The sequence below is a fragment of the Heterodontus francisci genome, unplaced genomic scaffold (genome assembly GCF_036365525.1).
Source record: "Heterodontus francisci isolate sHetFra1 unplaced genomic scaffold, sHetFra1.hap1 HAP1_SCAFFOLD_310, whole genome shotgun sequence".
NCBI lineage: Eukaryota > Metazoa > Chordata > Chondrichthyes > Heterodontiformes > Heterodontidae > Heterodontus > Heterodontus francisci.
Window position 1 is genome coordinate 1,746,722 of NW_027142032.1, and position 69,959 is coordinate 1,816,680.

Below are 69,959 nucleotides of genomic sequence, written 5' to 3' on the forward strand. Positions count from 1 at the left end.
AGTAAGTGTGTGTCTGTGTTACTGGGTGTCAGTGTATGTCTTTGTGACTTGGTGTCAGTGTGTGTCTGTGTTACTGGGTGTCAGTGTGTGTCTGTGTTACTTGGTGTCAGTGTATGTCTGTGTTACTTTGTGTAAGTGTGTGTCTGTGTTACTGGGTATCAGTGTATGTCTTTGTGACTTGGTGTCAGTGTATGTCTTCGCTACTGGGTGTCAGTGTGTGTCATTGTGACTTAGTGTCAGTGTATGTCAAAATACTTGGTGTAAGTGTATGTCTTTGTTACTTGGTGTAAATGTCTGTCTGTGTTACTTGGTGTAGGTGTATGTCTGTGTTACTGGGTATCAGTGTATGTCTTTGTTACTTGGTGTCAGTGTATGTCTTTGTTACTTTGTGTAAGTGTGTGTCTGTGTTACTGGGGATCAATGAATGTCTTTGTTACTTGGTGTCATTGTATGTCTTTGTTACCTGGTGTCAGTGTATGTTTTTGTTACTGAGTGTCAGTGTATGTCTTTGTTACTGGATGTCAGTGTATGTCTTTGTTACTTGGTGTAAGTGTGTGTCTGTGTAACTGAGTATCAGTGTCTGTCTTTGTTCCTTGGTGTAAGTGTGTGTCTGTGTTACTGGGTATCAGTGCATGTCTTTGTAACTTGCTGTCAGTGTATGTCTTTGTTACTTGGTGTCAGTGTATGTCTTTGTTACTTGGTGCAAGTGTGTGTCTGTGTGGCTGGGTATCAGTGTATGTCTTTGTTACTTGGTGTCATTGTCTGTCTCTGTTACTTGGTGTAAGTGTGTATCTGTGTTACTGGGTATCAGTGTATGTCTTTGTTACTTGGTGTCAGTGTATGTCTGTGTTACTTGGTATAAGTGTGTGTCTGTGTTACTGGGTATCAGTGTATGTCTTTGTTACTAAGTGTAAGTGTATGTCTTTGTTACTTGGTGTCAGTGTATGTCTTTGTTACCTGGTGTAAGTGTGTGTCTGTGTTACTGGGTATCAGTGTATGTCTTTGTTGCTTGGTGTCTGTGTATGTCTGTGATACTTGGTGTAAGTGTGTGTCTGTGTGGCTGGGTATCAGTGTATGTCTTTGTTACTTGGTGTCATTGTCTGCCTTTGATACTTGGTGTAAGTGTGTGTCTGTGTTACTGGGTATCAGTGCATGTCTTTGTTACTTGGTGTCAGTGTATGTCTTTGTTACATGGTGTAAGTGTGTGTCTGTGTCACTGGGGATCAGTGAATATCTTTGTTACTTGGTGTCAGTGTATGTCTTTGTTACCTGGTGTCAGTGTATGTTTTTGTTACTGGGTGTCAGTGTATGTCTTTGTTACTGGATGTCAGTGTATGTCTTTGTTACTTGGTGTAAGTGTGTGTCTGTGTTACTGGGTATCAGTGCATGTCTTTGTTACTTGGTGTCAGTGTATGTATTTGTTACTTGGTGTAAGTGTGTGTCTGTGTTATTGGGTATCAGTGAATGTCTTCGTTACTTGGTGTCAGTGTCTGTCTTTGTTACTTGGTGTCATTGTGTGTCTTTGTTACTGGGTGTCAGTGTATGTCTTTGTTACTGGGTGTCAGTGTATGTCTTTGTGACTTGGTGTAAGAGTGTGTCTGTGTGACCGGGTATCAGTGTCTGTCATTGTTACTTGGTGTAAGTGTGTGTCTGTGTTACTGGGCATCAGTGTATGTCTTTGTTACTTGGTGTCAGTGTATGTCTGTGTTACATGGTGTAAGTGTGTGTCTTTGTTACTTGGTGTCAGTGTATGTCTGTGTTACTTGGTGTAAGTGTATGTCTTTGTTACTTGGTGTCAGTGTATGTCTTTGTTACCTGGTGTAAGAGTGTGTCTGTGTTACTGGGTGTCAGTGTATGTCTTTGTTACTTGGTGTCTGTGTATGTCTGTGATACTTGGTGTAAGTGTGTGTCTGTGTGGCTGGGTATCAGTGTATGTCTTTGTTACTTGGTGTCATTGTCTGTCTTTGTTACTTGGTGTAAGTGTGTATCTGTGTTACTGGGTATCAGTGTATGTCTTTGTTACTAGGTGTCAGTGTACGTCTGTGTTACTTGATGTAAGTGTGTGTCCGTGTTACTGGGTATCAGTGTATGTCTTTGTTACTTGGTGTATGTGTATGTCTTTGTTACTTGGTGTAAGTGTATGTCTTTGTTACTTGGTGTCAGTGCATGTCTGTGTTACTTGGTGTAAGTGCATGTCTGTGTTACTTGGTGTCAGTGTATGTCTTTGTTACTTGGTGTAAGTGTATGTCTTTGTTAATTAGTGTCAGTGAATGTCTTTGTTACTGTGTGTAAGTGTATGTCTTTGCTACTTGGTGTCAGTGTATGTCTTTGATACTTGGTGTAAGTGTATGTCTGTGTTACTGGGTATCAGTGTATGTCTTTGTTACTTGGTGTAAGTGTGTGTCTGTGTTACTGAGTATCAGTGTATGTCTTTGTTACTTGGTGTCAGTGTATGTCTTTGTTACCTGGTGTCAGTGTATGTTTTTGTTACTGGGTGTCAGTGTATGTCTTTGTTACTGGATGTCAGTGTATGTCTTTGTTACTTGGTGTAAGTGTGTGTCTGTGTAACTGAGTATCAGTGTCTGTCTTTGTAACTTGGTGTAAGTGTGTGTCTGTGTTACTGGGTATCAGTGCATGTCTTTGTTACTTGGTGTCAGTGTATGTCTTTGTAACTTGGTGTAAGTGTGTGTCTGTGTTATTGGGTATCAGTGAATGTCTTTGTTACTTGGTGTCAGTGTATGTCTTTGTTACTTGGTGCAAGTGTGTGTCTGTGTGGCTGGGTATCAGTGTATGTCTTTGTTACTTGGTGTCATTGTCTGTCTCTGTTACTTGGTGTAAGTGTGTATCTGTGTTACTGGGTATCAGTGTATGTCTTTGTTACTTGGTGTCAGTGTATGTCTGTGTTACTTGGTGTAAGTGTGTGTCTGTGTTACTGGGTATCAGTGTATGTCTTTGTTACTTGGTGTCAGTGTATGTCTTTGTTACTAAGTGTAAGTGTATGTCTTTGTTACTTGGTGTCAGTGTATGTCTTTGTTACCGGGTGTAAGTGTGTGTCTGTGTTACTGGGTATCAGTGTATGTCTTTGTTACTTGGTGTCTGTGTATGTCTGTGATACTTGGTGTAAGTGTGTGTCTGTGTGGCTGGGTATCAGTGTATGTCTTTGTTACTTGGTGTCATTGTCTGTCTTTGTTACTTGGTGTAAGTGTGTGTCTGTGTTACTGGGTATCAGTGTATGTCTTTGTTAGTTGGTGTCATTGTCTGCCTTTGATACTTGGTGTAAGTGTGTGTCTGTGTTACTGGGTATCAGTGTATGTCTTTGTTACTTGGTGTCAGTGTATGTCTTTGTTACTTGGTGTAAGTGTGTGTCTGTGTCACTGGGGATCAGTGAATGTCTTTGTTACTTGGTTTCAGTGTATGTCTTTGTTACCTGGTGTCAGTGTATGTTTTTGTTACTGGGTGTCAGTGTATGTCTTTGTTACTGGATGTCAGTGTATGTCTTTGTTACTTGGTGTAAGTGTGTGTCTGTGTAACTGAGTATCAGTGTCTGTCTTTGTTACTTGGTGTAAGTGTGTGTCTGTGTAACTGAGTATCAGTGTCTGTCTTTGTTACTTGGTGTAAGTGTGTGTCTGTGTTACTGGGTATCAGTGCATGTCTTTGTTACTTGGTGTCAGTGTATGTCTTTGTTACTTGGTGTAAGTGTGTGTCTGTGTTATTGGGTATCAGTGAATGTCTTTGTTACTTGGTGTCAGTGTATGCCTTTGTTACTTGGTGTCATTGTGTGTCTTTGTTACTGGGTGTCAGTGTATGTCTTTGTTACTGGGTGTCAGTGTATGTCTTTGTGACTTGGTGTAAGAGTGTGTCTGTGTGACCGGGTATCAGTGTCTGTCATTGTTACTTGGTGTAAGTGTGTGTCTGTGTTACTGGGCATCAGTGTATGTCTTTGTTACTTGGTGTCAGTGTATGTCTGTGTTACTTGGTGTAAGTGTGTGTCTTTGTTACTTGGTGTCAGTGTATGTCTGTGTTACTTGGTGTAAGTGTATGTCTTTGTTACTTGGTGTCAGTGTATGTCTTTGTTACCTGGTGTAAGTGTGTGTCTGTGTTACTGGGTATCAGTGTATGTCTTTGTTACTTGGTGTCTGTGTATGTCTGTGATACATGGTGTAAGTGTGTGTCTGTGTGGCTGGGTATCAGTGTATGTCTTTGTTACTTGGTGTCATTGTCTGTCCTTGTTACTTGGTGTAAGTGTGTATCTGTGTTACTGGGTATCAGTGTATGTCTTTGTTACTTGGTTACAGTGTATGTCTGTGTTACTTGATGTAAGTGTGTGTCTGTGTTACTGGGTATCAGTGTATGTCTTTGTTACTTGGTGTATGTGTATGTCTTTGTTACTTGGTGTAAGTGTATGTCTTTGTTACTTGGTGTCAGTGCATGTCTGTGTTACTTGGTGTAAGTGTATGTCTGTGTTACTTGGTGTCAGTGTATGTCTTTGTTACTTGGTGTAAGTGTATGTCTTTGTTAATTAGTGTCAGTTTATGTCTTTGTTACTGTGTGTAAGTGTATGTCTTTGCTACTTGGTGTCAGTGTATGTCTTTGATACTTGGTGTAAGTGTATATCTGTGTTACTGGGTATCAGTGTATGTCTTTGTTACTTGGTGTAAGTGTATGTCTTTTTTGCTTGGTGTATGTGTATGTCTTTGTTACTTGGTGTCAGTGTATGCCTTTGATACTTGGTGTAAGTGTGTGTCTGCGTTACTGGGTATCAGTGTATGTCTTTGTTAATTGGTGTCAGTGTATGTCTTTGTTACTTGGTGTCAGTGTGTGTCTGTGTTACTGAGTATCAGTGTATGTCTTTGTTACTTGGTGTAAGTGTACGTCTTTGTTACTTGGTGTCAGTGCATGTCTTTGTTACTTGGTGTAAATGTATGCCTTTGTTACTTGGTGTCAGTGTATGTCTCTGTTACTTGGTGTAAGTGTGTGTCTGTCTTACTGGGTATCAGTGTATGTCTTTGTTAGTTGGTGTCATTGTCTGTCTTTGATACTTGGTGTAAGTGTGTGTCTGTGTTACTCGGTATCAGTGTATGCCTTTGTTACTTGGTGTCAGTGTATGTCTTTGTTACTTGGTGTAAGTCTGTGTCTGTGTTACTGGGGATCAGTGAATGTCTTTGTTACTTGGTGTCAGTGTATGTCTTTGTTACCTGGTGTCAGTGTATGTTTTTGTTACTGGGTGTTAGTGTATGTCTTTGTTACTTGGTGTCCGTGTGTGTCTGTGTTTCTGGGTGTCAGTGTATGTCTTTGTTACTTGGTGTCAGTGTCTGCCTTTGTTACTTGGTGTAAGTGTGTGTCTGTGTAACTGAGTATCAGTGTATGTCTTTGTTAATTGGTGTAAGTGTGTGTCTGTGTTACTGGGTATCAGTGCATGTCTTTGTTACTTGGTGTCAGTGTATGTCTTTGTTACTTGGTGTAAGTGTGTGTCTGTGTTACTGGGTAACAGTGAATGTCTTTGTTACTTGGTGTCAGTGTATGTCTTTGTTACTTGGTGTAAGTGTGTGTCTGTGTTACTGGGGATCAGTGTATGTCTTTGTTACTTGGTGTCAGTGTGTGCCTTTGTTACTTGGTGTCATTGTGTGTCTTTGTTACTGGGTGTCAGTGTATGCCTTTGTTACTGGGTGTCAGTGTATGTCTTTGTGACTTGGTGTAAGTGTGTGTCTGTGTTACTGGGTATCAGTGTCTGTCATTGTTACTTGGTGTAAGTGTGTGTCTGTGTTACTGGGCATCACTGTATGTCTTTGTTACTTGGTGTCAGTGTATGTCTGTGTTACTTGGTGTAAGTGTGTGTCTTTGTTACTTGGTGTCATTGTATGTCTGTTACATGGTGTAAGTGTGTGTCTGTGTTACTGGGTATCAGTGTCTGTCTTTGTTACCTGGTGTCTGTGTGTGTCTGTGTTACTTGGTGTAAGTGTGTGTCTGTGTTACTGGGTATCAGTGTTTGTCTTTGTTACTTGGTGTCAGTGTATGTCTTTTTTACTTGGTATAAGTGTGTGTCTGTGTTACTGGGATTCAGTTTATGTCTTTGTTAATTGGTGTCAGTGTATGTCTTTGTTACTTGGTTTCAGTGTGTGTCTGTGTTACTGGGTATCAGTGTATGTCTTTGTTACTTGGTGTCAGTGTATGTATTTTTTACTTGTTGTAAGTGTATGTCTTTGTTACTTGGTGTCAGTGTATGTCTTTGTTATTTGGTGTCAGTGTGTGTCTGTGTTACTGGGTATCAGTGCATGTCTTTGTTACTTGGTGTAAGTGTATGCCTTTGTTACTTGGTGTCAGTGTATGTCTCTGTTACTTGGTGTAAGTGTGTGTCTGTGTTACTGGATATCAGTGTATGTCTTTGTTAGTTGGTGTCATTTTCTGTCTTTGTTACTTGGTGTAAGAGTGTGTCTGTGTTACTGGGTATCAGTGAATGTCTTTGTTACTTGGTGTCAGTGTATGTCTTTGTTACTTGGTGTAAGTGTGTGTATGTGTTACTGGGGATCAGTGAATGTCTTTGTTACTTGGTGTCAGTGTATGTTTTTGTTACTTGGTGTAAGTGTGTGTATGTGTTACTGGGGATCAGTGAATGTCTTTGTTACTTGGTGTCAGTGTATGTTTTTGTTACTGGGTGTCAGTGTATGTCTTAGTTACTGGGTGTAAGTGTGTGTCTGTGTTACTGGGTATCAGTGTCTGTCATTGTTACTTGGTGTAAGTGTGTGTCTGTGTCACTTGGTGTAAGTGTGTGTCTTTGTTACTTGGTGTCAGTGTATGTCTGTGTTGCTTGGTGTAAGTGTATGTCTGTGTTACTTGGTGTAAGTGTATGTCTTTGTTACTTGGTGTAAGTGTGTGTATGTGTTACTGGGGATCAGTGAATGTCTTTGTTACTTGGTGTCAGTGTATGTTTTTGTTACTGGGTGTCAGTGTATGTCTTAGTTACTTGGTGTCCGTATGTGTCTGTGTTACTGGGTGTCAGTGTATGTCTTTGTTACTGGGTGTCACTGTATGCCTTTGTTACTGGGTGTAAGTGTGTGTCTGTGTAACTGAGTATCAGTGGATGTCTTTGTTAATTGGTGGAAGTGTGTGTCTGTGTTACTGGGTATCAGTGCATGTCTTTGTTACTTGGTGTCAGTGTATGTCTTTGTTACTTGGTGTAAGAGTATGTCTGTGTTACTGGGTATCAGTGAATGTCTTTGTTACTTGGTGTAAGTGTGTGTCTGTGTTACTGGGTATCAGTTTATGTCTTTGTTTCTTGGTGTCAGTGTGTGCCTTTGTTACTTGGTGTCATTGTGTGTCTTTGTTACTGGGTGTCAGTGTATGTCTTTGTTACTGGGTGTCAGTGTATGTCTTTGTGACTTGGTGTAAGTGTGTGTCTGTGTGACTGGGTATCAGTGTCTGTCATTGTTACTTGGTGTAAGTGTGTGTCTGTGTTACTGGGCATCAGTGTATGTCTTTGTTACTTGGTGTCAGTGTATGTCTGTGTTACTTGGTGTAAGTGTGTGTCTTTGTTTCTTGCTGTCAGTGTATGTCTGTGTTACTTGGTGTAAGTGTATGTCTTTGTTACTTGGTGTCAGTGTATGTCTTTGTTACATGTTGTAAGTGTGTGTCTGTGTTACTGGGTATCAGTGTATGTCTTTGTTACTTGGTGTCTGTGTATGTCTGTGATACTTGGTGTAAGTGTGTGTCAGTGTGGCTGGGTATCAGTGCAAGTCTTTGTTACTTGGTATAAGTGTGTGTCTGTGTAACTGGGTATCAGTGTACGTCTTTGTTACTTGGTGTAAGTGTGTGTCTGTGTTACAGGGTATCAGTGTATGTCTTTGTTACTTGGTGTCAGTGAATGCCTTTGTTTCTTGGCTTAAGTGTATGTCTGTGTTACTGGGGATCAGTGAATGTCTTTGTTACTGGGTGTCAGTGTATGCCTTTGTTACTTGGTGTAAGTGTGTGTCTGTACAACTGAGTATCAGTGTATGTCTTTGTTACTTGGTGTAAGTGTGTGTCTGTGTTACTGGGTGTCAGTGTATGTCTTTGTTACTGGGTGTCAGTGTATGCCTTTGTTACTTGGTGTAAGTGTGTGTCTGTACAACTGAGTATCAGTGTATGTCTTTGTTACTTGGTGTAAGTGTGTGTCTGTGTTACTGGGTATCAGTGCATGTCTTTGTTACTTGGTGCCAGTGTATGTCTTTGTTACTTGTTGTAAGTTTGTGTCTGTGTTACTGGGTATCAGTGAATGTCTTTGTTACTTGGTGTCTGTGTATGTCTTTGTTACCTGGTGTCCGTGTGTGTCTGTATTACTGGGTGTCAGTGTATGTCTTTGTTACTGGGTGTCAGTGTATGCCTTTGTTACTTGGTGTAAGTGTGTGTCTGTACAACTGAGTATCAGTGTATGTCTTTGTTACTTGGTGTAAGTGTGTGTCTGTGTTACTGGGTATCAGTGCATGTCTTTGTTACTTGGTGCCAGTGTATGTCTTTGTTACTTGTTGTAAGTGTGTGTCTGTGTTACTGGGTATCAGTGAATGTCTTTGTTACTTGGTGTCTGTGTATGTCTTTGTTACTTGGTGTAAGTGTGTGTCTGTGTTACTGGGTATCAGTGTATGTCTTTGTTACTTGGTGTCAGTGTGTGCCTTTGTTACTTGGTGTCATTGTGTGTCTTTGTTACTGGGTGTCAGTGTATGTCTTTGTTACTGGGTGTCAGTGTATGTCTTTGTGACTTGGTGAAAGAGTGTGTCTGTGTTACTGGGTATCAGTGTCTGTCATTGTTACTTGGTGTAAGTGTATGTCTGTGTTACTTGGTGTAAGTGTATGTCTTTGTTACATGGTGTAAGTGTGTGTCTGTGTTACTGGGTATCAGTGTATGTCTTTGTTACTTGGTGTCAGTGTGTGCCTTTGTTACTTGGTGTCATTGTGTGTCTTTGTTACTGGGTGTCAGTGTATGTCTTTGTTACTTGGTGTCAGTGTATGTCTTTGATACCTGGTGGAAGTGTGTGTCTGTGCAACTGGGGATCAGTGAATGTCTTTGTTACTTGGTGTCAGTGTATGTTTTTGTTACTGGGTGTCAGTGTATGTCTTAATTACTTGGTGTCCGTGTGTGTCTGTGTTACTGGGTGTCAGTGTATGTCTTTGTTACTGGGTGTCAGTGTATGCCTTTGTTACTGGGTGTAAGTGTGTGTCTGTGTAACTGAGTATCAGTGCATGTCTTTGTTACTTGGTGTCAGTGTATGTCTTTGTTACTTGCTGTAAGAGTGTGTCTGTGTTACTGGGTATCAGTGAATGTCTTTGTTACTTGGTGTCAGTGTATGTCTTTGTTACTTGGTGTAAGTGTGTGTCTGTGTAACTGTGTATCAGTGTATGTCTTTGTTACTTGGTGTAAGTGTGTGTCTGTGTTACTGGGAATCAGTGCATGTCTTTGTTACTTGGTGTATGAGTGTGTCTGTGTTACTGGGTATCAGTGAATGTCTTTGTTACTTGGTGTCAGTGTATGTCTGTGTTACTTGGTGTAAGTGTGTGTCTGTGTAACTGAGTATCATTGTATGTCTTTGTTAGTTAGTGTAAGTGTGTGTCTGTGTTACTGGGTATCATTGTTTGTCTTTGTTACTTGGTGTCAGTGTATGTCTTTTTTACTTGGTATAAGTGTATGTCTTTGTTACTTGGTGGAAGTGTGTGTCTGTGTTACTGGGTATCAGTGTATGTCTTTGTTAATTGGTGTCAGTGTATGTCTTTGTTACTTGGTTTCAGTGTGTGTCTGTGTTACTGGGTATCAGTGTATGTCTTTGTTACTTGGTGTCTGTGTGTGTCTGTGTTACTTGGTGTAAGTGTGTGTCTGTGTAACTGGGTATCAGTGTATGTCTATGTTACTTGGTGTAAGTGTGTGTCTGTGTTACTGGGTATCAGTGTATGTCTTTGTTACTTGGTGTCAGTATATATATTTTTTACTTGGTGTAAGTGTATGTCTTTGTTACTTCGTGTCAGTGTATGTCTTTGTTACTTGGTGTCAGTGTATGTCTTTGTTACTGGGTGTCAGTGTATGTCTTTGTTACCTGGTGTCAGTGTATGTTTTTGTTACTGGGTGTCAGTGTATGTCTTTGTTACTGGGTGTCAGTGTATTTCTTTGTTACTTGGTGTAAGTGTGTGTCTGTGTTACTGGGTATCAGTGTATGTCTATGTTACTTGGTGTAAGTGTGTGTCTGTGTTACTGGGTATCAGTGTCTGTCTTTGTTACCTGGTGTCTGTGTGTGTCTGTGTTACTTGGTGTAAGTGTGTGTCTGTGTTACTGGGTATCAGTGTTTGTCTTTGTTACTTGGTGTCAGTGTATGTCTTTTTTACTTGGTATAAGTGTATGTCTTTGTTACTTGGTGTCAGTATATGTCTTTGTTACTTGGTGTAAGTGTGTGTCTGTGTTACTGGGATTCAGTTTATGTCTTTGTTAATTGGTGTCAGTGTATGTCTTTGTTACTTGGTTTCAGTGTGTGTCTGTGTTACTGGGTATCAGTGTATGTCTTTGTTACTTGGTGTCTGTGTGTGTCTGTGTTACTTGGTGTAAGTGTGTGTCTGTGTAACTGGGTATCAGTGTATGTCTATGTTACTTGGTGTAAGTGTGTGTCTGTGTTACTGGGTATCAGTGTATGTCTTTGTTACTTGGTGTCAGTGTATGTATTTTTTACTTGTTGTAAGTGTATGTCTTTGTTACTTGGTGTCAGTGTATGTCTTTGTTAATTGGTGTCAGTGTGTGTCTGTGTTACTGGGTATCAGTGCATGTCGTTGTTTCTTGGTGTAAGTGTATGCCTTTGTTACTTGGTGTCAGTCTATGTCTCTGTTACTTGGTGTAAGTGTGTGTCTGTGTTACTGGGTATCAGTGTATGTCTTTGTTAGTTGGTGTCATTGTCTGTCTTTGTTACTTGGTGTCAGTGTATGTATTTGTTACTTGGTGCAAGTGTGTGGATGTGTTACTGGGGATCAGTGAATGTCTTTGCTACTTGGTGTCAGTGTATGTTTTTGTTACTGGGTGTCAGTGAATGTCTTTGTTACTTGGTGTCCGTATATGTCTGTGTTACTGGGTGTCAGTGTATGTCTTTGTTACTGGGTGTTACTGTATGCCTTTGTTACTGGGTGTAAGTGTGTGTCTGTGTAACTGAGTATCAGTGGATATCTTTGTTAATTGGTGGAAATGTGTGTCTGTGTTACTGGGTATCAGTGCATGTCTTTGTTACTTGGTGTCAGTGTATGTCTTTGTTACTTGGTGTGAGAATGTGTCTGTGTTACTGGGTATCAGTGAATGTCTTTGTTACTTGGTGTCAGTGTATGTCTTTGTTACTTGGTGTCAGTGTGTGTCTGTGTTACTGGGTATCAGTTTATGTCTTTGTTTCTTGGTGTCAGTGTGTGTCTTTGTTACAGGGTGTCAGTGTATGTCTTTGTTACTGGGTGTCAGTGTATGTCTTTGTGACTTGGTGTAAGTGTGTGTCTGTGTGACTGGGTATCAGTGTCTGTCATTGTTACTTGGTGTAAGTGTGTGTCTGTGTTCCTGGGCATCAGTGTATGTCTTTGTTACTTGGTGTCAGTGTATGTCTGTGTTACTTGGTGTAAGTGTGTGTCTTTGTTTCTTGCTGTCAGTGTATGTCTGTGTTACTTGGTGTAAGTGTATGTCTTTGTTACTTGGTGTCAGTGTATGTCTTTGTTACATGTTGTAAGTGTGTGTCTGTGTTACTGGGTATCAGGGTATGTCTTTGTTACTTGGTGTCTGTGTATGTCTGTGATACTTGGTGTAAGTGTGTGTCAGTGTGGCTGGGTATCAGTGCAAGTCTTTGTTACTTGGTGTAAGTGTGTGTCTTTGTTACTTGGTGTCAGTGTATGCCTTTGTTTCTTGGTGTAAGTGTGTGTCTGTGTTACTGGGGATCAGTGAATGTCTTTGTTACTTGGTGTCAGTGTATGTCTTTGTTACCTGGTGTCATTGAATGTTTTTGTTACTGGGTGTCAGTGTATGTCTTTGTTACTTGGTGTCCGTGTGTGTCTGTGTTACTGGGTGTCAGTGTATGTCTTTGTTACTGGGTGTCAGTGTATGCCTTTGTTACTTGGTGTAAGTGTGTGTCTGTGCAACTGAGTATCAGTGTATGTCTTTGTTACTTGGTGTAAGTGTGTGTCTGTGTTACTGGGTATCAGTGCATGTCTTTGTTACTTGGTGCCAGTGTATGTCTTTGTTACTTGTTGTAAGTGTGTGTCTGTGTTACTGGGTGTCAGTGAATGTCTTTGTTACTTGGTGTCTGTGTATGTCTTTGTTACTTGGTGTAAGTGTGTGTCTGTGTTACTGGGTATCAGTGCATGTCTTTGTTACTTGGTGCCAGTGTATGTCTTTGTTACTTGTTGTAAGTGTGTGTCTGTGTTACTGGGTATCAGTGTATGTCTTTGTTACTTACTGTCAGTGTGTGCCTTTGTTACTTGGTGTCATTGTGTGTCTTTGTTACTGGGTGTCAGTGTATGTCTTTGTTACTGGGTGTCAGTGTATGTCTTTGTGACTTGGTGAAAGTGTGTGTCTGTGTTACTGGGTATCAGTGTCTGTCATTGTTACTTGGTGTTAGTGTGTGTCTGTGTTACTTGGTGTAAGTGTGTGTCTGTGTTGCTTGGTGTAAGTGTATGTCTTTGTTACTTGGTGTCAGTGTATGTCTTTGATACCTGGTGTAAGTGTGTGTCTGTGTTACTGGGGATCAGTGAATGTCTTTGTTACTTGGTGTCAGTGTATGTTTTTGTTACTGGGTGTCAGTGTATGTCTTAGTTACTTGGTGTCCGTGTGTGTCTGTGTTACTGGCTGTCAGTGTATGTCTTTGTTACTGGGTGTCAGTGTATGCCTTTGTTACTGGGTGTATGTGTGTGTCTGTGTAACTGAGTATCAGTGGATGTCTTTGTTACTTGGTGTCAGTGTATGTCTGTGTTACTTGGTGTCAGTGTATGTCTTTGATACCTGGTGTAAGTGTGTGTCTGTGTTACTGGGGATCAGTGAATGTCTTTGTTACTTGGTGTCAGTGTATGTTTTTGTTACTGGGTGTCAGTGTATGTCTGTGTTACTGGGTGTCAGTGTATGTCTTTGTTACTGGGTGTCAGTGTATGCCTTTGTTACCTGGTGTAAGTGTGTGTCTGTGTAACTGAGTATCAGTGGATGTCTTTGTTAATTGGTGTAAGTGTGTGTTTGTGTTACTGGGTATCAGTGAATGTCTTTGTTACTTGGTGTCAGTGTATGTCTTTGTTACTTGGTTTAAGAGTGTGTCTGTGTTACTGGGTATCAGTGAATGTCTTTGTTACTTGGTGTCAGTGTATGTCTTTGTTACTTGGTGTAAGTGTGTGTCTGTGTAACTGTGTATCAGTGTATGTCTTTGTTACTTGGTGTAAGTGTGTGTCTGTGTTACTGGGTCTCAGTGTATGTCTTTGTTACTTGGTGTAAGTGTGTGTCTGTGTTACTGGGTATCAGTGCATGTCTTTGTTACATGGTGTATGAGTGTGTCTGTGTTACTGGGTATCAGTGAATGTCTTTGTTACTTGGTGTCAGTGTATGTCTGTGTTACTTGGTGTAAGTGTGTGTCTGTGTAACTGTGTATCATTGTATGTCTTTGTTACTTAGTGTAAGTGTGTGTCTGTGTTACTGGGTATCATTGTTTGTCTTTGTTACTTGGTGTCAGTGTATGTCTTTTTTACTTGGTATAAGTGTATGTCTTTGTTACTTGGTGTCAGTATATGTCTTTGTTACTTGGTGTAAGTGTGTGTCTGTGTTACTGGGTATCAGTGTATGTCTTTGTTAATTGGTGTCAGTGTATGTCTTTGTTACTTGGTTTCAGTGTGTGTCTGTGTTACTGGGTATCATTGTATGTCTTTGTTACTTGGTGTCTGTGTGTGTCTGTGTTACTTGGTGTAAGTGTGTGTCTGTGTAACTGGGTATCAGTGTATGTCTATGTTACTTGGTGTAAGTGTGTGTCTGTGTTACTGGGGATCAGTGTATGTATTTGTTACTTGGTGTCAGTATATATATTTTTTACTTGGTGTAAGTGTATGTCTTTGTTACTTGGTGTCAGTGTCTGTCTGTGTTACTGGGTATCAGTGTATGTCTTTGTTACTTGGTGTCAGTGTATGTCTTTGTTACTAAGTGTAAGTGTATGTCTTTGTTACTTGGTGTCAGTGTATGTCTTTGTTACCTGGTGTAAGTGTGTGTCTGTGTTACTGGGTGTCAGTGTATGTCTTTGTTACTGGGTGTCAGTGTATTTCTTTGTTACTTGGTGTAATTGTGTGTCTGTGATACTGGGTATCAGTGTATGTCTTTGTTACTTGGTGTCAGTGTATGTCTTTGTTACTTGGTGTAAGTGTGTGTCTGTGTTACTGGGGATCAGTGAATGTCTTTGTTACTTGTTGTCAGTGTATGTCTTTGTTACCTGGTGTCACTGTATGTTTTTGTTACTGGGTGTCAGTGTATGTCTTTGTTACTGGGTGTCAGTGTATTTCTTTGTTACTGGGTGTCATTGTATGTCTTTGTGACTTGGTGTAAGTGTGTGTCTGTGTGACCGTGTATCAGTGTCTGTCATTGTTACTTGGTGTAAAAGTGTCTGTGTTACTGGGCATCAGTGTATGTCTTTGTTACTTGGTGTCAGTGTATGTCTGTGTTACTTGGTGTAAGTGTGTGTCTTTGTTACTTGGTGTCAGTGTATGTCTGTGTTACTTGGTGTAAGTGTATGTCTTTGTTACTTGGTGTCAGTGTATGTCTTTGTTACCTGGTGTAACTGTGTGTCTGTGTTACTGGGTATCAGTGTATGTCTTTGTTACTTGGTGTCTGTGTATGTCTGTGATACTTGGTGTAAGTGTGTGTCTGTGTGGCTGGGTATCAGTGTATGTCTTTGTTACTTGGTGTCATTGTCTGTCTTTGTTACTTGGTGTAAGTGTGTATCTGTGTTACTGGGTATCAGTGTATGTCTTTGTTACTTGGTGTCAGTGTATGTCTGTGTTACTTGGTGTAAGTGTGTGTCTGTGTTACTGGGTATCAGTGTATGTCTTTGTTACTTGGTGTCAGTGTATGTCTTTGTTACTTGGTGTAAGTGTATGTCTTTGTTACTTGGTGTCAGTGTATGTCTGTGTTACTTGGTGTAAGTGTATGTCTTTGTTACTTGGTGTCATAGTATGTCTTTGTTACTTGGTGCAAGTGTATGTCTTTGTTACTTGGTGTAAGTGTATGCCTTTGTTACTTGGTGTCAGTGTATGTCTCTGTTACTTGGTGTAAGTGTATGTCTGTGTTACTGGGTATCAGTGTATGTCTTTGTTAGTTGGTGTCATTGTCTGTCTTTGATACTTGGTGTAAGTGTGTGTCTGTGTTACTGGGTATCAGTGTATGTCTTTGTTACTTGGTGTCAGTGTATGTCTATGTTACTTGGTGTAATTGTGTCTGTGTTAATGGGGATCAGTGAATGTCTTTGTTACTTGGTGTCAGTGTATGTCTTTGTTACCTGGTGTCAGTGTATGTTTTTGTTACTGGTTGTCAGTGTATGTCTTTGTTACTTGGTGTAAGTGTGTGTCTGTGTAACTGAGTATCAGTGTCTGTCTTTGTTACTTGGTGTAAGTGTGTGTCTGTGTTACTGGGTATGAGTGCATGTCTTTGTTAAATGGTGTCAGTGTATGTCTTTGTTACTTGGTGTAAGTGTGTGTCTGTGTTATTGGGTATCAGTGAATGTCTTTGTTAGTTGGTGTCAGTGTATGTCTTTGTTACTTGGTGTAAGTGTGTGTCTGTGTTACTGGGTATCAGTGTATGTCTTTGTTACTTGGTGTCAGTGTGTGCCTTTGTTACTTGGTGTCATTGTGTGTCTTTGTTACTGGGTGTCAGTGTATGTCTTTGTTACTGGGTGTCAGTATATTTCTTTGTGACTTGGTGTAAGAGTGTGTCTGTGTGACCGGGTATCAGTGTCTGTCATTGTTACTTGGTGTAAGTGTGTGTCTGTGTTACTGGGCATCAATGTATGTCTTTGTTACTTGGTGTCAGTGTATGTCTGTGTTACTTGGTGTAAGTGTGTGTCTTTGTTACTTGGTGTCAGTGTATGTCTGTGTTACTTGGTGTAAGTGTATGTCTTTGTTACTTGGTGTCAGTGTATGTCTTTGTTACCTGGTGTAAGTGTGTGTCTGTGTTACTGGGTATCAGTGTATGTCTTTGTTACTTGGTGTCTGTGTATGTCTGTGATACTTGGTGTAAGTGTGTGTCTGTGTGGCTGGGTATCAGTGTATGTCTTTGTTACTTGGTGTCATTGTCTGTCTTTGTTACTTTGTGTAAGTGTGTATCTGTGTTACTGGGTATCAGTGTATGTCTTTGTTACTTGGTGTCAGTGTATGTCTGTGTTACTTGGTGTAAGTGTCTGTCTGTGATACTGGGTATCAGTGTATGTCTTTGTTACTTGGTGTCAGTGTATGTCTTTGTTACTAAGTGTAAGTGTATGTCTTTGTTACTTGGTGTCAGTGTATGTCTTTGTTACCTGGTGTAAGTGTGTGTCTGTGTTACTGGGTATCAGTGTATGTCTTTGTTACTTGGTGTCTGTGTATGTCTGTGATACTTGGTGTAAGTGTGTGTCTGTGTGGCTGGGTATCAGTGTATGTCTTTGTTTCTTGGTGTCATTGTCTGTCTTTGTTACTTGGTGTAATTGTGTGTCTGTGTTACTGGGTATCAGTGTATGTCTTTGTTAGTTGGTATCATTGTCTGCCTTTGATACTTGGTGTAAGTGTGTGTCTGTGTTACTGGGTATCAGTGTATGTCTTTGTTACTTGGTGTCAGTGTATGTCTTTGTTACTTGGTGTAAGTGTGTGTCTGTGTTACTGGGGATCAGTGAATGTCTTTGTTACTTGGTGTCAGTGTATGTCTTTGTTACCTGGTGTCAGTGTATGTTTTTGTTACTGGGTGTCAGTGTATGTCTTTGTTACTGGATGTCAGTGTATGTCTTTGTTACTTGGTGTCCGTGTGTGTCTGTGTAACTGAGTATCAGTGTCTGTCTTTGTTACTTGGTGTAAGTGTGTGTCTGTGTTACTGGGTATCAGTGCATGTCTTTGTTACTTGGTGTCAGTGTATGTCTTTGTTACTCGGTGTAAGTGTGTGTCTGTGTTATTGGGTATTAGTGAATGTCTTTGTTACTTGGTGTCATTGTCTGTCTTTGTTACTTGGTGTAAGTGTGTGTCTTTCTTACTTGGTGTAAGTGTATGTCTTTGTTACTTGGTGTCAGTGTATGTCTGTGTTACTTGGTGTAAGTGTATGTCTGTGTTACTTGGTGTCAGTGTATGTCTTTGTTACTTGATGTCCGTGTGTGTCTGTGTAACTGAGTATCAGTGTCTGTCTTTGTTACTTGGTGTAAGTGTGTGTCTGTGTTACTGGGTATAAGTGCATGCCTTTGTTACTTGGTGTCAGTGTATGTCTCTGTTACTTGGTGTAAGTGTATGTCTGTGTTACTGGGTATCAGTGTATGTCTTTGTTAGTTGGTGTCATTGTCTGTCTTTGATACTTGGTGTACGTGTGTGTCTGTGTTACTGGGTATCAGTGTATGTCTTTGTTACTTGGTGTCAGTGTATGTCTTTGTTACTTGGTGTAAGTGTGTCTGTGTTAATGGGGATCAGTGAATGTCTTTGTTACTTGGTGTCAGTGTATGTCTTTGTTACCTGGTGTCAGTGTATGTTTTTGTTACTGGGTGTCAGTGTATGTCTTTGTTACTGGTTGTCAGTGTATGTCTTTGTTACTTGGTGTAAGTGTGTGTCTGTGTAACTGAGTATCAGTGTCTGTCTTTGTTACTTGGTGTAAGTGTGTGTCTGTGTTACTGGGTATCAGTGCATGTCTTTGTTACTTGGTGTCAGTGTATGTCTTTGTTACTTGGTGTAAGTGTGTGTCTGTGTTATTGGGTATCAGTGCATGTCTTTGTTACTTGGTGTCAGTGTATGTCTTTGTTACTTGGTGTAAGTGTGTGTCTGTGTTATTGGGTATCAGTGAATGTCTTTGTTACTTGGTGTCAGTGTATGTATTTGTTACTTGGTGTAAGTGTGTGTCTGTGTTACTGGGTATCAGTGTATGTCTTTGTTACTTGGTATCAGTGTGTGCCTTTGTTACTTGGTGTCATTGTGTGTCTTTGTTACTGGGTGTCAGTGTATGTCTTTGTTACTGGGTGTCAGTATATTTCTTTGTGACTTGGTGTAAGAGTGTGTCTGTGTGACCGGGTATCAGTGTCTGTCATTGTTACTTGGTGTAAGTGTGTGTCTGTGTTACTGGGCATCAATGTATGTCTTTGTTACTTGGTGTCAGTGTATGTCTGTGTTACTTGGTGTAAGTGTGTGTCTTTGTTACTTGGTGTCAGTGTATGTCTGTGTTACTTGGTGTAAGTGTATGTCTTTGTTACTTGGTGTCAGTGTATGTCTTTGTTACCTGGTGTAAGTGTGTGTCTGTGTTTCTGGGTATCAGTGTATGTCTTTGTTACTTGGTGTCTGTGTATGTCTGTGATACTTGGTGTAAGTGTGTATCTGTGTTACTGGGTATCAGTGTATGTCTTTGTTACTTGGTGTCAGTGTATGTCTGTGTTACTTGGTGTAAGTGTCTGTCTGTGTTACTGGGTATCAGTGTATGTCTTTGTTACTTGGTGTCAGTGTATGTCTTTGTTACTAAGTGTAAGTGTATGTCTTTGTTACTTGGTGTCAGTGCGTGTCTGTGTTACTGGGTGTCAGTGTTTGTCTTTGTTACTTGGTGTCTGTGTATGTCTGTGATACTTGGTGTAAGTGTGTGTCTGTGTGGCTGGGTATCAGTGTATGTCTTTGCTACTTGGTGTCATTGTCTGTCTTTGTTACTTGGTGTATGTGTGTGTCTGTGTTACTGGGTATCAGTGTATGTCTTTGTTAGTTGGTGTCATTGTCTGCCTTTGATACTTGGTGTAAGTGTGTGTCTGTGTTACTGGGTATCAGTGTATGTCTTTGTTACTTGGTGTCAGTGTATGTCTTTTTACTTGGTGTAAGTGTGTGTCTGTGTTACTGGGGATCAGTGAATGTCTGTGTTACTGGGGATCAGTGTATGTCTTTGTTACTGGTTGTCAGTGTATGTCTTTGTTACTTGGTGTAAGTGTGTGTCTGTGTAACTGAGTATCAGTGTCTGTCTTTGTTACTTGGTGTAAGTGTGTGTCTGTGTTACTGGGTATCAGTGCATGTCTTTGTTACTTGGTGTCAGTGTATGTCTTTGTTACTTGGTGTAAGTGTGTGTCTGTGTTATTGGGTATCAGTGAATGTCTTTGTTACTTGGTGTCAGTGTATGTCTTTGTTACTTGGTGGAAGTGTGTGTCTGTGTTACTGGGTATCAGTGTATGTCTTTGTTACTTGGTGTCAGTGTGTGCCTTTGTTACTTGGTGTCATTGTGTGTCTTTGTTACTGGGTGTCAGTGTATGTCTTTGTTACTGGGTGTCAGTATATTTCTTTGTGACTTGGTGTAAGAGTGTGTCTGTGTGACCGGGTATCAGTGTCTGTCATTGTTACTTGGTGTAAGTGTGTGTCTGTGTTACTGGGCATCAATGTATGTCTTTGTGACTTGGTGTCAGTGTATGTCTGTGTTACTTGGTGTAAGTGTGTGTCTTTGTTACTTGGTGTCAGTGTATGTCTGTGTTACTTGGTGTAAGTGTATGTCTTTGTTACTTGGTGTCAGTGTATGTCTTTGTTACCTGGTGTAAGTGTGTGTCTGTGTTACTGGGTATCAGTGTATGTCTTTGTTACTTGGTGTCTGTGTATGTATGTGATACTTGGTGTAAGTGTGTGTCTGTGCGGCTGGGTATCAGTGTATGTCTTTGTTACTTGGTGTCATTGTCTGTCTTTGTTACTTTGTGTATGTGTGTATCTGTGTTACTGGGTATCAGTGTATGTCTTTGTTACTTGGTGTCAGTGTATGTCTGTGTTACTTGGTGTAAGTGTCTGTCTGTGTTACTGGGTATCAGTGTATGTCTTTGTAACTTGGTGTCAGTGTATGTCTTTGTTACTAAGTGTAAGTGTATGTCTTTGTTACTTGGTGTCAGTGCGTGTCTGTGTTACTGGGTGTCAGTGTTTGTCTTTGTTACTTGGTGTCTGTGTATGTCTGTGATACTTGGTGTAAGTGTGTGTCTGTGTTACTGGGTATCAGTGTATGTCTTTGTTACTTGGTGTCTGTGTATGTCTGTGATACTTGGTGCAAGTGTGTGTCTGTGTGGCTGGGTATCAGTGTATGTCTTTGTTAGTTGGTGTCATTGTCTGCCTTTGATACTTGGTGTAAGTATGTGTCTGTGTTACTGGGTATCAGTGTATGTCTTTGTTACTTGGTGTCAGTGTATGTCTTTGTTATTTGGTGTAAGTGTGTGTCTGTGTTACTGGGGATCAGTGAATGTCTTTGTTACTTGGTGTCAGTGTATTTCTTTGTTACCTGGTGTCAGTGTATGTCTTTGTTACTGGGTGTCAGTGTATGTCTTTGTTACTGGATGTCAGTGTATGTCTTTGTTACTTGGTGTCCGTGTGTGTCTGTGTAACTGAGTATCAGTGTCTGTCTTTGTTACTTGGTGTAAGTGTGTGTCTGTGTTACTGGGTATCAGTGCATGTCTTTGTTACTTGGTGTCAGTGTATGTCTTTGTTACTCGGTGTAAGTGTGTGTCTGTGTTATTGGGTATTAGTGAATGTCTTTGTTACTTGGTGTCAGTGTATGTCTTTGTTACTTGGTGTAAGTGTGTGTCTGTGTGGCTGGGTATCAGTGTATGTCTTTGTTACTTGGTGTCATTGTCTGTCTTTGTTACTTGGTGTAAGTGTGTGTCTTTCTTACTTGGTGTAAGTGTATGTCTTTGTGACTTGGTGTCAGTGTATGTCTGTGTTACTTGGTGTAAGTGTATGTCTGTGTTACTTGGTGTCAGTGTATGTCTTTGTTACTTGGTGTAAGTGTATGTCTTTGTTACTTGGTGTAAGTGTATGCCTTTGTTACTTGGTGTCAGTGTATGTCTCTGTTACTTGGTGTAAGTGTATGTCTGTGTTACTGGGTATCAGTGTATGTCTTTGTTAGTTGGTGTCATTGTCTGTCTTTGATACTTGGTGTAAGTGTGTGTCTGTGTTACTGGGTATCAGTGTATGTCTGTGTTACTTGGTGTCAGTGTATGTCTTTGTTACTTGGTGTAAGTGTGTCTGTGTTAATGGGGATCAGTGAATGTCTTTGTTACTTGGTGTCAGTGTATGTCTTTGTTACCTGGTGTCAGTGTATGTTTTTGTTACTGGGTGTCAGTGTATGTCTTTGTTACTGGTTGTCAGTGTATGTCTTTGTTACTTGGTGTAAGTGTGTGTCTGTGTAACTGAGTATCAGTGTCTGTCTTTGTTACTTGGTGTAAGTGTGTGTCTGTGTTACTGGGTATCAGTGCATGTCTTTGTTACTTGGTGTCAGTGTATGTCTTTGTTACTTGGTGTAAGTGTGTGTCTGTGTTATTGGGTATCAGTGCATGTCTTTGTTACTTGGTGTCAGTGTATGTCTTTGTTACTTGGTGTAAGTGTGTGTCTGTGTTATTGGGTATCAGTGAATGTCTTTGTTACTTGGTGTCAGTGTATGTATTTGTTACTTGGTGTAAGTGTGTGTCTGTGTTACTGGGTATCAGTGTATGTCTTTGTTACTTGGTATCAGTGTGTGCCTTTGTTACTTGGTGTCATTGTGTGTCTTTGTTACTGGGTGTCAGTGTATGTCTTTGTTACTGGGTGTCAGTATATTTCTTTGTGACTTGGTGTAAGAGTGTGTCTGTGTGACCGGGTATCAGTGTCTGTCATTGTTACTTGGTGTAAGTGTGTGTCTGTGTTACTGGGCATCAATGTATGTCTTTGTTACTTGGTGTCAGTGTATGTCTGTGTTACTTGGTGTAAGTGTGTGTCTTTGTTACTTGGTGTCAGTGTATGTCTGTGTTACTTGGTGTAAGTGTATGTCTTTGTTACTTGGTGTCAGTGTATGTCTTTGTTACCTGGTGTAAGTGTGTGTCTGTGTTTCTGGGTATCAGTGTATGTCTTTGTTACTTGGTGTCAGTGTATGTCTTTGTTACTAAGTGTAAGTGTTTGTCTTTGTTACTTGGTGTCAGTGCGTGTCTGTGTTACTGGGTGTCAGTGTTTGTCTTTGTTACTTGGTGTCTGTGTATGTCTGTGATACTTGGTGTAAGTGTGTGTCTGTGTGGCTGGGTATCAGTGTATGTCTGTGATACTTGGTGTAAGTGTGTATCTGTGTTACTGGGTATCAGTGTATGTCTTTGTTACTTGGTGTCAGTGTATGTCTGTGTTACTTGGTGTAAGTGTCTGTCTGTGTTACTGGGTATCAGTGTATGTCTTTGTTACTTGGTGTCAGTGCATGTCTTTGTTACTAAGTGTAAGTGTATGTCTTTGTTACTTGGTGTCAGTGTGTGTCTGTGTTACTGGGTGTCAGTGTCTGTCTTTGTTACTTGGTGTCTGTGTATGTCTGTGATACTTGGTGTAAGTGTGTGTCTGTGTGGCTGGGTATCAGTGTATTTCTTTGCTACTTGGTGTCATTGTCTGTCTTTGTTACTTGGTGTAAGTGTGTGTCTGTGTTACTGGGTATCAGTGTATGTCTTTGTTAGTTGGTGTCATTGTCTGCCTTTGATACTTGGTGTAAGTGTGTGTCTGTGTTACTGGGTATCAGTGTATGTCTTTGTTACTTGGTGTCAGTGTATGTCTTTGTTACTTGGTGTAAGTGTGTGTCTGTGTTACTGGGGATCAGTGAATGTCTTTGTTACTTGGTGTCAGTGTATGTCTTTGTTACCTGGTGTCAGTTTATGTTTTTGTTACTGGGTGTCAGTGTATGTCTTTGTTACTGGATGTCAGTGTATGTTTTGTTACTTGGTGTCCGTGTGTGTCTGTGTAACTGAGTATCAGTGTCTGTCTTTGTTACTTGGTGTAAGTGTGTGTCTGTGTTACTGGGTATCAGTGCATGTCTTTGTTACTTGGTGTCAGAGTATGTCTTTGTTACTCGGTGTAAGTGTGTGTCTGTGTTATTGGGTATTAGTGAATGTCTTTGTTACTTGGTGTCAGTGTATGTCTTTGTTACTTGGTGTAAGTGTGTGTCTGTGTGGCTGGGTATCAGTGTATGTCTTTGTTACTTGGTGTCATTGTCTGTCTTTGTTACTTGGTGTAAGTGTGTATCTGTGTTACTGGGTATCAGTGTATGTCTTTGTTACTTGGTGTCAGTGTATGTCTGTGTTACTTGGTGTAAGTGTGTGTCTGTGTTACTGGGTATCAGTGTATGTCTTTGTTACTTGGTGTCAGTGTATGTCTTTGTACTAAGTGTAAGTGTATGTCCTGTTACTTGGTGTCAGTGTATGTCTTTGTTACCTTGTGTAAGTGTGTGTCTGTGTTACTGGGTATCAGTGTATGTCTTTGTTACTTGGTGTCTGTGTATGTCTGTGATACTTGGTGTAAGTGTGTGTCTGTGTGGATGGGTATCAGTGTATGTCTTTGTTACTTGGTGTCATTGTCTGTCTTTGTTACTTGGTGTAAGTGTGTGTCTGTGTTACTGGGTATCAGTGTATGTCTTTGTTAGTTGGTGTCATTGTCTGCCTTTGATACTTGGTGTAAGTGTGTGTCTGTGTTACTGAGTATCAGTGTATGTCTTTGTTACTTGGTGTCAGTGTATGTCTTTGTTACTTGGTGTAAGTGTGCGTCTGTGTAACTGGGGATCAGTGAATGTCTTTGTTACTTGGTGTCAGTGTATGTCTTTGTTACCTGGTGTCAGTGTATGTTTTTGTTACTGGGTGTCAGTGTATGTCTTTGTTACTGGATGTCAGTGTATGTCTTTGTTACTTGGTGAAAGTGTGTGTCTGTGTAACTGAGTATCAGTGTCTGTCTTTGTTACTTGGTGTAAGTGTATGCCTTTGTTACTTGGTGTCAGTGTATGTCTCTGTTACTTGGTGTAAGTGTATGTCTGTGTTACTGGGTATCAGTGTATGTCTTTGTTAGTTGGTGTCATTGTCTGTCTTTGATACTTGGTGTAAGTGTGTGTCTGTGTTACTGGGTATCAGTGTATGTCTGTGTTACTTGGTGTCAGTGTATGTCTTTGTTACTTGGTGTAAGTGTGTCTGTGTTAATGGGGATCAGTGAATGTCTTTGTTACTTGGTGTCAGTGTATGTCTTTGTTACCTGGTGTCAGTGTATGTTTTTGTTACTGGGTGTCAGTGTATGTCTTTGTTACTGGTTGTCAGTGTATGTCTTTGTTACTTGGTGTAAGTGTGTGTCTGTGTAACTGAGTATCAGTGTCTGTCTTTGTTACTTGGTGTAAGTGTGTGTCTGTGTTACTGGGTATCAGTGCATGTCTTTGTTACTTGGTGTCAGTGTATGTCTTTGTTACTTGGTGTAAGTGTGTGTCTGTGTTATTGGGTATCAGTGCATGTCTTTGTTACTTGGTGTCAGTGTATGTCTTTGTTACTTGGTGTAAGTGTGTGTCTGTGTTATTGGGTATCAGTGAATGTCTTTGTGACTTGGTGTCAGTGTATGTATTTGTTACTTGGTGTAAGTGTGTGTCTGTGTTACTGGGTATCAGTGTATGTCTTTGTTACTTGGTATCAGTGTGTGCCTTTGTTACTTGGTGTCATTGTGTGTCTTTGTTACTGGGTGTCAGTGTATGTCTTTGTTACTGGGTGTCAGTATATTTCTTTGTGACTTGGTGTAAGAGTGTGTCTGTGTGACCGGGTATCAGTGTCTGTCATTGTTACTTGGTGTAAGTGTGTGTCTGTGTTACTGGGCATCAATGTATGTCTTTGTTACTTGGTGTCAGTGTATGTCTGTGTTACTTGGTGTAAGTGTGTGTCTTTGTTACTTGGTGTCAGTGTATGTCTGTGTAACTTGGTGTAAGTGTATGTCTTTGTTACTTGGTGTCAGTGTATGTCTTTGTTACCTGGTGTAAGTGTGTGTCTGTGTTTCTGGGTATCAGTGTATGTCTTTGTTACTTGGTGTCAGTGTATGTCTTTGTTACTAAGTGTAAGTGTTTGTCTTTGTTACTTGGTGTCAGTGCGTGTCTGTGTTACTGGGTGTCAGTGTTTGTCTTTGTTACTTGGTGTCTGTGTATGTCTGTGATACTTGGTGTAAGTGTGTGTCTGTGTGGCTGGGTATCAGTGTATGTCTGTGATACTTGGTGTAAGTGTGTATCTGTGTTACTGGATATCAGTGTATGTCTTTGTTACTTGGTGTCAGTGTATGTCTGTGTTACTTGGTGTAAGTGTCTGTCTGTGTTACTGGGTATCAGTGTATGTCTTTGTTACTTGGTGTCAGTGTATGTCTTTGTTACTAAGTGTAAGTGTATGTCTTTGTTATTTGGTGTCAGTGTGTGTCTGTGTTACTGGGTGTCAGTGTCTGTCTTTGTTACTTGGTGTCTGTGTCTGTCTGTGATACTTGGTGTAAGTGTGTGTCTGTGTGGCTGGGTATCAGTGTATTTCTTTGCTACTTGGTGTCATTGTCTGTCTTTGTTACTTGGTGTAAGTGTGTGTCTGTGTTACTGGGTATCAGTGTATGTCTTTGTTAGTTGGTGTCATTGTCTGCCTTTGATACTTGGTGTAAGTGTGTGTCTGTGTTACTGGGTATCAGTGTATGTCTTTGTTACTTGGTGTCAGTGTATGTCTTTGTTACTTGGTGTAAGTGTGTGTCTGTGTTACTGGGGATCAGTGAATGTCTTTGTTACTTGGTGTCAGTGTATGTCTTTGTTACCTGGTGTCAGTTTATGTTTTTGTTACTGGGTGTCAGTGTATGTCTTTGTTACTGGATGTCAGTGTATGTTTTGTTACTTGGTGTCCGTGTGTGTCTGTGTAACTGAGTATCAGTGTCTGTCTTTGTTACTTGGTGTAAGTGTGTGTCTGTGTTACTGGGTATCAGTGCATGTCTTTGTTACTTGGTGTCAGAGTATGTCTTTGTTACTCGGTGTAAGTGTGTGTCTGTGTTATTGGGTATTAGTGAATGTCTTTGTTACTTGGTGTCAGTGTATGTCTTTGTTACTTGGTGTAAGTGTGTGTCTGTGTGGCTGGGTATCAGTGTATGTCTTTGTTACTTGGTGTCATTGTCTGTCTTTGTTACTTGGTGTAAGTGTGTATCTGTGTTACTGGGTATCAGTGTATGTCTTTGTTACTTGGTGTCAGTGTATGTCTGTGTTACTTGGTGTAAGTGTGTGTCTGTGTTACTGGGTATCAGTGTATGTCTTTGTTACTTGGTGTCAGTGTATGTCTTTGTTACTAAGTGTAAGTGTATGTCTTTGTTACTTGGTGTCAGTGTATGTCTTTGTTACCTGGTGTAAGTGTGTGTCTGTGTTACTGGGTATCAGTGTATGTCTTTGTTACTTGGTGTCTGTGTATGTCTGTGATACTTGGTGTAAGTGTGTGTCTGTGTGGATGGGGATCAGTGTATGTCTTTGTTACTTGGTGTCATTGTCTGTCTTTGTTACTTGGTGTAAGTGTGTGTCTGTGTTACTGGGTATCAGTGTATGTCTTTGTTAGTTGGTGTCATTGTCTGCCTTTGATACTTGGTGTAAGTGTGTGTCTGTGTTACTGGGTATCAGTGTATGTCTTTGTTACTTGGTGTCAGTGTATGTCTTTGTTACTTGGTGTAAGTGTGTGTCTGTGTAACTGGGGATCAGTGAATGTCTTTGTTACTTGGTGTCAGTGTATGTCTTTGTTACCTGGTGTCAGTGTATGTTTTTGTTACTGGGTGTCAGTGTATGTCTTTGTTACTGGATGTCAGTGTATGTCTTTGTTACTTGGTGAAAGTGTGTGTCTGTGTAACTGAGTATCAGTGTCTGTCTTTGTTACTTGGTGTAAGTGTGTGTCTGTGTTACTGGGTATCAGTGTATGTCTTTGTTACTTGGTGTCAGTGTATGTCTTTGTTACTTGGTGTAAGTGTGTGTCTGTGTTACTGGGGATCAGTGAATGTCTTTGTTACTTGGTGTCAGTGTATGTCTTTGTTACCTGGTGTCAGTTTATGTTTTTGTTACTGGGTGTCAGTGTATGTCTTTGTTACTGGATGTCAGTGTATGTTTTGTTACTTGGTGTCCGTGTGTGTCTGTGTAACTGAGTATCAGTGTCTGTCTTTGTTACTTGGTGTAAGTGTGTGTCTGTGTTACTGGGTATCAGTGCATGTCTTTGTTACTTGGTGTCAGTGTATGTCTTTGTTACTCGGTGTAAGTGTGTGTCTGTGTTATTGGGTATTAGTGAATGTCTTTGTTACTTGGTGTCAGTGTATGTCTTTGTTACTTGGTGTAAGTGTGTGTCTGTGTGGCTGGGTATCAGTGTATGTCTTTGTTACTTGGTGTCATTGTCTGTCTTTGTTACTTGGTGTAAGTGTGTATCTGTGTTACTGGGTATCAGTGTATGTCTTTGTTACTTGGTGTCAGTGTATGTCTGTGTTACTTGGTGTAAGTGTGTGTCTGTGTTACTGGGTATCAGTGTATGTCTTTGTTACTTGGTGTCAGTGTATGTCTTTGTTACTAAGTGTAAGTGTATGTCTTTGTTACTTGGTGTCAGTGTATGTCTTTGTTACCTGGTGTAAGTGTGTGTCTGTGTTACTGGGTATCAGTGTATGTCTTTGTTACTTGGTGTCTGTGTATGTCTGTGATACTTTGTGTAAGTGTGTGTCTGTGTGGATGGGTATCAGTGTATGTCTTTGTTACTTGGTGTCATTGTCTGTCTTTGTTACTTGGTGTAAGTGTGTGTCTGTGTTACTGGGTATCAGTGTATGTCTTTGTTATTTGGTGTCAGTGTCTGCCTTTGATACTTGGTGTAAGTGTGTGTCTGTGTTACTGGGTATCAGTGTATGTCTTTGTTACTTGGTGTCAGTGTATGTCTTTGTTACTTGGTGTAAGTGTGTGTCTGTGTAACTGGGGATCAGTGAATGTCTTTGTTACTTGGTGTCAGTGTATGTCTTTGTTACCTGGTGTCAGTGTATGTTTTTGTTACTGGGTGTCAGTGTATGTCTTTGTTACTGGATGTCAGTGTATGTCTTTGTTACTTGGTGAAAGTGTGTGTCTGTGTAACTGAGTATCAGTGTCTGTCTTTGTTACTTGGTGTAAGTGTGTGTCTGTGTTACTGGGTATCAGTGCATGTCTTTGTTACTTGGTGTCAGTCTATGTCTTTGTTACTTGGTGTAAGTGTGTGTCTGTGTTATTGGGTATCAGTGAATGTCTTTGTTACTTGGTGTCAGTGTATGTCTTTGTTACTTGGTGTAAGTGTGTGTCTGTGTTACTGGGTATCAGTGTATGTCTTTGTTACTGGGTGTCAGTGTATGTCTTTGTTACTGGGTGTCAGTGTATGTCTTTGTGACTTGGAGTAAGAGTGTCTCTGTGTACCGGGTATCAGTGTCTGTCATTGTTACTTGGTGTAAGTGTGTGTATGTGTTACTGGGCATCAGTGTATGTCTTTGTTACTTGGTGTCAGTGTATGTCTGTGTTACTTGGTGTAAGTGTGTGTCTTTGTTACTTGGTGTCAGTGTATGTCTGTGTTACTTGGTGTCAGTGTATGTCTTTGTTACCTGGTGTAGGTGTGTGTCTGTGTTACTGGGTATCAGTGTATGTCTTTGTTACTTGGTGTCTGTGTATGTCTGTGATACTTGGTGTAAGTGTGTGTCTGTGTGGCTGGGTATCAGTGTATGTCTTTGTTACTTGGTGTCATTGTCTGTCTTTGTTACTTGGTGTAAGTGTGTATCTGTGTTACTGGGTATCAGTGTATGTCTTTGTTACTTGGTGTCAGTGTCTGTCTGTGTTACTTGATGTAAGTGTGTGTCTGTGTTACTGGGTATCAGTGTATATCTTTGTTACTTGGTGTCAGTGTATGTCTTTGTTACTTGGTGTAAGTGTATGTCTTTGTTACTTGGTGTCAGTGTATGTCTGTGTTACTTGCTGTAAGTGTATGTCTGTGTTACTTGGTGTCAGTGTATGTCTTTGTTACTTGGTGTAAGTGTATGTCTTTGTTACTTAGTGTCAGTGTATGTCTTTGTTACTGTGTGTAAGTGTATGTCTTTGATACTTGGTGTCAGTGTATGTCTTTGATACTTGGTGAAAGTCTATGTCTGTGTTCCTGGGTATCAGTGTATGTCTTTGTTACTTGGTGTAAGTGTGTGTCTGTGTTACTGGCTATCAGTGTATGTCTTTGTTACTTGGTGTCAGTGTATGTCTTTTTTACTTGGTGTATGTGTATGTCTTTGTTACTTGGTGTAAGTGTGTGTCTGTGTAACTGAGTATCAGTGTATGTCTTTGTTACTTGGTGTAAGTGTGTGTCTGTGTTACTGGGTATCAGTGCATGTCTTTGTTACTTGGTGTCAGTGTATGTCTTTGTTACTTGGTGTAAGTGTGTGTCTGTGTTATTGGGTATCAGTGAATGTCTTTGTTACTTGGTGTCAGTGTATGTCTTTGTTACTTGGTGTAAGTGTGTGTCTGTGTTACTGGGTATCAGTGTATGTATTTGTTACTCGGTGTCAGTGTGTGCCTTTGTTACTTGGTGTCATTGTGTGTCTTTGTTACTGGGTGTCAGTGTATGTCTTTGTTACTGGGTGTCAGTATACTTCTTTGTGACTTGTTGTAAGAGTGTGTCTGTGTGACCGGGTATCAGTGTCTGTCATTGTTACTTGGTGTAAGTGTGTGTCTGTGTTACTGGGCATCAATGTATGTCTTTGTTACTTGGTGTCAGTGTATGTCTGTGTTACTTGGTGTAAGTGTGTGTCTTTGTTACTTGGTGTCAGTGTATGTCTGTGTTACTTGGTGTAAGTGTATGTCTTTGTTACTTGGTGTCAGTGTATGTCTTTGTTACCTGGTGTAAGTGTGTGTCTGTGTTACTGGGTATCAGTGTATGTCTTTGTTACTTGGTGTCTCTGTATGTCTGTGTTACTTGGTGTAAGTGTATGTCTTTGTTACTTGGTGTCAGTGTATGTCTTTGTTACCTGGTGTAAGTGTGTGTCTGTGTTACTGGGTATCAGTGTATGTCTTTGTTACTTGGTGTCTGTGTATGTCTGTGATACTTGGTGTAAGTGTGTGTCTGTGTGGCTGGGTATCAGTGTCTGCCTTTGTTACTTGGTGTTTTTGTCTGTCTTTGTTACTTGGTGTAAGTGTGTATCTGTGTTACTGGGTATCAGTGTATGTCTTTGTTACTTGGTGTCAGTGTATGTCTGTGTTACTTGATGTAAGTGTGTGTCTGTGTTACTGGGTATCAGTGTATGTCTTTGTTACTTGGTGTCAGTGTATGTCTTTGTTACTTGGTGGAAGTGTATGTCTTTGTTACTTGGTGTCAGTGTATGTCTGTGTTACTTGGTGTAAGTGTATGTCTGTGTTACTTAGTGTCAGTGTATGTCTTTGTTACTGTGTGTAAGTGTATGTCTTTGATACTTGGTGTAAGTGTATGTCTGTGTTCCTGGGTATCAGTGTATGTCTTTGTTACTTGGTGTAAGTGTGTGTCTGTGTTACTGGGTATCAGTGTATGTCTTTGTTACTTGGTGTAAGTGTGTGTCTGTGTTACTGGGTATCGGTGTATGTCTTTGTTACTTGGTGTCAGTGTGTGCCTTTGTTACTTGGTGTCATTGTGTGTCTTTGTTACTGGGTGTCAGTGTATGTCTTTGTTACTGGGTGTCAGTATACTTCTTTGTGACTTGTTGTAAGAGTGTGTCTGTGTGACCGGGTATCAGTGTCTGTCATTGTTACTTGGGTTAAGTGTGTGTATGTGTTACTGGGCATCAATGTATGTCTTTGTTACTTGGTGTCAGTGTATGTCTGTGTTACTTGGTGTAAGTGTGTGTCTTTGTTACTTGGTGTCAGTGTATGTCTGTGTTACTTGGTGTAAGTGTATGTCTTTGTTACTTGGTGTCAGTGTATGTCTTTGTTACCTGGTGTAAGTGTGTGTCTGTGTTACGGGGTATCAGTGTATGTCTTTGTTACTTGGTGTCTGTGTATGTCTGTGTTACTTGGTGTAAGTGTATGTCTTTGTTACTTGGTGTAAGTGTGTGTCTGTGTTATTGGGTATCAGTGAATGTCTTTGTTACTTGGTGTCAGTGTATGTCTTTTTTACTTGGTATATGTGTATGTCTTTGTTACTTGGTGTAAGTGTGTGTCTGTGTAACTGAGTATCAGTGTCTGTCTTTGTTACTTGGTGTAAGTGTGTGTCTGTGTTACTGGGTATCAGTGTATGTCTTTGTTACTTGGTGTCAGTGTATGTCTTTTTTACTTGGTGTATGTGTATGTCTTTGTTACTTGGTGTAAGTGTGTGTCTGTGCAACTGAGTATCAGTGTCTGTCTTTGTTACTTGGTGTAAGTGTGTGTCTGTGTAACTGAGTATCAGTGTCTGTCTTTGTTACTTGGTGTAAGTGTGTGTCTGTGTTACTGGGTATCAGTGCATGTCTTTGTTACTTGGTGTCAGTGTATGTCTTTGTTACTTGGTGTAAGTGTGTGTCTGTGTTATTGGGTATCAGTGAATGTCTTTGTTACTTGGTGTCAGTGTATGTCTTTGTTACTTGGTGTAAGTGTGTGTCTGTGTAACTGGGTATCAATGTATGTCTTTGTTACTTGGTGTCAGTGTGTGCCTTTGTTACTTGGTGTCATTGTGTGTCTTTGTTACTGGGTGTCAGTGTATGTCTTTGTTACTGGGTGTCAGTATATTTCTTTGTGACTTGGTGTAAGAGTGTGTCTGTGTGACCGGGTATCAGTGTCTGTCATTGTTACTTGGTGTAAGTGTGTGTCTGTGTTACTGGGCATCAATGTATGTCCTTGTTACTTGTTGTCAGTGTATGTCTGTGTTACTTGGTGTAAGTGTGTGTCTTTGTTACTTTGTGTAAGTGTGTATCTGTGTTACTGGGTATCAGTGTATGTCTTTGTTACTTGGTGTCAGTGTATGTCTGTGTTACTTGGTGTAAGTGTGTGTCTGTGTTACTGGGTATCAGTGTATGTCTTTGTTACTTGGTGTCAGTGTATGTCTTTGTTACTAAGTGTAAGTGTATGTCTTTGTTACTTGGTGTCAGTGTATGTCTTTGTTACCTGGTGTAAGTGTGTGTCTGTGTTACTGGGTATCAGTGTATGTCTTTGTTACTTGGTGTCTGTGTATGTTTGTGATACTTGGTGTAAGTGTGTGTCTGTGTGGCTGGGTATCAGTGTATGTCTTTGTTACTTGGTGTCATTGTCTGTCTTTGTTACTTGGTGTAAGTGTGTGTCTGTGTTACTGCGTATCAGTGTATGTCTTTGTTAGTTGGTGTCATTGTCTGCCTTTGATACTTGGTGTAAGTGTGTGTCTGTGTTACTGGGTATCAGTGTAAGTCTTTGTTACTTGGTGTCAGTGTATGTCTTTGTTACTTGGTGTAAGTGTGTGTCTGTGTTACTGGGGATCAGTGAATGTCTTTGTTACTTGGTGTCAGTGTATGTCTTTGTTACCTGGTGTCAGTGTATGTTTTTGTTACTGGGTGTCAGTTTATGTCTTTGTTACTGGATGTCAGTGTATGTCTTTGTTACTTGGTGTAAGTGTGTGTCTGTGTAACTGAGTATCAGTGTCTGTCTTTGTTACTTGGTGTAAGTGTGTGTCTGTGTTACTGGGTATCAGTGCATGTCTTTGTTACTTGGTGTCAGTGTATGTCTTTGTTACTTGGTGTAAGTGTGTGTCTGTGTTATTGGGTATCAGTGAATGTCTTTGTTACTTGGTGTCAGTGTATGTCTTTGTTACTTGGTGCAAGTGTGTGTCTGTGTGGCTGGGTATCAGTGTATGTCTTTGTTACTTGGTGTCATTGTCTGTCTTTGTTACTTGGTGTAAGTGTGTATCTGTGTTACTGGGTATCAGTGTATGTCTTTGTTACTTGGTGTCAGTGTATGTCTGTGTTACTTGGTGTAAGTGTGTGTCTGTGTTACTGGGTATCAGTGTATGTCTTTGTTACTTGGTGTCAGTGTATGTCTTTCTTACTAAGTGTAAGTGTATGTCTTTGTTACTTGGCGTCAGTGTATGTCTTTGTTACCTGGTGTAAGTGTGTGTCTGTGCTACTGGGTATCAGTGCATGTCTTTGTTACTTGGTGTAAGTGTGCGTCTGTGTTACTGGGCATCAGTGTCTGTCTTTGTTACTTGGTGTCAGTGTATGTCTGTGTTACTTGGTGTAAGTGTGTGTCTTTGTTACTTGGTGTCAGTGTATGTCTGTGTTACTTGGTGTAAGTGTATGTCTTTGTTACCTGGTGTAGGTGTGTGTCTGTGTTACTGGGTATCAGTGTATGTCTTTGTTACTTGGTGTCTGTGTATGTCTGTGATACTTGGTGTAAGTGTGTGTCTGTGTGGCTGGTTATCAGTGTATGTCTTTGTTACTTGGTGTCATTGTCTGCCTTTGTTACTTGGTGTAAGTGTGTATCTGTGTTACTGGGTATCAGTGTATGTCTTTGTTACTTGGTGTCAGTGTATGTCTGTGTTACTTGATGTAAGTGTGTGTCTGTGTTACTTGGTATCAGTGCATGTCTTTGTTACTTGGTGTCAGTGTATGTCTTTGTTACTTGGTGTAAGTGTGTGTCTGTGTTATTGGGTATCAGTCAATGTCTTTGTTACTTGGTGTCAGTGTATGTCTTTGTTACTTGGTGTAAGTGTGTGTCTGTGTTACTGGGTATCAGTGTATGTCTTTGTTACTTGGTGTCAGTGTGTGCCTTTGTTAGTTGGTGTCATTGTGTGTCTTTGTTACTGGGTGTCAGTGTATGTCTTTTTTACTGGGTGTCAGTGTATGTCTTTGTGACTTGGAGTAAGAGTGTCTCTGTGTGACCGGGTATCAGTGTCTGTCATTGTTACTTGGTGTAAGTGTGCGTCTGTGTTACTGGGCATCAGTGTCTGTCTTTGTTACTTGGTGTCAGTGTATGTCTATGTTACTTGGTGTAAGTGTGTGTCTTTGTTACTTGGTGTCAGTGTATGTCTGTGTTACTTGGTGTAAGTGTATGTCTTTGTTACCTGGTGTAGGTGTGTGTCTGTGTTACTGGGTATCAGTGTATGTCTTTGTTACTTGGTGTCTGTGTATGTCTGTGATACTTGGTGTAAGTGTGTGTCTGTGTGGCTGGGTATCAGTGGATGTCTTTGTTACTTGGTGTCATTGTCTGTCTTTGTTACTTGGTGTAAGTGTGTATCTGTGTTACTGGGTATCAGTGTATGTCTTTGTTACTTGGTGTCAGTGTATGTCTGTGTTACTTGATGTAAGTGTGTGTCTGTGTTACTGGGTATCAGTGTATGTCTTTGTTACTTGGTGTCACTGTATGTCTTTGTTACTTGGTGTCAGTGTATGTCTGTGTTACTTGGTGTAAGTGTATGTCTGTGTTACTTGGTGTCAGTGTATGTCTTTGTTACTTGGTGTAAGTGTATCTCTTTGTTACTTAGTATCAGTGTATGTCTTTGTTACTGTGTGTAAGTGTATGTCTTTGATACTTGGTGTCAGTGTATGTCTTTGATACTTGGTGTAAGTGTATGTCTTTGTTACTTAGTGTCAGTGTATGTCTTTGTTACTGTGTGTAAGTGTATGTCTTTGATACTTGGTGTCAGTGTACGTCTTTGATACTTGGTGTAAGTGTATGTCTGTGTTCCTGGGTATCAGTGTATGTCTTTGTTACTTGGTGTAAGTGTGTGTCTGTGTGACTGGGTATCAGTGTATGTCTTTGTTACTTGGTGTCAGTGTATGTCTTTTTTACTTGGTGTTTGTGTATGTCTTTGTTACTTGGTGTCAGTGTATGCCTTTGTTACTTGGAGTAAGTGTGTGTCTGCGTTACTGGGTATCAGTGTCTGTCTTTGTTAATTGGTGTCAGTGTATGTCTTTGTTACTTGGTGTCAGTGTGTGTCTGTGCAACTGGGTATCAGTGTATGTCTTTGTTACTTGGTGTAAGTGTACGTCTTTGTTACTTGGTGTCAGTGCATGTCTTTGTTACTTGGTGTAAATGTATGCCTTTGTTACTTGGTGTCAGTGTATGTCTGTGTTACTTGATGTAAGTGTGTGTCTGTGTTACTGGGTATCAGTGTATGTCTTTGTTACTTGGTGTCAGTGTATGTCTGTGTTACTTGGTGTAAGTGTATGTCTGTGTTACTTGGTGTCAGTGTATGTCTTTGTTACTTGGTGTAAGTGTATGTCTTTGTTACTTAGTATCAGTGTATGTCTTTGTTACTGTGTGTCAGTGTATGTCTTTGATACTTGGTGTCAGTGTTTGTCTTTGATACTTGGTGTAAGTGTATGTCTTTGTTACTTAGTGTCAGTGTATGTCTTTGTTACTGTGTGTAAGTGTATGTCTTTGATACTTGGTGTCAGTGTATGTCTTTGATACTTGGTGTAAGTGTATGTCTGTGTTCCTGGGTATCAGTGTATGTCTTTGTTACTTGGTGTAAGTGTGTGTCTGTGTGACTGGGTATCAGTGTTTGTCTTTGTTACTTGGTGTCAGTGTATGTCTTTTTTACTTGGTGTTTGTGTGTGTCTTTGTTACTTGGTGTCAGTGTATGCCTTTGTTACTTGGAGTAAGTGTGTGTCTGCGTTACTGGGTATCAGTGTATGTCTTTGTTAATTGGTGTCAGTGTATGTCTTTGTTACTTGGTGTCAGTGTGTGTCTGTGCAACTGGCTATCAGTGTATGTCTTTGTTACTTGGTGTAAGTGTACGTCTTTGTTACTTGGTGTCAGTTCATGTCTTTGTTACTTGGTGTAAATGTATGCCTTTGTTACTTGGTGTCAGTGTATGTCTCTGTTACTTGGTGTAAGTGTGTGTCTGTGTTACTGGGTATCAGTGTATGTCTTTGTTAGTTGGTGTCATTGTCTGTCTTTGATACTTGGTGTAAGTGTGTGTCTGTGTTACTGGGTATCAGTGTATGTCTTTGTTACTTGGTGTCAGTGTATGTCTTTGTTACTTGGTGTAAGTCTGTGTCTGTGTTACTGGGGATCAGTGAATGTCTTTGTTACTTGGTGTCAGTGTATGTCTTTGTTACCTGGTGTCAGTGTATGTTTTTGTTACTGGGTGTTAGTGTATGTCTTTGTTACTTGGTGTCCGTGTGTGTCTGTGTTTCTGGGTGTCAGTGTATGTCTTTGTTAATTGGTGTCAGTGTATGCCTTTGTTACTTGGTGTAAGTGTGTGTCTGTGTAACTGAGTATCAGTGTATGTCTTTGTTAATTGGTGTAAGTGTGTGTCTGTGTTACTGGGTATCAGTGCATGTCTTAGTTACTTGGTGTCAGTGTATGTCTTTGTTACTTGGTGTAAGTGTGTGTCTGTGTTACTGGGTAACAGTGAATGTCTTTGTTACTTGGTGTCAGTGTATGTCTTTGTTACTTGGTGTAAGTGTGTGTCTGTGTTACTGGGGATCAGTGTATGTCTTTGTTACTTGGTGTCAGTGTGTGCCTTTGTTACTTGGTGTCATTGTGTGTCCTTGTTACTGGGTGTCAGTGTATGCCTTTGTTACTGGGTGTCAGTGTATGACTTTGTGACTTGGTGTAAGTGTGTGTCTGTGTTACTGGGTATCAGTGTCTGTCATTGTTACTTGGTGTAAGTGTGTGTCTGTGTTACTGGGCATCAGTGTATGTCTTTGTTACTTGGTGTCAGTGTATGTCTGTGTTACTTGGTGTAAGTGTGTGTCTTTGTTACTTGGTGTCAGTGTATGTCTGTGTTACTTGGTGTAAGTGTATGTCTTTGTTACTTGGTCTAAGTGTATGTCTGTGTAACTGGGTATCAGTGTTTGTCTTTGTTACTTGGTGTCAGTGTATGTCTTTTTTACTTGGTATAAGTGTATGTCTTTGTTACTTGGTGTCAGTATATGTCTTTGTTACTTGGTGTAAGTGTGTGTCTGTGTTACTGGGTATCAGTGTATGTCTTTGTTAATTGGTGTCAGTGTATGTCTTTGTTACTTGGTGTAAGTGTGTGTCTGTGTTACTGGGTATCAGTGTATGTCTTTGTTACTTGGTGTCTGTGTGTGTCTGTGTTACTTGGTGTAAGTGTGTGTCTGTGTAACTGGGTATCAGTGTATGTCTATGTTACTTGGTGTAAGTGTGTGTCTGTGTTACTGGGTATCAGTGTATGTCTTTGTTACTTGGTGTCAGTGTATGTATTTTTTACTTGTTGTAAGTGTATGTCTTTGTTACTTGGTGTCAGTGTATGTCTTTGTTAATTGGTGTCAGTGTGTGTCTGTGTTACTGGGTATCAGTGTATGTCTTTGTTAGTTGGTGTCATTGTCTGTCTTTGATACTTGGTGTAAGTGTGTGTCTGTGTTACTGGGTATCAGTGTATGTCTTTGTTACTTGGTGTCAGTGGATGTCTTTGTTACTTGGTGTAAGTGTGTGTATGTGTTACTGGGGATCAGTGAATGTCTTTGTTACTTGGTGTCAGTGTATGTTTTTGTTACTGGGTGTCAGTGTATGTCTTAGTTAATTGGTGTCCGTATGTGTCTGTGTTACTGGGTGTCAGTGTATGTCTTTGTTACTGGGTGTCAGTGTATGCCTTTGTTACTGGGTGTAAGTGTGTGTCTGTGTAACTGAGTATCAGTGGATGTCTTTGTTAATTGGTGGAAGTGTGTGTCTGTGTTACTGGGTATCAGTGCATGTCTTTGTTACTTGGTGTCAGTGTATGTCTTTGTTACTTGGTGTAAGTGTGTGTCTGTGTTACTGGGTATCAGTGCATGTCTTTGTTACTTGGTGTCAGTGTATGTCTTTGTTACTTGGTGTAAGAGTGTGTCTGTGTTACTGGGTATCAGTGAATGTCTTTGTTACTTGGTGTCAGTGTATGTCTTTGTTACTTGGTGTAAGTGTGTGTCTGTGTTACTGGGTATCAGTGTATATCTTTGTTACTTGGTGTCAGTGTATGTCTTTGTTACTTGGTGTAAGTGTGTGTCTGTGTAACTGGGGATCAGTGAATGTCTTTGTTACTTGGTGTCAGTGTATGTCTTTGTTACCTGGTGTCAGTGTATGTTTTTGTTACTGGGTGTCAGTGTATGTCTTTGTTACTGGATGTCAGTGTATGTCTTTGTTACTTGGTGTAAGTGTGTGTCTGTGTAACTGAGTATCAGTGTCTGTCTTTGTTACTTGGTGTAAGTGTGTGTCTGTGTTACTGGGTATCAGTGCATGTCTTTGTTACTTGGTGTCAGTGGATGTCTTTGTTACTTGGTGTAAGTGTGTGTCTGTGTTATTGGGTGTTAGTGAATGTCTTTGTTACTTGGTGTCAGTGTATGTCTTTGTTACTTGGTGTAAGTGTGTGTCTGTGTTACTGGGTATCAGTGTATGTCTTTGTTACTTGGTGTCAGTGTGTGCCTTTGTTACTTGGTGTCATTGTGTGTCTTTGTTACTGGGTGTCAGTGTATGTCTTTGTTACTGGGTGACAGTGTATGTCTTTGTGACTTGGTGTAAGAGTGTGTCTGTGTGACCAGGTATCAGTGTCTGTCATTGTTACTTGGTGTAAGTGTGTGTCTGTGTTACTGGGCATCAGTGTATTTCTGTGTTACTTGGTGTAAGTAAGTGTCTTTGTTACTTGGTGTCAGTGTATGTCTGTGTTACTTGGTGTAAGTGTATGTCTTTGTTACTTGGTGTCAGTGTATGTCTTTGTTACCTGGTGTAAGTGTGTGTCTGTGTTACTGGGTATCAGTGTATGTCTTTGTTACTTGGTGTCTGTGTATGTCTGTGATACTTGGTGTAAGTGTGTGTCTGTGTGGCTGGGTATCAGTGTATGTCTTTGTTACTTGGTGTCATTGTCTGTCTTTGTTACTTGGTTTAAGTGTGTATCTGTGTTACTGGGTATCAGTGTATGTCTTTGTTATTTGGTGTCAGTGTTTGTCTGTGTTACTTGATGTAAGTGTGTTTCTGTGTTACTGGGTATCAGTGTATGTCTTTGTTACTTGGTGTCAGTGTATGTCTTTGTTACTTGGTGTCAGTGTATGTCTTTGTTACTTGGTGTAATTGTGTGTCTGTGTTACTGGGTATCAGTGTATGTCTTTGTTACTAGGTGTCAGTGTATGTCTGTGTTACATGGTGACAGTGTGTGTCTTTGTTACTTGGTGTCAGTGTTTGTCTTTGTTATTTCGTGTCAGTGTATGTCTGTGATACTGGGTGTCAGTGTATGTCTTTGTTCCTTCGTGTCAGTGTATGTCTGTGATACTGGGTTTCAGTGTATGTCTTTGTTACTTGGTGTCAGTGCTTGTCTTTCTTACTTCGTGTCAGTGTATGTCTGTGATGCTGGATGTCAGTGTCTGTCTTTGTAACTTGATTTCAGTGTTTGTCTTTGTTCCTTGGTGTCAGTGTTTTTCTTTGTGACTTCGTGTCATTTTATGTCTGTGTAACTGGGTGTCAGTGTATGTCTTTGTTACTTGGTGTCTGTGTGTTTTTGTTACTTCGTGTCAGTGTATGTCTGTGATACTGGGTGTCAGTGTATGTCTTTGTTACTTGGTGTCAGTGTATGTCTTTGTTACTGGGTGTAAGTGTATGTCTTTGTTACTTGGTGTAAGTGTATGTCTTTGTGACTTGGTGTAAGTGTGTGTCTTTGTTACTTGGTGTTCCTGTTTGTCTTTGTTACTTGGTGGAAGTGTGTGTCTTTGTTACTTGGTGTAAGTGTATGTCTTTGTTACTTGGTGTCAGTTTGTGTCTTTGTTACTTGGTGTCAATGTATGTCTTTGTTACTGGGTGTAAGTGTATGTCTTTGTTACTTGGTGTAAGTGTGTGTCTGTGTTACTGGGTATCGGTGTATATCTTTGTGAATTGGTGTAAGTCTGTGTCTGTGTTACTTGGTGTAAGTGTGTGTCTGTGCTACTTGGTATCAATGTATGTCTTTGTTACTTGGTGTAAGTGTGTGTCTGTGTTACTGGTTGTCAGTGTATGTCTTTGTTACTTGGTGTAAGTGTTTGTCTTTGTTACTTGGTGTCAGTGTGTGTCTTTGTTACTTGGTGTCAATGTATGTCTTTGTTACTGGGTGTAAGTGTATGTCTTTGTTACTTGGTGTAAGTGTGTGTCTGTGTTACTGGGTATCAGTGTATATCTTTGTGAATTGGTGTAAGTCTGTGTCTGTGTTACTTGGTGTAAGTGTGTGTCTGTGTTACTGGGTATCAGTGCATGTCTTTGTTACTTGGTGTCAGTGTATGTCTTTGTTAATTGGTGTAAGTGTGTGTCTGTGTTACTGGGTAACAGTGAATGTCTTTGTTACTTGGTGTCAGTGTATGTCTTTGTTACTTGGTGTAAGTGTGTGTCTGTGTTACTGGGGATCAGTGTATGTCTTTGTTACTTGGTGTCAGTGTGTGCCTTTGTTACTTGGTGTCATTGTGTGTCTTTGTTACTGGGTGTCAGTGTATGCCTTTGTTACTGGGTGTCAGTGTATGTCTTTGTGACTTGGTGTAAGTGTGTGTCTGTGTTACTGGGTATCAGTGTATGTCTTTGTTACTTGGTGTCTGTGTGTGTCTGTGTTACTTGGTGTAAGTGTGTGTCTGTGTAACTGGGTATCAGTGTATGTCTATGTTACTTGGTGTAAGTGTGTGTCTGTGTTACTGGGTATCAGTGTATGTCTTTGTTACTTGGTGTCAGTGTATGTATTTTTTACTTGTTGTAAGTGTATGTCTTTGTTACTTGGTGTCAGTGTATGTCTTTGTTAATTGGTGTCAGTGTGTGTCTGTGTTACTTGGTATCAGTGTATGTCTTTGTTAGTTGGTGTCATTGTCTGTCTTTGATACTTGGTGTAAGTGTGTGTCTGTGTTACTGGGTATCAGTGTATGTCTTTGTTACTTGGTGTCAGTGGATGTCTTTGTTACTTGGTGTAAGTGTGTGTATGTGTTACTGGGGATCAGTGAATGTCTTTGTTACTTGGTGTCAGTGTATGTTTTTGTTACTGGGTGTCAGTGTATATCTTAGTTACTTGGTGTCCGTATGTGTCTGTGTTACTGGGTGTCAGTGTATGTCTTTGTTACTGGGTGTCAGTGTATGCCTTTGTTACTGGGTGTAAGTGTGTGTCTGTGTAACTGAGTATCAGTGGATGTCTTTGTTAATTGGTGGAAGTGTCTGTCTGTGTTACTGGGTATCAGTGCATGTCCTTGTTACTTGGTGTCAGTGTATGTCTTTGTTACTTGGTGTAAGTGTGTGTCTGTGTTACTGGGTATCAGTGCATGTCTTTGTTACTTGGTGTCAGTGTATGTCTTTGTTACTTGGTGTAAGAGTGTGTCTGTGTTACTGGGTATCAGTGAATGTCTTTGTTACTTGGTGTCAGTGTATGTCTTTGTTACTTGGTGTAAGTGTGTGTCTGTGTTACTGGGTATCAGTGTATATCTTTGTTACTTGGTGTCAGTGTATGTCTTTGTTACTTGGTGTAAGTGTGTGTCTGTGTAACTGGGGATCAGTGAATGTCTTTGTTACTTGGTGTCAGTATATGTCTTTGTTACCTGGTGTCAGTGTATGTTTTTGTTACTGGGTGTCAGTGTATGTCTTTGTTACTGGATGTCAGTGTATGTCTTTGTTACTTGGTGTAAGTGTGTGTCTGTGTAACTGAGTATCAGTGTCTGTCTTTGTTACTTGGTGTAAGTGTGTGTCTGTGTTACTGGGTATCAGTGCATGTCTTTGTTACTTGGTGTCAGTGGATGTCTTTGTTACTTGGTGTAAGTGTGTGTCTGTGTTATTGGGTGTCAGTGAATGTCTTTGTTACTTGGCGTCAGTGTATGTCTTTGTTACTTGGTGTAAGTGTGTGTCTGTGTTACTGGGTATCAGTGTATGTCTTTGTTACTTGGTGTCAGTGTGTGCCTTTGTTACTTGGTGTCATTGTGTGTCTTTGTTACTGGGTGTCAGTGTATGTCTTTGTTACTGGGTGACAGTGTATGTCTTTGTGACTTGGTGTAAGAGTGTGTCTGTGTGACCAGGTATCAGTGTCTGTCATAGTTACTTGGTGTAAGTGTGTGTCTGTGTTACTGGGCATCAGTGTATGTCTGTGTTACTTGGTGTAAGTGTGTGTCTTTGTTACTTGGTGTCAGTGTATGTCTGTGTTACTTGGTGTAAGTGTATGTCTTTGTTACTTGGTGTCAGTGTATGTCTTTGTTACCTGGTGTAAGTGTGTGTCTGTGTTACTGGGTATCAGTGTATGTCTTTGTTACTTGGTGTCTGTGTATGTCTGTGATACTTGGTGTAAGTGTGTGTCTGTGTGGCTGGGTATCAGTGTATGTCTTTGTTACTTGGTGTCATTGTCTGTCTTTGTTACTTGGTGTAAGTGTGTATCTGTGTTACTGGGTATCAGTGTATGTCTTTGTTACTTGGTGTCAGTGTATGTCTGTGTTACTTGATGTAAGTGTGTTTCTGTGTTATTGGGTGTCAGTGAATGTCTTTGTTACTTGGTGTCAGTGTATGTCTTTGTTACTTGGTGTAAGTGTGTGTCTGTGTTACTGGGTATCAGTGTATGTCTTTGTTACTTGGTGTCAGTGTGTGCCTTTGTTACTTGGTGTCATTGTGTGTCTTTGTTACTTGGTGTCATTGTGTGTCTTTGTTACTGGGTGTCAGTGTATGTCTTTGTTACTGGGTGACAGTGTATGTCTTTGTGACTTGGTGTAAGAGTGTGTCTGTGTGACCAGGTATCAGTGTCTGTCATAGTTACTTGGTGTAAGTGTGTGTCTGTGTTACTGGGCATCAGTGTATGTCTGTGTTACTTGGTGTAAGTGTGTGTCTTTGTTACTTGGTGTCAGTGTATGTCTGTGTTACTTGGTGTAAGTGTATGTCTTTGTTACTTGGTGTCAGTGTATGTCTTTGTTACCTGGTGTAAGTGTGTGTCTGTGTTACTGGGTATCAGTGTATGTCTTTGTTACTTGGTGTCTGTGTATGTCTGTGATACTTGGTGTAAGTGTGTGTCTGTGTGGCTGGGTATCAGTGTATGTCTTTGTTACTTGGTGTCATTGTCTGTCTTTGTTACTTGGTGTAAGTGTGTATCTGTGTTACTGGGTATCAGTGTATGTCTTTGTTACTTGGTGTCAGTGTATGTCTGTGTTACTTGATGTAAGTGTGTTTCTGTGTTATTGGGTGTCAGTGAATGTCTTTGTTACTTGGTGTCAGTGTATGTCTTTGTTACTTGGTGTAAGTGTGTGTCTGTGTTACTGGGTATCAGTGTATGTCTTTGTTACTTGGTGTCAGTGTGTGCCTTTGTTACTTGGTGTCATTGTGTGTCTTTGTTACTGGGTGTCAGTGTATGTCTTTGTTACTGGGTGACAGTGTATGTCTTTGTGACTTGGTGTAAGAGTGTGTCTGTGTGACCAGGTATCAGTGTCTGTCATAGTTACTTGGTGTAAGTGTGTGTCTGTGTTACTGGGCATCAGTGTATGTCTGTGTTACTTGGTGTAAGTGTGTGTCTTTGTTACTTGGTGTCAGTGTATGTCTGTGTTACTTGGTGTAAGTGTATGTCTTTGTTACTTGGTGTCAGTGTATGTCTTTGTTACCTGGTGTAAGTGTGTGTCTGTGTTACTGGGTATCAGTGTATGTCTTTGTTACTTGGTGTCTGTGTATGTCTGTGATACTTGGTGTAAGTGTGTGTCTGTGTGGCTGGGTATCAGTGTATGTCTTTGTTACTTGGTGTCATTGTCTGTCTTTGTTACTTGGTGTAAGTGTGTATCTGTGTTACTGGGTATCAGTGTATGTCTTTGTTACTTGGTGTCAGTGTATGTCTGTGTTACTTGATGTAAGTGTGTTTCTGTGTTACTGGGTATCAGTGTATGTCTTTGTTACTTGGTGTCAGTGTATGTCTTTGTTACTTGGTGTAAGTGTATGTCTTTGTTACTTGGTGTCAGTGTATGTCTGTGTTACTTGGTGTAAGTGTATGTCTGTGTTACTTGGTGTCAGTGTATGTCTTTGTTACTTGGTGTAAGTGCATGTCTTTGTTACTTAGTGTCAGTGTATGTCTTTGTTACTGTGTGTAAGTGTATGTCTTTGATACTTGGTGTCAGTTTATGTCTTTGATACTTGGTGTCAGTGTATGTCTGTGTTCCTGGGTATCAGTGTATGTCTTTGTTACTTGGTGTAAGTGTGTGTCTGTGTTACTGGGTATCAGTGTATGTCTTTGTTACTTGGTGTCAGTGTATGCCTTTGTTACTTGGTGTAAGTGTGTGTCTGCGTTACTGGGTATCAGTGTATGTCTTTGTGAATTGGTGTCAGTGTTTGTCTTTGTTACTTTGTGTCAGTGTGTGTCTGTGTAACTGGGTATCAGTGTATGTCTTTGTTACTCGGTGTAAGTGTACGTCTTTGTTACTTGGTGTCAGTGCATGTCTTTGTTACTTGGTGTAAATGTATGCCTTTGTTACTTGGTGTCAGTGTATGTCTCTGTTACTTGGTGTAAGTGTGTGTCTGTGTTACTGGGTATCAGTGTATGTCTTTGTTAGTTGGTGTCATTGTTTGTCCTTGATACTTGGTGTAAGTGTGTGTCTGTGTTAATGGGTATCAGTGTATGTCTTTGTTACTTGGTGTCAGTGTATGTCTTTGTTACTTGGTGTAAGTCTGTGTCTGTGTTACTGGGGATCAGTGAATGTCTTTGTAACTTGGTGTCAGTGTATGTCTTTGTTACCTGGTGTCAGTGTATGTTTTTGTTACTGGGTGTCAGTGTATGTCTTTGTTACTTGGTGTCAGTGTATGACTTTGTTACTTGGTGTAAGTGTGTGTCTGTGTAACTGAGTATCAGTGTATGCCTTTGTTAATTGGTGTAAGTGTGTGTCTGTGTTACTGGGTATCAGTGCATGTCTTTGTTACTTGGTGTCAGTGTCTGTCTTTGTTACTTGGTGTAAGTGTGTGTCTGTGTTAATGGGTAACAGTGAATGTCTTTGTTACTTGGTGTCAGTGTATGTCTTTGTTACTTGGTGTAAGTGTGTGTCTGTGTTACTGGGGATCAGTGTATGTCTTTGTTACTTGGTGTCAGTGTGTGCCTTTGTTACTTGGTGTCATTGTGTGTCTTTGTTACTGGGTGTCAGTGTATGCCTTTGTTACTGGGTGTCAGTGTATGTCTTTATGACTTGGTGTAAGTGTGTGTCTGTGTTACTGGGTATCAGTGTCTGTCATTGTTACTTGGTGTAAGTGTGTGTCTGTGTTACTGGGCATCAGTGTATGTCTTTGTTACTTGGTGTCAGTGTATGTCTTTGTTACATGGTGTAAGTGTATGTCTTTGTTACTTGGTGTCAGTGTATGTCTGTGTTACATGGTGTAAGTGTATGTCTTTGTTACTTGGTGTCAGTGTATGTCTGTTACATGGTGTAAGTGTGTGTCTGTGTTAGTGGGTATCAGTGTCTGTCTTTGTTACCTGGTGTCTGTGTGTGTCTGTGTTACTTGGTGTAAGTGTGTGTCTGTGTAACTGTGTATCAGTGTATGTCTTTGTTACTTGGTGTAAGTGTGTGTCTGTGTTACTGGGTATCAGTGTTTGTCTTTGTTACTTGGTGTCAGTGTATGTCTTTTTTACTTGGTATAAGTGTATGTCTTTGTTACTTGGTGTCAGTATATGTCTTTGTTACTTGGTGTAAGTGTGTGTCTGTGTTACTGGGTATCAGTGTATGTCTTTGTTAATTGGTGTCAGTATATGTCTTTGTTACTTGGTTTCAGTGTGTGTCTGTGTTACTGGGTATCAGTGTATGTCTTTGTTACTTGGTGCCTGTGTGTGTCTGTGTTACTTGGTGTAAGTGTGTGTCTGTGTAACTGGGTATCAGTGTATGTCTATGTTACTTGGTGTAAGTGTGTGTCTGTGTTACTGGGTATCAGTGTATGTCTTTGTTACTTGGTGTCAGTGTATGTATTTTTTACTTGTTGTAAGTGTATGTCTTTGTTACTTGGTGTCAGTGTATGTCTTTGTTAATTGGTGTCAGTGTGTGTATGTGTTACTGGGTATCAGTGCATGTCTTTGTTACTTGGTGTAATTGTATGCCTTTGTTACTTGGTGTCAGTGTATGTCTGTGTTACTTGGTGTAAGTGTGTGTCTGTGTTACTGGGTATCAGTGTATGTCTTTGCTAGTTGGTGTCATTGTCTGTCTTTGATACTTGGTGTAAGTGTGTGTCTGTGTTACTGGGTATCAGTGTATGTCTTTGTTACTTGGTGTCAGTGTATGTCTTTGTTACTTGGTGTAAGTGTGTGTATGTGTTACTGGGGATCAGTGAATGTCTTTGTTACTTGGTGTCAGTGTATGTCTTAGTTACTTGGTGTCCGTATTTGTCTGTGTTACTGGGTATCAGTGTATGTCTTTGTTACTGGGTGTCAGTGTATGCCTTTGTTACTGGCTTTAAGTGTGTGTCTGCGTTACTGGGTATCAGTGTATGTCTTTGTTAATTGGTGTCAGTGTTTGTCTTTGTTACTTGGTGTAAGTGTGTGTCTGTGTTACTGGGTATCAGTGTATGTCTTTGTTAGTTGGTGTCATTGTCTGTCTTTGATACTTGGTGTAAGTGTGTGTCTGTGTTACTGGGTATCAGTGTATGTCTTTGTTACTTGGTGTCAGTGTATGTCTTTGTTACTTGGTGTAAGTCTGTGTCTGTGTTACTGGGGATCAGTGAATGTCTTTGTAACTTGGTGTCAGTGTATGTCTTTGTTACCTGGTGTCAGTGTATGTTTTTGTTACTGGGTGTCAGTGTATGTCTTTGTTACTTGGTGTCAGTGTATGCCTTTGTTACTTGGTGTAAGTGTGTGTCTGTGTAACTGAGTATCAGTGTATGTCTTTGTTACTTGGTTTATGTGTGTGTCTGTGTTACTGGGTATCAGTGCATGTCTTTGTTACTTGGTGTCAGTGTATGTCTTTGTTACTTGGTGTAAGTGTGTGTCTGTGTTAATGGGTAACAGTGAATGTCTTTGTTACTTGGTGTCAGTGTATGTCTTTGTTACTTGGTGTAAGTGTGTGTCTGTGTTACTGGGGATCAGTGTATGTCTTTGTTACTTGGTGTCAGTGTGTGCCTTTGTTACTTGGTGTCATTGTGTGTCTTTGTTACTGGGTGTCAGTGTATGCCTTTGTTACTGGGTGTCAGTGTATGTCTTTGTGACTTGGTGTAAATGTGTGTCTGTGTTACTGTGTATCAGTGTCTGTCATTGTTACTTGGTGTAAGTGTGTGTCTGTGTTACTGGGCATCAGTGTATGTCTTTGTTACTTGGTGTCAGTGTATGTCTGTGTTACTTGGTGTAAGTGTGTGTCTTTGTTACTTGGTGTCAGTGTATGTCTGTGTTACTTGGTGTAAGTGTATGTCTTTGTTACTTGGTGTCAGTGTATGTCTGTTACATGGTGTAAGTGTGTGTCTGTGTTACTGGGTATCAGTGTCTGTCTTTGTTACCTGGTGTCTGTGTGTGTCTGTGTTACTTGGTGTAAGTGTGTGTCTGTGTAACTGTGTATCAGTGTATGTCTTTGTTACTTGGTGTAAGTGTGTGTCTGTGTTACTGGGTATCAGTGTTTGTCTTTGTTACTTGGTGTCAGTGTATGTCTTTTTTACTTGGTATAAGTGTATGTCTTTGTTACTTGGTGTCAGTATATGTCTTTGTTACTTGGTGTAAGTGTGTGTCTGTGTTACTGGGTATCAGTGTATGTCTTTGTTAATTGGTGTCAGTGTATGTCTTTGTTACTTGGTTTCAGTGTGTGTCTGTGTTACTGGGTATCAGTGTATGTCTTTGTTACTTGGTGTCTGTGTGTGTCTGTGTTACTTGGTTTAAGTGTGTGTCTGTGTAACTGGGTATCAGTGTATGTCTATGTTACTTGGTGTAAGTGTGTGTCTGTGTTACTGGGTATCAGTGTATGTCTTTGTTACTTGGTGTCAGTGTATTTATTTTTTACTTGTTGTAAGTGTATGTCTTTGTTACTTGGTGTCAGTGTATGTCTTTGTTAATTGGTGTCAGTGTGTGTATGTGTTACTGGGTATCAGTGCATGTCTTTGTTACTTGGTGTAAGTGTATGCCTTTGTTACTTGGTGTCAGTGTATGTCTGTGTTACTTGGTGTAAGTGCGTGTCTGTGTTACTGGGTATCAGTGTATGTCTTTGTTACTTGGTGTCAGTGTATGTCTTTGTTACTTGGTGTAAGTGTGTGTATGTGTTACTGGGGATCAGTGAATGTCTTTGTTACTTGGTGTCAGTGTATGTTTTTGTTACTGGGTGTCAGTGTATGTCTTAGTTACTTGGTGTCCGTATGTGTCTGTGTTACTGGGTATCAGTGTATGTCTTTGTTACTGGGTGTCAGTGTATGCCTTTGTTACTGGGTGTAAGTGTGTGTCTGTGTAACTGAGTATCAGTGGATGTCTTTGTTAATTGGTGGAAGTGTGTGTCTGTGTTACTGGGTATCAGTGAATGTCTTTGTTACTTGGTGTCAGTGTATGTCTTTGTTACTTGGTGTAAGTGTGTGTCTGTGTTACTGGGTATCAGTTTATGTCTTTGTTACTTTGTGTCAGTGTGTGCCTTTGTTACTTGGTGTCATTGTGTGTCTTTGTTACTGGGTGTCAGTGTATGTCTTTGTTACTGGGTGTCAGTGTATGTCTTTGTGACTTGGTGTAAGTGTGTGTCTGTGTTACTGGGTATCAGTGTCTGTCATTGTTACTTGGTGTAATTGTGTGTCTGTGTTACTGGGCATCAGTGTATGTCTTTGTTACTTGGTGTCAGTGTATGTCTGTGTTACTTGGTGTAAGTGTGTGTCTTTGTTACTTGCTATCAGTGTATGTCTGTGTTACTTGGTGTAAGTGTATGTCTTTGTTACTTGGTGTCAATGTATGTCTTTGTTACATGGTGTAAGTGTGTGTCTGTGTTACTGGGTATCAGTGTATGTCTTTGTTACTTGGTGTCAGTGTGTGCCTTTGTTACTTGGTGTCATTGTGTGTCTTTGTTACTGGGTGTCAGTGTATGCCTTTGTTACTGGGTGTCAGTGTATGTCTTTGTGACTTGGTGTAAGTGTGTGTCTGTGTTACTGGGTATCAGTGTCTGTCATTGTTACTTGGTGTAAGTGTGTGTCTGTGTTACTGGGCATCAGTGTATGTCTTTGTTACTTGGTGTCAGTGTATGTCTTTGTTACATGGTGTAAGTGTATGTCTTTGTTACTTGGTGTCAGTGTATGTCTGTGTTACATGGTGTAAGTGTATGTCTTTGTTACTTGGTGTCAGTGTATGTCTGTTACATGGTGTAAGTGTGTGTCTGTGTTAGTGGGTATCAGTGTCTGTCTTTGTTACCTGGTGTCTGTGTGTGTCTGTGTTACTTGGTGTAAGTGTGTGTCTGTGTAACTGTGTATCAGTGTATGTCTTTGTTACTTGGTGTAAGTGTGTGTCTGTGTTACTGGGTATCAGTGTTTGTCTTTGTTACTTGGTGTCAGTGTATGTCTTTTTTACTTGGTATAAGTGTATGTCTTTGTTACTTGGTGTCAGTATATGTCTTTGTTACTTGGTGTAAGTGTGTGTCTGTGTTACTGGGTATCAGTGTATGTCTTTGTTAATTGGTGTCAGTGTATGTCTTTGTTACTTGGTTTCAGTGTGTGTCTGTGTTACTGGGTATCAGTGTATGTCTTTGTTACTTGGTGCCTGTGTGTGTCTGTGTTACTTGGTGTAAGTGTGTGTCTGTGTAACTGGGTATCAGTGTATGTCTATGTTACTTGGTGTAAGTGTGTGTCTGTGTTACTGGGTATCAGTGTATGTCTTTGTTACTTGGTGTCAGTGTATGTATTTTTTACTTGTTGTAAGTGTATGTCTTTGTTACTTGGTGTCAGTGTATGTCTTTGTTAATTGGTGTCAGTGTGTGTATGTGTTACTGGGTATCAGTGCATGTCTTTGTTACTTGGTGTAATTGTATGCCTTTGTTACTTGGTGTCAGTGTATGTCTGTGTTACTTGGTGTAAGTGTGTGTCTGTGTTACTGGGTATCAGTGTATGTCTTTGCTAGTTGGTGTCATTGTCTGTCTTTGATACTTGGTGTAAGTGTGTGTCTGTGTTACTGGGTATCAGTGTATGTCTTTGTTACTTGGTGTCAGTGTATGTCTTTGTTACTTGGTGTAAGTGTGTGTATGTGTTACTGGGGATCAGTGAATGTCTTTGTTACTTGGTGTCAGTGTATGTCTTAGTTACTTGGTGTCCGTATTTGTCTGTGTTACTGGGTATCAGTGTATGTCTTTGTTACTGGGTGTCAGTGTATGCCTTTGTTACTGGCTGTAAGTGTGTGTCTGCGTTACTGGGTATCAGTGTATGTCTTTGTTAACTGGTGTCAGTGTTTGTCTTTGTTACTTGGTGTCAGTGTGTGTCTGTGTAACTGGGTATCAGTGTATGTCTTTGTTACTTGGTGTAAGTGTACGTCTTTGTTACTTGGTGTCAGTGCATGTCTTTGTTACTTGGTGTAAATGTATGCCTTTGTTACTTGGTGTCAGTGTATGTCTCTGTTACTTGGTGTAAGTGTGTGTCTGTGTTACTGGGTATCAGTGTATGTCTTTGTTAGTTGGTGTCATTGTCTGTCTTTGATACTTGGTGTAAGTGTGTGTCTGTGTTACTGGGTATCAGTGTATGTCTTTGTTACTTGGTGTCAGTGTATGTCTTTGTTACTTGGTGTAAGTCTGTGTCTGTGTTACTGGGGATCAGTGAATGTCTTTGTAACTTGGTGTCAGTGTATGTCTTTGTTACCTGGTGTCAGTGTATGTTTTTGTTACTGGGTGTCAGTGTATGTCTTTGTTACTTGGTGTCAGTGTATGCCTTTGTTACTTGGTGTAAGTGTGTGTCTGTGTAACTGAGTATCAGTGTATGTCTTTGTTACTTGGTTTATGTGTGTGTCTGTGTTACTGGGTATCAGTGCATGTCTTTGTTACTTGGTGTCAGTGTATGTCTTTGTTACTTGGTGTAAGTGTGTGTCTGTGTTAATGGGTAACAGTGAATGTCTTTGTTACTTGGTGTCAGTGTATGTCTTTGTTACTTGGTGTAAGTGTGTGTCTGTGTTACTGGGGATCAGTGTATGTCTTTGTTACTTGGTGTCAGTGTGTGCCTTTGTTACTTGGTGTCATTGTGTGTCTTTGTTACTGGGTGTCAGTGTATGCCTTTGTTACTGGGTGTCAGTGTATGTCTTTGTGACTTGGTGTAAATGTGTGTCTGTGTTACTGTGTATCAGTGTCTGTCATTGTTACTTGGTGTAAGTGTGTGTCTGTGTTACTGGGCATCAGTGTATGTCTTTGTTACTTGGTGTCAGTGTATGTCTGTGTTACTTGGTGTAAGTGTGTGTCTTTGTTACTTGGTGTCAGTGTATGTCTGTGTTACTTGGTGTAAGTGTATGTCTTTGTTACTTGGTGTCAGTGTATGTCTGTTACATGGTGTAAGTGTGTGTCTGTGTTACTGGGTATCAGTGTCTGTCTTTGTTACCTGGTGTCTGTGTGTGTCTGTGTTACTTGGTGTAAGTGTGTGTCTGTGTAACTGTGTATCAGTGTATGTCTTTGTTACTTGGTGTAAGTGTGTGTCTGTGTTACTGGGTATCAGTGTTTGTCTTTGTTACTTGGTGTCAGTGTATGTCTTTTTTACTTGGTATAAGTGTATGTCTTTGTTACTTGGTGTCAGTATATGTCTTTGTTACTTGGTGTAAGTGTGTGTCTGTGTTACTGGGTATCAGTGTATGTCTTTGTTAATTGGTGTCAGTGTATGTCTTTGTTACTTGGTTTCAGTGTGTGTCTGTGTTACTGGGTATCAGTGTATGTCTTTGTTACTTGGTGTCTGTGTGTGTCTGTGTTACTTGGTTTAAGTGTGTGTCTGTGTAACTGGGTATCAGTGTATGTCTATGTTACTTGGTGTAAGTGTGTGTCTGTGTTACTGGGTATCAGTGTATGTCTTTGTTACTTGGTGTCAGTGTATTTATTTTTTACTTGTTGTAAGTGTATGTCTTTGTTACTTGGTGTCAGTGTATGTCTTTGTTAATTGGTGTCAGTGTGTGTATGTGTTACTGGGTATCAGTGCATGTCTTTGTTACTTGGTGTAAGTGTATGCCTTTGTTACTTGGTGTCAGTGTATGTCTGTGTTACTTGGTGTAAGTGCGTGTCTGTGTTACTGGGTATCAGTGTATGTCTTTGTTACTTGGTGTCAGTGTATGTCTTTGTTACTTGGTGTAAGTGTGTGTATGTGTTACTGGGGATCAGTGAATGTCTTTGTTACTTGGTGTCAGTGTATGTTTTTGTTACTGGGTGTCAGTGTATGTCTTAGTTACTTGGTGTCCGTATGTGTCTGTGTTACTGGGTATCAGTGTATGTCTTTGTTACTGGGTGTCAGTGTATGCCTTTGTTACTGGGTGTAAGTGTGTGTCTGTGTAACTGAGTATCAGTGGATGTCTTTGTTAATTGGTGGAAGTGTGTGTCTGTGTTACTGGGTATCAGTGAATGTCTTTGTTACTTGGTGTCAGTGTATGTCTTTGTTACTTGGTGTAAGTGTGTGTCTGTGTTACTGGGTATCAGTTTATGTCTTTGTTACTTTGTGTCAGTGTGTGCCTTTGTTACTTGGTGTCATTGTGTGTCTTTGTTACTGGGTGTCAGTGTATGTCTTTGTTACTGGGTGTCAGTGTATGTCTTTGTGACTTGGTGTAAGTGTGTGTCTGTGTTACTGGGTATCAGTGTCTGTCATTGTTACTTGGTGTAATTGTGTGTCTGTGTTACTGGGCATCAGTGTATGTCTTTGTTACTTGGTGTCAGTGTATGTCTGTGTTACTTGGTGTAAGTGTGTGTCTTTGTTACTTGCTATCAGTGTATGTCTGTGTTACTTGGTGTAAGTGTATGTCTTTGTTACTTGGTGTCAATGTATGTCTTTGTTACATGGTGTAAGTGTGTGTCTGTGTTACTGGGTATCAGTGTATGTCTTTGTTACTTGGTGTCTGTGTATGTCTGTGATACTTGGTGTAAGTGTGTGTCAGTGTGGCTGGGTATCAGTGCAAGTCTTTGTTACTTGGTGTAAGTGTGTGTCTGTGTAACTGGGAATCAGTGTATGTCTTTGTTACTTGGTGTAAGTGTGTGTCTGTGTTACTGGGTATCAGTGTATGTCTTTGTTACTTGGTGTCAGTGTATGCCTTTGTTACTTGGTGTAAGTGTGTGTCTGTGTTACTGGGGATCAGTGAATGTCTTTGTTACTTGGTGTCAGTGTATGTCTTTGTTACCTGGTGTCAGTGTATGTTTTTGTTACTGGGTGTAGTGCATGTCTTTGTTACTTGGTGTCCGTGTGTGTCTGTGTTACTGGGTGTCAGTGTATGTCTTTGTTACTGGGTGTCAGTGTATGCCTTTGTTACTTGGTGTAAGTGTGTGTCTGTGCAACTGAGTATCAGTGTATGTCTTTGTTACTTGGTGTAAGAGTGTGTCTGTGTTACTGGGTATCAGTACATGTCTTTGTTAATTGGTGCCAGTGTATGTCTTTGTTACTTGTTGTAAGTGTGTGTCTGTGTTACTGGGTATCAGTGAATGTCTTTGTTACTTGGTGTCTGTGTATGTCTTTGTTACTTGGTATAAGTGTGTGTCTGTGTTACTGGGTATCAGTGCATGTCTTTGTTACTTGGTGTCAGTGTGTGCCTTTGTTACTTGGTGTCATTGTGTGTCTTTGTTACTGGGTGTCAGTGTATGTCTTTGTTACTGGGTGTCAGTGTATGTCTTTGTGACTTGGTGAAAGTGTGTGTCTGTGTTACTGGGTATCAGTGTCTGTCATTGTTACTTGGTGTAAGTGTGTGTCTGTGTTACTTGGTGTAAGTGTGTGTCTTTGTTACTTGGTGTCAGTGTATGTCTGTGTTACTTGGTGTAAGTGTATGTCTTTGTTACATGGTGTAAGTGTGTGTCTGTGTTACTGGGTATTAGTGTATGTCTTTGTTACTTCGTGTCAGTGTATGTCTTTCATACCAGGTGTAAGTGTGTGTCTGTGTTACTGGGGATCAGTGAATGTCTTTGTTACTTGGTGTCAGTGTATGTTTTTGTTACTGGGTGTCAGTGTATGCCTTTGTTACTGGGTGTAAGTGTATGTCTGTGTAACTGTGTATCAGTGTATTTCTTTGTTACTTGGTGTAAGTGTGTGTCTGTGTTACTGGGTATCAGTGCATGTCTTTGTTACTTGGTGTCAGTGTATGTCTTTGTTACTTGGTGTAAGAGTATGTCTGTGTTACTGGGTATCAGTGAATGTCTTTGTTACTTGGTGTCAGTGTATGTCTGTGTTACTTGGTGTAAGTGTGTGTCTGTGTAACTGTGTATCAGTGTATGTCTTTGTTACTTAGTGTAAGTGTGTGTCTGTGTTACTGGGTATCAGTGTTTGTCTTTGTTACTTGGTGTCAGTGTATGTCTTTTTTACTTGGTATAAGTGTCTGTCTTTGTTACTTGGTGTCAGTATATGTCTTTGTTACTTTGTGTAAGTGTGTGTCTGTGTTACTGGGTATCAGTGTAAGTCTTTGTTACTTGGTGTCAGTGTATGTCTTTGTTACTTGGTGTAAGAGTGTGTCTGTGTTACTTGGTGTAAGTGTGTGTCTGTGTAACTGTGTATCAGTGTATGTCTTTGTTACTTAGTGTAAGTGTGTGTCTGTGTTACTGGGTATCAGTGTTTGTCTTTGTTACTTGGTGTCAGTGTATGTCTTTTTTACTTGGTATAAGTGTCTGTCTTTGTTACTTGGTGTCAGTATATGTCTTTGTTACTTTGTGTAAGTGTGTGTCTGTGTTACTGGGTATCAGTGTAAGTCTTTGTTACTTGGTGTCAGTGTATGTCTTTGTTACTTGGTGTAAGTGTGTGTCTGTGTTACTGGGTGCCAGTGTATGTCTTTGTTACTTGGTGTCAGTGTATGTCTGTGTTACATAGTGTCAGTGTATGTCTTTGCTACTGGGTGTCATTGTATGTCTTTGTTACTGGGTGTCAGTGTATGTCTTTGTGAGTTGGTGTCAGTGTATGTCGTTGTTACTTGGTGCAAGTGTGTGTCTGTGTTACTTGGTATCAGTGTATGTCTGTGTTACTTTGTGTAAGTGTGTGTCTTTGTTACTTGGTGTAATTGTATGTCTTTGTTACTTGGTGTAAGTGTGTTTCTGTGTTACTGGGTATCAGTGTATGTCTTTGTTACTTGGTGTCAGTGTATGTCATTGTGACTTGGTGTCAGTGTCTGTCTTTGTTACTGGGTGTCAGTGTATGTCTTTGTTACTTGGTGTCAGTGTATGTCTTTGTTACTTGGTGTCAGTGTATGTCTGTGTTACTTGGTGGAAGTGTGTGTCTTTGTTACTTGGTGTAAGTGTTTGTCTGTGTTACTGGGTATAAGTGTATGTCTTTGTTACTTGGTGTCAGTGTATGCCTTTGTTACTTGGTGTAAGTGTGTGTCTGTGTTACTGGGTGTCAGTGTATGTCTTTGTTAATTGGTGTCAGTGTATGTCTGTGTTACATGGTGTCAGTGTGTGTCTTCGTTACTGGGTGTCAGTGTATGTCTTTGTTACTGTGTGTCAGTGTATGTCTTTGTGACTTGGTGTCAGTGTATGTCTTTGTTACTGGATGTCAGTGTATGTCTTTGTTACTTGGTGTCAGTGTATGTCTGTGTTACTTGGTGTAAGTTTGTGCCTTTGTTACTTGGTGTCAGTGTGTGTCTTCGTTACTGGGTATCAGTGTATGTCTTTGTTACTTGGTGTCTGTGTACGTCTTTGTTACTTGGTGCAAGTGTGTATCTGTGTTAGTGGGTGTCAGTGTATGTCTTTGTTACTTGGTGTCAGTGTATGTCTTTGTTTCTTGGTGACAGTGTGTGTCTGTGTTAGTCTTTGTTACATGGTGTCAGTGTGTGTCTGTGTATGTCTTTGCTACTGTGTGTCAGTGTTTCTCTATGTTACTGGGTGTCAGTGTGTGTTTGTTTGTGTTACTGGTTGTCAGTGTGTGTCTGTGTTACTGGGTGTCAGTGTATGTCTTTGTTATTTGGTGTCAGTGCATGTCTTTGTTACTTGGTGACAGTTTGTGTCTGTGTTAGTCTTTGTTACATAGTGTTAGTGTGTGTCTGTGTATGTTTTTGCTACTGTGTGTCAGTGTTTCTCTATGTTACTGGGTGTCAGTGTGTGTTTGTTTGTGTTACTGGGTGTCAGTGTGTGTCTGTGTTAAATGGTTGAAGTGTGTGTCTTTGTTACTTGGTGTCAGTGTATGCCTTTGTTACTTGGTGTAAGTGTGTGTCTTTGTTCCTGGGTAACAGTGTATGTCTTTGTTAATTGGTGTCAGTGTATATCTGTGTTACTTGGTGTAAGTGTGTGTATTTGTTACTTGGTGTAATTGTTTGACCTTGTTACTTGTTGTCAGTGTATGTCTTTGTTACTTGGTGTAAGTGTGTGTCTGTGTTACTTGGTGTAAGTGTTTGTCTGTCTTACTTGGTGTCAGTGTATGTCTGTTTTACTTGGTGTAAGTGTGTGTCTTTGTTACTTGGTGTAATTGTATGTCTTTGTTACTTGGTGTCAGTGTATGTCTGTGTTACTTGGTGTAAGTGTTTGTGTTTGTTACTTGGATGTCAGTGTATGTCGTTGTTACTTGGTGTAAGTGTGTGTCTGTTTTACTGGGTATCAGTGTATGTCTTTGTTAGTTGGTGTCAGTGTATGTCTTTGTGACTAGGTGTCAGTGTATGTCTTTGTTACTGGGTGTCAGTGTATGTCTTTGTGACTTGGTGTAAGTATATGTCTTTGTTACTTGGTGTCAGTGTTTGTCTTTGTTACTTGGTGTCAGTGTATGTCTTTGTTACTTGGTGTCAGTGTATGTCATTGTGACTTGGTGTCAGTGTATGTCTTTGTTACTAGGTGTCAGTGTATGTCTTTGTTACTTGGTGGAAGTGTGTGTCTTTGTTACTTGGTGTGAGTGTGTGTCTGTGTTACTGGGTATCATTGTATGTCTTTGTTACTTGGTGTCAGTGTATGTCTTTGTTATTTGGTGACAGTGTGTGTCAGTGTTCGTCTTTGTTACATGGTGTCGGTGTGTGTCTGTGTTACTGGGTATCAGTGTATACCTTTGTTACTTGGTGTAAATGTGTGTCTGTGTTACTTGGTATCAGTGTATGTCTTTGTTACTTGGTGTAAGCGTGTGTCTGTGTTCCTGGGTAACTGTGTATGTCTTTGTTAATTGGTGTCAGTGTATGTCTGTGTTACTTGGTGTAAGTGTGTGTCTTTGTTACTTGGTGTAATTGTATGACTTTGTTACTTGTTGTCAGTGTATGTACTTGTTACTTGGTGCAAGTATGTGTCTTTGTTACTTGGTGTCAGTGTATGTCTTTGTTACTTGGTGTCAGTGTATGTCTGTGTTACTTGGTGGAAGTGTGTGTCTTTGTTACTTGGTATAAGTGTGTGTCTGTGTTACTGGGTATCAGTGCATGTCTTTGTTACTTGGTGTCAGTGTGTGCCTTTGTTACTTGGTGTCATTGTGTGTCTTTGTTACTGGGTGTCAGTGTATGTCTTTGTTACTGGGTGTCAGTGTATGTCTTTGTGACTTGGTGAAAGTGTGTGTCTGTGTTACTGGGTATCAGTGTCTGTCATTGTTACTTGGTGTAAGTGTGTGTCTGTGTTACTTGGTGTAAGTGTGTGTCTTTGTTACTTGGTGTCAGTGTATGTCTGTGTTACTTGGTGTAAGTGTATGTCTTTGTTACATGGTGTAAGTGTGTGTCTGTGTTACTGGGTATCAGTGTATGTCTTTGTTACTTCGTGTCAGTGTATGTCTTTGATACCAGGTGTAAGTGTGTGTCTGTGTTACTGGGGATCAGTGAATGTCTTTGTTACTTGGTGTCAGTGTATGTTTTTGTTACTGGGTGTCAGTGTATGCCTTTGTTACTGTGTGTAAGTGTGTGTCTGTGTAACTGTGTATCAGTGTATTTCTTTGTTACTTGGTGTAAGTGTGTGTCTGTGTTACTGGGTATCAGTGCATGTCTTTGTTACTTGGTGTCAGTGTATGTCTTTGTTACTTGGTGTAAGAGTATGTCTGTGTTACTGGGTATCAGTGAATGTCTTTGTTACTTGGTGTCAGTGTATGTCTGTGTTACTTGGTGTAAGTGTGTGTCTGTGTAACTGTGTATCAGTGTATGTCTTTGTTACTTAGTGTAAGTGTGTGTCTGTGTTACTGGGTATCAGTGTTTGTCTTTGTTACTTGGTGTCAGTGTATGTCTTTTTTACTTGGTATAAGTGTCTGTCTTTGTTACTTGGTGTCAGTATATGTCTTTGTTACTTTGTGTAAGTGTGTGTCTGTGTTACTGGGTATCAGTGTAAGTCTTTGTTACTTGGTGTCAGTGTATGTCTTTGTTACTTGGTGTAAGTGTGTGTCTGTGTTACTTGGTGTAAGTGTGTGTCTGTGTAACTGTGTATCAGTGTATGTCTTTGTTACTTAGTGTAAGTGTGTGTCTGTGTTACTGGGTATCAGTGTTTGTCTTTGTTACTTGGTGTCAGTGTATGTCTTTTTTACTTGGTATAAGTGTCTGTCTTTGTTACTTGGTGTCAGTATATGTCTTTGTTACTTTGTGTAAGTGTGTGTCTGTGTTACTGGGTATCAGTGTAAGTCTTTGTTACTTGGTGTCAGTGTATGTCTTTGTTACTTGGTGTAAGTGTGTGTCTGTGTTACTGGGTGCCAGTGTATGTCTTTGTTACTTGGTGTCAGTGTATGTCTGTGTTACATAGTGTCAGTGTATGTCTTTGCTACTGGGTGTCATTGTATGTCTTTGTTACTGGGTGTCAGTGTATGTCTTTGTGAGTTGGTGTCAGTGTATGTCGTTGTTACTTGGTGCAAGTGTGTGTCTGTGTTACTTGGTATCAGTGTATGTCTGTGTTACTTTGTGTAAGTGTGTGTCTTTGTTACTTGGTGTAATTGTATGTCTTTGTTACTTGGTGTAAGTGTGTTTCTGTGTTACTGGGTATCAGTGTATGTCTTTGTTACTTGGTGTCAGTGTATGTCATTGTGACTTGGTGTCAGTGTATGTCTTTGTTACTGGGTGTCAGTGTATGTCTTTGTTACTTGGTGTCAGTGTATGTCTTTGTTACTTGGTGTCAGTGTATGTCTGTGTTACTTGGTGGAAGTGTGTGTCTTTGTTACTTGGTGTAAGTGTTTGTCTGTGTTACTGGGTATAAGTGTATGTCTTTGTTACTTGGTGTCAGTGTATGCCTTTGTTACTTGGTGTAAGTGTGTGTCTGTGTTACTGGGTGTCAGTGTATGTCTTTGTTAATTGGTGTCAGTGTATGTCTGTGTTACATGGTGTCAGTGTGTGTCTTCGTTACTGGGTGTCAGTGTATGTCTTTGTTACTGTGTGTCATTGTATGTCTTTGTGACTTGGTGTCAGTGTATGTCTTTGTTACTGGATGTCAGTGTATGTCTTTGTTACTTGGTGTCAGTGTATGTCTGTGTTACTTGGTGTAAGTTTGTGCCTTTATTACTTGGTGTCAGTGTGTGTCTTCGTTACTGGGTATCAGTGTATGTCTTTGTTACTTGGTGTCTGTGTACGTCTTTGTTACTTGGTGCAAGTGTGTGTCTGTGTTAGTGGGTGTCAGTGTATGTCTTTGTTACTTGGTGTCAGTGTATGTCTTTGTTTCTTGGTGACAGTGTGTGTCTGTGTTAGTCTTTGTTACATGGTGTCAGTGTGTGTCTGTGTATGTCTTTGCTACTGTGTGTCAGTGTTTCTCTATGTTACTGGGTGTCAGTGTGTGTTTGTTTGTGTTACTGGTTGTCAGTGTGTGTCTGTGTTACTGGGTGTCAGTGTATGTCTTTGTTACTTGGTGACAGTTTGTGTCTGTGTTAGTCTTTGTTACATGGTGTTAGTGTGTGTCTGTGTATGTTTTTGCTACTGTGTGTCAGTGTTTCTCTATGTTACTGGGTGTCAGTGTGTGTTTGTTTGTGTTACTGGGTGTCAGTGTGTGTCTGTGTTAAATGGTTGAAGTGTGTGTCTTTGTTACTTGGTGTCAGTGTATGCCTTTGTTACTTGGTGTAAGTGTGTGTCTTTGTTCCTGGGTAACAGTGTATGTCTTTGTTAATTGGTGTCAGTGTATATCTGTGTTACCTGGTGTAAGTGTGTGTATTTGTTACTTGGTGTAATTGTTTGACCTTGTTACTTGTTGTCAGTGTATGTCTTTGTTACTTGGTGTAAGTGTGTGTCTGTGTTACTTGGTGTAAGTGTTTGTCTGTCTTACTTGGTGTCAGTGTATGTCTGTTTTACTTGGTGTAAGTGTGTGTCTTTGTTACTTGGTGTAATTGTATGTCTTTGTTACTTGGTGTCAGTGTATGTCTGTGTTACTTGGTGTAAGTGTTTGTGTTTGTTACTTGGATGTCAGTGTATGTCGTTGTTACTTGGTGTAAGTGTGTGTCTGTTTTACTGGGTATCAGTGTATGTCTTTGTTAGTTGGTGTCAGTGTATGTCTTTGTGACTAGGTGTCAGTGTATGTCTTTGTTACTGGGTGTCAGTGTATGTCTTTGTGACTTGGTGTAAGTATATGTCTTTGTTACTTGGTGTCAGTGTTTGTCTTTGTTACTTGGTGTCAGTGTATGTCTTTGTTACTTGGTGTCAGTGTATGTCATTGTGACTTGGTGTCAGTGTATGTCTTTGTTACTAGGTGTCAGTGTATGTCTTTGTTACTTGGTGGAAGTGTGTGTCTTTGTTACTTGGTGTGAGTGTGTGTCTGTGTTACTGGGTATCAGTGTATGTCTTTGTTACTTGGTGTCAGTGTTTGGCTTTGTTACTTGGTGCAAGTGTGTGTCTGTGTTACTGGGTGTCAGTGCATGTCTTTGTTACTTGGTGTCAGTGTATGTCTTTGTTATTTGGTGACAGTGTGTGTCAGTGTTCGTCTTTGTTACATGGTGTCGGTGTGTGTCTGTGTTACTGGGTATCAGTGTATACCTTTGTTACTTGGTGTAAATGTGTGTCTGTGTTACTTGGTATCAGTGTATGTCTTTGTTACTTGGTGTAAGCGTGTGTCTGTGTTCCTGGGTAACTGTGTATGTCTTTGTTAATTGGTGTCAGTGTATGTCTGTGTTACTTGGTGTAAGTGTGTGTCTTTGTTACTTGGTGTAATTGTATGACTTTGTTACTTGTTGTCAGTGTATGTACTTGTTACTTGGTGCAAGTATGTGTCTTTGTTACTTGGTGTCAGTGTATGTCTTTGTTACTTGGTGTCAGTGTATGTCTGTGTTACTTGGTGGAAGTGTGTGTCTTTGTTACTTGGTGTATGTGTGTGTCTGTGTTACTGGGTTTCAGTGTATGTCTTTGTTACTTGGTGTCAGTGTATGTCTTTGTTACTTGGTGTAATTGTGTGTCTGTGATACTGGGTGTCAGTGTATGTCTTTGTTACTTGGTGTCAGTGTACGTCTGTGTTACATGGTGTCAGTGTGTGTCTTTGTTACTGGGTGTCAGTGTATGTCTTTGTTACTGTGTGTCAGTGTATGTCTTTGTGACTTGGTGTCAGTGTATGTCTTTGTTACTGGATGTCAGTGTATGTCTGTGTTACTTGGTGTACGTTTGTGCCTTTGTTACTTGGTGTCAGTGTGTGTCTGTGTTACTGGGTATCAGTGTATGTCTTTGTTACTTGGTGTCTGTGTATGTCTTTGTTACTTGGTGTAAGTGTCTGTCTGTGTTACTGGGTGTCAGTGTATGTCTTTGTTACTTGGTGTCAGTGTATGTCTTTGTTACTTAGTGACAGTGTGTGTCTGTGTTAGTCTTTGTTACATGGTGTCAGTGTGTGTCTGTGTATGTCTTTGCTACTGTGTCAGTGTTTCTCTATGTTACTGGGTGTCAGTGTTTGTTTGTTTGTGTTACTGGGTGTCAGTGTGTGTCTGTGTTACTTGGTGTAAGTGTCTGTCTGTGTTACTTGGTATAAGTGTATGTCTTTGTTACTTGGTATAAGTGTGTGTCTGTGTTCCTGGGTAACAGTGTATGTCTTTGTTACTTGGTGTCAGTGTATGTCTGTGTTACTTGGTGTAATTGTGTGTCTTTGTTACTTGGTGTAATTGTTTGTCCTTGTTACTTGTTGTCAGTGTATGTCTTTGTTACTTGGTGTAAGTGTGTGTCTGTGTTACTTGGTGTAAGTGTGTGTCTGTGTTACTTGGTATCAGTGTATGTCTTTGTTACTTGGTGTCAGTGTATGTCTGTGTTACTTGGTGTACGTGTGTGTCTTTGTTACTTGGTGTAATTGTATGTGTTTGTTACTTGGTGTCAGTGTATGTCTGCATTACTTGGTGTAAGTGTATGTCTTTGTTACTTGGTGTCAGTGTATGTCTGTGTTACATGGTGTCAGTGTGTGTCTTTGTTCCTGGGTGTCAGTGTATGTCTTTGTTACTGTGTGTCACTGTATGTCTTTGTGACTTGGTGTCAGTGTATGTCTTTGTTACTTTGTGTCTGTGTATGTCTTTGTTACTTGGTGCAAGTGTGTGTCTGTGTTACTGGGTGTCAGTGTATGTCTTTGTTACTTGGTGTCCGTGTATGGCTTTGTTACTTGTTGACAGTGTGTGTCTGTGTATGTCTTTTCTACTGTGTGTCAGTGTTTCTCTATGTTACTGGGTGTCAGTGTGTGTCCGTGTTACTTGGTGTAAGTGTGTGTCTGTGTTACTTGGTATCAGTGTATGTCTTTGGTACTTGGTGTAAGTGTGTGTCTGCGTTCCTGGGTAACAGTGTATGTCTTTATTACTTGGTGTCAGTGTATGTCTGTGTTACTTGGTGCAAGTGTGTGTCTTTGTTACCTGGTGTAAGTGTGTGTCTGTGTTACTTGGTGTACGTGTGTGTCTTTGTTACTTGGTGTCAGTGTATGTCTTTGTTACTTGGTGTAAGTGTGTGTCTGTGTTACTGTGTATCAGTGTATGTCTTTGTTACTTGGTGTCAGTGTATGTCTTTGTGACTTGGTGTCAGTGTATGTCTTTGTTACTGGGTGTCAGTGTATGTCTTTGTGACTTGGTGACAGTGTGTGTAAGTGTTAGTCTTTGTTACTTGATGTCAGTGTGTCTCTATGTTACGGGGTGTCAGTGTGTGTTTGTTTGTGTTACTGGGTGTAAGTGTGTGTCTGTGTTACTTGGTGTAAGTGTGTATCTGTGTTACTTGGTATCAGTGTACGTCTTTGTTACTTGGTGTAAGTGTGTGTCTTTGTTACTGGGAAACAGTGTATGTCTTTGTTACTTGGTGTCAGTGTATGTCTGTGTTACTTTGTGTAACTGTGTGTCTTTGCTATTTGGTGTAATTGGATGTCTTTGTTCCTTGGTGTCAGTGTATGTCTGTGTAACTTGGTGTAAGTGTATGGCTTTGTTACTTGGTGTCAGTGTATGTCTTTGTTACTTGGTGTAAGTGGTTGTCTGCGTTACTGGGCATCAGTGTATGTCGTTGTTACTTGGTGTCAGTGTATGTCTTTGGGACTTGGTGTCAGTGTATGTCTTTGTTACTGGGTCTCAGTTTATGTCTTTGTGACTTGGTGTCAGTGTATGACTTTGTTACTGGGTGTCAGTGTATGTCTGTGTTACTTGGTGTCAGTGTATGTCTGTGTTACTTGGTGTATGTGTGTGTCTTTGTTACTTGGTGTAAGTGTGTGTCTGTGTTACTCGGTATCAGTGTATGTCTTTGTGACTTGGTGTCAGTGTATGTCTTTGTATCTTGGTGTAAGTGTGTGTCTGTGTTACTGGGTGCCAGTGTATGTCTTTGTTACTTGGTGTCGGTGTATGTCTGTGTTACATGGTGTCAGTGTGTGTCTTTGTTACTGGGTGTCAGTGTATGTCTTTGTGACTTGGTGTCAGTGTAGGTCTTTGTTACTTGGTGTAAGTGTGTGTCTGTGTTACTGGGTATCAGTGTATGTCTTTGTTACTTGGTGTCAGTGTATGTCTTTGTTACTTGGTGTAAGTGCGTGTCTGTGTTACTGGGTGTCAGTTTATGTCTTTTGTAACTTGGTGTCAGTGTACATCTCTGTTACTTGGTGACAGTGTGTGTCTGTGTTACTTGGTGTAAGTGTGTGTCTGTGTTACTGGGTATCAGTGTATGTCTTTGTGACTTGGTGTCAGTGTATGTCTTTGTTACTTTGTGACAGTGTATGTCTTTGTTACTTGGTGACAGTGTGTGTCTGTGTTAGTCTTTGTTACTTGGTGTCAGTGTGTGTCTGTGTATGTCTTTGTTTCTGTGTATCAGTGTTTATCTATGTTACTGGGTGTCAGTGTGTGTTTGTTTGTGTTACTGGGTATCAGTGTACGTCTTTGTTACTTGGTGTCAGTGTGAGTCAGTGTTACTTGGTGTCAGTGTCTGTCTTTGTTACTGGGTGTCAGTGTATGTCTTTGTTACTTGGTGACAGTGTGTGTCTGTGTTAGTCTTTGTTACTTGGTGTAAGTGTGTGTCTGTGTTACTGGGAGTAAGTGTGTGTCTGTGTTACTTGGCGTCAGTGTTTGTATTTGTTAGTTGGTGTCAGTGTATGTCTTTGTTACTTGGTGTCAGTGTGTGTCTTTGTATGTCTTTGATTCTGTGTATCAGTGTTTCTCTATGTTACTGGGTGTCAGTGTGTGTTTGTTTGTGTTACTGGGTATCAGTGTATTTCCTTGTTACTTGGTGTAAGTCTGTGTCTTTGTTACTTGGTGTTAGTGTATGTCTTTGTTACTTGGTATAAGTGTGTGTCTTTGTTACTTGGTATCAGTGCGTGTCTGTGTTACTTGGTGTCAGTGTGTGTCTTTGTTACTTGGTGTCAGTGTGTGTCTTTGTTACTTGGTGTCAGTGATTGTCTTTGTTACTGGGTGTAAGTGTATGTCTTTGTTACTTGGTGTAAGTGTGTGTCTGTGTTACTGGGTATCAGTGTATATCTTTGTTACTTGGTGTAAGTGTGTGTCTGTGTTACTTGGTGTAAGTGTGTGTCTGTGTTACTTGGTATCAGTGTATGTCTTTGTTACTTGGTGTAAGTGTGCGTCTGTGTTCCTGGGTAACAGTGTATGTCTTTGTTAATTGGTGTCAGTGTATGTCTGTGTTACTTGGTGTAAGTGTGTGTCTTTGTTACTTGGTGTAATTGTATATCTTTGTTACTTGTTGTCAGTGTATGTCTTTGTTACTTGGTGTAAGTGTGTGTCTGTTTTACTTGGTATCAGTGTATGTCTGTGTTACTTGGTGTAAGTGTGTGTCTGTGTTACTTGGTGTAATTGTATGTCTTTGTTACTTGGTGTCAGTGTATGTCTGTGTTACCTGGTGCAAGTGTATGTCTTTGTTACTTGGTGTCAGTGTATGTCTTTGTTACTTGGTGTAAGTGTGTGTCTGTGTTACTGGGTATCAATGTATGTCTTTGTTCCTTGGTGTCAGTGTATGTCTTTGTTACTGGGTGTCTGTGTATGTCTTTGTGACTTGGTGTCAGTGTATGTCTTTGTTACTGGGTGTCAGTGTATGTCTTTGTTACTTGGTGTCAGTGTATGTCTTTGTTACTTGGTGTCAGTGTATGTCTTTCTAACTTGGTGTCTGTGTATGTCTTTGTTACTTGGTGTAAGTGTGTGTCTGTGTTACTGGGAGTCAGTGTGTGTCTGTGTTACTGGGTATCAGTGTATGTCTTTGTTACTTGGTGTCAGTGTATGTCTTTGTTACTTTTTGCAAGTGCGTGTCTGTGTAACTGGGTGTCAGTGTATGACTTTGTTACTTCGTGTCAGTGTATGTCTTTGTTACTTGATGACAGTGTGTGTCTGTGTTATTCTTTGTTACTTGGTGTCAGTGTGTGTCTGTGTATGTCTTTGCTACTGTGTGTCAGTGTTTCTCTATGTTGCTGGGTGTCAGTGTGCGTTTGTTTGTGTTACTGGGTGTAAGTGTGTGTCTGTGTTACTTGGTATCAGTGTATGTCTTTGTTACTTGTTGTAAGTGTGTGTCTGTGTTACTTGGTGTAATTGTATGTCTTTGTTACTTGGTGTCAGTGTGTGTCTTTGTTACTGGGTGTCAGTGTATGTCTGTGTTACTGGGTGTCAGTGTATGTCTTTGTGACTTGGTGTCAGTGTTTGTCTGTGTTACTGGGTATCAGTGTATGTCTTTGTTAATTGGTGTCAGTGTATGTCTTTGTTACTTTTTGCAAGTGTGTTTCTGTGTTACTGGGTGTCAGTGTATGACTTTGTTACTTGGTGTCACTGTATTTCTTTGTTACTTGGTGACAGTGTGTGTCTGTGTTAGTCTTTGTTTCTTGGTGTCAGTGTATGTCTGTGTATTTCTTTGCTACTGTGTGTCAGTGTTTCTCTATGTTACTGGGTGTCAGTGTATGTCTTTGTGACTTGTTGTAAGTGTGTGTCTGTGTTACTGGGTGTCAGTGTATGTCTTTTGTTACTTGGTGTCAGTGTATGTCTTTGTTACTTGGTGACAGTGTGTGTCTATGTTAGTCTTTGTTACTTGGTGTCAGTGTGTGTCTGTGTATGTCTTTGCTACTGTGTGTCAGTGTTTCTATATGTTACTGGATGTCAGTGTGAGTTTGTTTATGTTACTGGGTGTCAGTGTGTGTCTGTGTTACTTGGTGTAAGTGCATGTCTTTGTTTCTTGGTGTCAGTGTTTGTCTTTGTTACTTGCTGTAAGTGTGTATCTGTGTTACTGGGTATCAGTGAATGTCTTTGTGACTTGGTGTCAGTGTATGTCTTTGTTACTGTGTGTCAGTGTCTGCCTTTTTTACTTGGTGACCTTGTGTGCCTGTGTTAGTCTTTGTTACTTGGTGTCAGTGTGTGTCTGTGTATGTCTTTGTTTCTGTGTATCAGTGTTTCTCTATGTTACTGGGTGTCAGTGTGTGTTTGTTTGTGTTACTGGGTATCAGTGTATGTCTTTGTTACTTGGTGTAAGTGTGAGTCAGTGTTACTTGGTGTCAGTGTCTGTCTTTGTTACTGGGTGTCAGTGTATGTCTTTGTTACTTGGTGACAGTGTGTGTCAGTGTATGTCTTTGTTACTTGATGTAAGTGTATGTCTTTGTTACTTGGTGTCAGTGTATGTCTTTGTTACTAGGTGTAAGTGAGTGTCTGTGTTACTTGGTGTATGTGTGTGTCTGTGTTACTGGGAGCAGTGTATGTCTTTGTTACTTGGTGCAGTGTATGTCTGTGTTACTTGGTGTAAGTGTGTGTCTTTGTTACTTGGTGTAATTGTATGTCTTTGCTGCTTGGTGTCAGTGTATGTCTTTGCTACTTGGTGTAAGTGAGTGTTTGTGTTACTTGGTGTAAATGTGTGTCTGTGTCACTTGGTATCAGTGTATGTCTTTGTTACTTGGTGTAAGTGTGTGTCTGTGTTACTGGGTATCAGTGTATGTCTTTGTTACTTAGTGTAAGTATGTGTCTGTGTTACTGGGTATCAGTGTATGTCTTTGTTACTTGGTGTCAGTGTATGTCTTTGTTACTTGGTGTCAGTGTGTGTCTGTGTTACTGGATGTCAGTGTGTGTCTTTGTTACTTGGTGTCCGTGTGTGCCTGTGTTACTGGGTGTCAGTGTATGTCTTTGTTACTGGGTGTCAGTGTATGTCTTTGTTACTTGGTGTAAGTGTGTGTCTGTGTTACTGGGTATCAGTGTCTGTCTTTGTTACTTGGTGTAAGTGTGTGTCTGTGTTACTGGGTGTCAGTGTGTGTCGTTGTGAATTGGTGTCAGTGTATGTCTTTGTTACTTGGTGTAAGTGTGTGTCGATGTTACTGGGTATCATTGTATGTCTTTGTTACTTGGTGTCAGTGCATGTCAAAATACTTGGTGTAAGTGTATGTCTTTGTTACTTGGTGTAATTGTCTGTCTTTGTTACTTGGTGTCAGTGTATGTCTGAGTTACTTGGTGTAATTGTGTGTCTTTGTTACTTGGTGTAAGTGTATGCCTTTGTTACTTGCTGTCAGTGTATGTCTTTGTCACTTGGTGTCAGTGTGTGTCTGTTTTACTGGGTGTCAGTGTATGTCTTTGTTACTTGGTGTAAGTGTATGTCTTTGTTACTTGGTGTCAGTATATGTCGTTGTTACTTCTTGTAAGTGTGTGTCTTTGTTACTGGTTATCAGTGTATGTCTTTGTTACTGGGTGTCAGTGTATGTCTTTGTTACTTGGTGACAGTGTGTGTCTGTGTGTCAGTGTATGTCTTTGTTACTGTGTTTCAGTGTGTCTCTATGTTACTGGGTGTCAGTGTGTGTTTGTTTGTGTTACTGGGTGTCAGTATTTAGTTTAGTGATACAGCACTGAAACAGGCTCTTCGGCCAACCGAGTCTGTGCCGACCATCAACCACTAATTTATACTAATCCTACACTAATCCCGTTTTCCTATCACATCCCCACCTGTCCCTATATATTTCCCTGCCACCTACCTATACTAGGGTCAATTTATAATGGCCAATTAACCTATCAACCTGCAAGTCATTAGCATGTGGGAAGAAACCGGAGCACCCGGAGGAAACTCACGCAGACACAGGGAGAACGTGCAAACTCCGCACTGTCAGTGCCCAGAATCGAGCCCGGGTCCCTGGAGCTGTGAGGCTGCTAACCACTGTGCCAATGTGCCGCTCAGTGTGTGTCTGTGCTACTAGGTATCAGTGTATGTCTTTGTTACTTGGTGTCAGTGTATGTCTTTGTTACTTGGTGTAAGTGTGTGTCTGTGTTACTTGGTTTCAGTGCATGTCTTTGTTACTTGGTGCAATTGCGTGTCTGTGTTACTGGGTAACAGTGTATGTCTTTGTTACTTGGTGTCAGTGTATTTCTGTGTTACTTGGTGTAAGTGTGTGTCTTTGTTACTTGGTGTAATTGTATGTCTTTGTTAATTGGTGTCAGTGTATGTCTGTGTTACTTGGTGTCAGCGTATGTCTTTGTTACTTGGTGTCAGTGTATGTCTTTGTGACGTGGTGTCATTGTCTGTCTTTGTTACTGGGTGTCAGTGTCTGTCTTCGTTACTTGGTGTCAGTGTTTGTCTTTGTTACTGGGTGTCAGTGTCTGTCTTTGTGACTTGATGTCAGTGCATGTCTTTGTTACTTGGTGTCAGTGTATGTCTTTGTTACTTGGTGTAAGTGTGTGTCTGTGTTACTGGGTATCAGTGCGTGTCTTTGCTACATGGTGACAGTGCATGTCTGTGTTACTTGGTGTAAGTGTGTGTCTTTGTTACTTGGTGTCAGTGTATGTCTGTGTAACTTGGTGTAAGTGTATGTCTTTGTTACTTGGTGTCAGTGTATGTCTGTGTAACTTGGTGTAAGTGTGTGTCTGTGTTACTTGGTGTAAGTGTGTGTCTGTGTTACTTGGTATCAGTGTATGTCTTTGTTACTCGGTGTAAGTGTGTGTCTGTGTTACTGGGAGCAGTGTATGTCTTTGCTACTTGGTATCAGTGTATGTCTTTGTTACAGTGTATCAGTAGTTATCTGTGTTACTGGGTGTCAGTGTGTGTTTGTTTGTGTTCCTGGGTGTCAGTGTGTGTCTGTGACACTTGGTGTCAGTATTTAGTTTAGTTTAGAGATATCGCACTTAAACAGGCCCTTCGGCCCACCGAGTCTGTGCCGACCATCAACCACACATTTATACTAATCCTACACTAATCCCGTATTCCTATCACAACCCCACCTGTCCCTATATATTTCCCTACCACCTACCTATACTAGGGGCAATTTAATATGGCCAAATAACCTATCAACCTGCAAGTCTTTGGCATGTGGGAGGAAACCGGAGCACCAGGAGGAAACTCAAGCAGACACAGGGAGGACTTGCAAACTCCGCACAGGCAGCACCCAGAATCGAACCCGGGTCCCTGGAGCTGTGAGGCTGCTAACCACTGTGCCAATGTGCCGCCCAGTGTGTGTCTGTGCTACTGGGTATCAGTGTATGTCTTTGTTACTTGGTGTCAGTGTATGTCTGTATTACTTGGTGTAAGTGTGTGTCTGTGTTTTTGGGGGTCAGTGTCTGTTTCTAACTGGGTGTCAGTTTGTGTCTGTGATACTGGGTATCAGTGTATGTCTTAGTTACTTGGTGTAAGTGTATGTCTTTGTTACTTGGTGTCAGTGTATGTCTTTGTTACTTGGTGTAAGTGTATGTCTTTGTTACTTGGTGTAACTGTGTGTCTTTGTTACTTGGTGTCAGTGTGTGTCTGTGTTCCTGGGTGTCAGTGTATGTCTTTGTTACTTGGTGTCAGTGTGTGTCTGTGTTACTGGGTGTCAGTGTGTTTGTTTGTGTTACTGGGTGTCAGTGTGTGTCTGTGTTACTTGGTGTAAGTGTGTGTCTTTCTTACTTG